We start from the raw sequence: 52,590 nt of genomic DNA, 5'->3' as shown, positions 1-52,590 counted from the left end.
AATAAAAACAAAATTCTAGTGAACAATAAATAGGAAACATATACTTAATTAACCCTAAATAATTCCATTGCTTTAAAAATGGCTAGAAGTTACAGTTATTCCATATTAGTCAAATTTTAGATTACATGTAAACAACACTTGCCTAATTTTAGATTACATGAAACATACATATAAACAACACTTGCCTAATTTTAGATTACATGAAACATCACAAAAGTTACAGTTATTACATATTAGTCAAAGGGATTTTAAAAAGTGAACAATGGTATTTGAGTCAAGGTTGTCAAAATCGGGATTTTGCTTCAGGTTGAAAGGTGAATGGCAAGTTCAAAAATTATAAAGTCGCAATCAAAATCCGAAGGACTTTACTCAACTACTTTTGTAGAATCAATATAGGATAGCAAAATCAAAGTTTACTCAACTACTTTTGTTGAATCGATATAGGATGGCAAAACAAAAATAATGCTAAATATATGTTATAAATTGCATATAGTCATAAATTACCCAAAGCCTATATGTCAAACATTCTTTAGTAGCCACAAAAATGCTAAACAATCTAGACAAAACTTGTTCTTTCATGTATTTATAGAACTAGGCCACGGGTGTCCCGTAAGTGTAGCTCAGTTGGTAGCTACCAGGGACAATGTTTGCAGGGGCCGGGGTTCGAACCCCGGATTCCCCACTTCTTCACACTTTAAAAAAGTGTGTGATCTTGCCACTAGACTATTGAACCCAAAAAAAAAAAAAAAACTAGGTCACAGGTAGAAACCGAGTCAAAATTGACCTGTATCAAAAAAGTGACAGAATCCTTCAAAATCCTGCGATTTTGCATGGATTTCACGATTTTGTGTGAATTTACTAGGATTTTTCCTGTTTTGGGATTCTGCAATGGATTTGAATCTTTGAAGGTGAGTAACATCGCAAAATTTTGGATTTTGGGATTTAAGTCGGGATATTAACAACAAGGCTTAATTAATGATGTGGTCCCTTAAGTTATTTGTTGGTTACATTCTAGTCCCATAAGTTATTAACGTTACAATTTGGTCCCTTTAAGCTATCTTCCGTCAACCAAATAAATCCCCACCGTCAAAACCGTTAACCCAATGTCTAAGGTGGATACACATTGCAAGTTGTCACGTCACCGTTCATATGTGCCTATTTAACGTTTTGGCAAAAGACTGACGGTGAGGATTCATTTGGCTAACAGATACTAACTTAAGGGACCAAATTGTAACGTCAATAACTTATGAGACCAAAATGTAACCAACAAATAACTTAAAGGATCAAATCATTAATTAAGCCTAACAACAATGATTTGAGTGAGATGAAAGTTGCAATTTTAAAGTAAAAGAAATAGAGAAGCGTGATAGCTATATAGAACCACCGGTGTACGACACATGTCAATGTCTGGTATTGACACTATACGACATTGACACATGTACTTATATTTGTTTATGTAATTTTCTCAAAATTATATCGGTGTCAACGTGTAAGTGTTTGCATGTCTGTGTGCTTCATTCTTTCGGAGAGGGAAGGCAATACTAATAATACCTCAAGCTCTCATTGATATTGATAGAATATATATTAGTAAAAAAAAAAATCAAAATATAAATATACAAAATCATTTTAAATCCCAAAATTAAATAACAAAGAGTTTAAAACCCAAAATCAAAATTCAAAATTATGGTAATTTTAACAGTGCAATAACCAGCATATGAAGATACAACATGAAATTATATAATATGGTTTTGGTGAAATAAATATTTTAATTTATACAGATTCAATAAAAACATAAAGTTGCTCAAGTTGTAACGAAGAAGCAATATAAATATAAATAGGACGAAAAAGAAGATATTTTTTTCTTGCAGAAAAGAAAATCATTACGACTTACGAGTAATCTAGAATGGAAAACAAATATAATATATGATTATAAAAGGAAAGCTATGAACACAAATCAACAATGATGAGAAGTGATATTGTTACCTGTTGCAATCTGTGCTAGAACTGAGAAACCATAACTTTTCACTTTTGTGCTGTGATTGAGAAGAGAAGTCAGAAAACCTTTTTTGCTTTTCTCGGGAAATTAGGGTTTAGGGTCACGTAAATAGTAATTTTCTTCCTTTGAGTTGATTTTTTATTTTTTTTATACCTTTTTTACGCTTCATTTTAATTTTTCTTTTACCAATTTTATGCTTCATTTTAATTATCTTATTTATTATTTTATCCGTGAACAATTAATTTAAATGTTAAGAAAAAAATTAAATCCCATTAAAAAATGATTATCCCTTTAAGCTCTTTTTATTGCGTTAATGTTTGAAAATTATGAACGATGTTTTTTTTTTATAAAATTTTGATTTTGATTAAAACTAAAAATATAAATATTTGTTGCTTTTAAGTTATAACAAACCAAACTAACAATGTTCAGCATTCTGTCCAAGAAATTGACGCTCAAATGTTATCATCTCTGCATCATATCTTGGAAGCTTTTGCTCATCCTACCTCTCATAGTGTTCAGCAGCCTGCACGTATTGTCAGTTGGCAACGCCCTAGTATGAATTCAGTAGCTCTTAATGATGATGGCAGTGTATTCCTTGATTCCAACTTGGGAGGTTTTGGTGGTCTTATTCGGGATCATACAGGTTCTTTTTTGCATGGTTTCTTTGGAAAAATTAGTAGACCTTGCATTCTCCATGTTGAGATTTTGGGTTTATACCATGGTTTGAAGTTGTGTTGGGATACTGGATTTAAGCATGTGTTGTGTCATTCTGATTCAACTACTGTTGTTGACCTCATCCAAAAGGATTTGAATGTTCATCACAAATATGGAAATTTAATCATGGCTATTAAACAACTTCTTCGTAGAGATTGGGTGGTTAGTTTACGACATACTTTGCGTGAGGGTAATGCTGCAGCTGATTTTCTAGCTAAAAAGGGTGCTCTTAGTGATAGTAGCCTTGTTATATTGAATGAAGTCCCTCCTGATATGGTCTCTGTCCTCTTAGCAGATGCAATAGGTGTTGAGTTTGTTCGACCCTAGTATGGGTCTTTTTTAGCTTCTCTTTTTTTCGTTAATTCTTTTCTTTTTTCCCTTTTGTTACCAAAAAAAAAAAAAACCAAACTAACAATGGTTATATATTTCAATGACACAAACAATGTAACAAAAAAATATAATCTAAATTCTTTTTTTAATGACACCAACAACAATTTTTATTATAGAAAAAATTGTTTAAGGGTATAATTGAGATAATGAAAAATTTAGTATAAATATATTCATCCAGTTTGTTACACTTTTTAAAAGATAAAGGAAAAAACTGGATATATTTATATATATATATATATATGTGTGTGTGTGTGTGTGTGTGTGTGTGTGTGTGTGTGTGTGTGTGTGTGTGTGTGTGTGTGTTATTTGTATGTAAAATTGAGGGTATTTTTTGAAAGAAAAATCCAACCCAAGAATGCTGAAAGGGGTAATTTTCTTTATATATAGTATAGATATATAAAAGGGTAGGGATTTTGGGCTAAATTTTGTTAGACTTAAATGTAATTTTGATCCTCCTATTTCCAATTTTATTAATTTTTGATACCCTATTTTTTAAAACAAATTTTTTGATTGTTTACCGGTGTTTTTGGTAAACAAATACCGACTGGTTTTGATTATAGCAAGAAGGACCACACCAGAGATCCTATGACATGTTGTGCATTCTGTTGTTGTGCGTTCATCGAGTTCGTAGGTTGCTTAACGAACGGGACGATACCGTGTGGCGTCTTTCGACATGTTTTTAAAGCGATAAAGGTGCATTAAGTTTAAATTGTAGAAAATTAAAGAAAAGAAAAAATGAAAATGCAAGTGCATTAAAAATAAAGTTGGTTCGACAAATCCTTTACATACATTCGTTATGACTCTTTTCTCTCGCACCGGTATTTCGAGTGATTTAGAATTTTGTATAGGTGATTTGCGACCCGTTTTCCCTATGGAAAACTACTATTTATACATACGAAATAAATTGAATGAAACTAATCCCACGATCAACACTCACTCCATGTAGACAACCGCTTGTCTCCGACGTTCTCCCTTGAGGAAATCGCTTCTCTTCTGAAATTCGAATCTTCCCGCTTCAAAGGCATTTCCTTGACTTCGTTTCTTGCTCTGTATCTTGTCGAATTTCAAAGCTTTGAGACTTCTTATACTAAATCCAACATCTCGTCGAACTCCTTTGATTGAAGAAAGACTTCGATTCCTGCAAGAGTAAAAGTCATCTAATAATCACCACATTAAATGAGGCTGGTGAAAATACTAGCTAACATTGATCCCCCAATTTAAAAAGTCAACAATTACGTAGCTTCAATGATTTTGAGCCGATTTCACGATAATGTGCGATTTTGATAGAATTTTGCCTATTTTTGGGATTCTACTATGGATTTGAGTCGTTGAAGCGTAAAGTTGCAAAATCCTGGATTTTGGTACTTAAGTCGTGATTTTGACTACAATGCTAAGAGGTTCAACTCTCAATAATCTCATTTTTTTTATATTGACATGCACGTCTGATTATTCTTTAACAACGAGCCTAACTACGAAACTCACACACACTAGATGTTAAAAAGTGAGAAATTGTGGGTTCGAACGTATCAATTGTATTTATAGTCTTTTATCATATAAATTACAGTTTATATAATTTTTTTCCAAATAGAACAATTGGTTTAATATTTAGTAGTTGTATGTTTTATGGTGTTTTGTGTACTTGGAAATAGAAACATATAACTATAGGAAGACAACCAAGTAGATTCAAGTCCAATAATCGATTAATATCCAAACCTTCCTCATCATCAAGTTCCTCAAAGATAATGAACTAAATTATTTCAGATTATAACTACTTTTTTTAATAAGATCCACAATAACTAAAATAAAACAATTCAACATGGAGATCCAAGAGTAATTTTACCAACTACATCACATCTTCCCTCTCTAAAGAGTAATTGAATGGTTCCAATTACGATAGTTGGGCCACCGACATTAAAGTATGGGTTCTTAGTCAAAGTTACAAGGATCATCTCACACTACAAAGTCTGATACGGTGGTTACAGCTAAAAAATCGAAATGCGAATAAATCGATGCTTAGTCGTGGGCACTGTTATTTTTATTTAGTCCACACTTCATCCTGATATCAAACTGATCTTCCGTCTCTATATCATTTATGAGTATTGCACTCAAGACAATCTTGCTGAGATCACGACCAAGCCTTTGAAGCTGGAAGCTGTTTGCAAGCAAAGGGAGAAGTTAGGCATTTGTGAAATGTCTAGCTTATATTAACGAATATGTTCTATATTTTCTCATTGTTTGTAAACTGAACAATATTTGTTATAAGGTTCAGTTTAGGGTAGTGTTTGTTAGGTATATTTCATTGTATTGCATATGGCTAGTTAGTTAGAGGTTAGTTTTAGAGGTTACTTGTCTCACAAGTAAGCTATTATGAACTCTTGCAATAAGGTTCAGTTCAGGGGAGTGTTTGTTAGGTATCTATTGATCACAACAACATTAAAATTATAGCTGAAAGTTAATACTTTCTTCGGGTGCAAGATATGGTAATGATTCTAAAAAATAGTCTTAAAATCAATATTCTCATCAATTTTCACAGAACTTGTGACTTTCACATCTTCAAAGTATGCCACCAACACTTAGTATCATCAGAACTGCAAGAGCCTTCATCCTCTTTTCTTCTCATTAACGTCTCTTTGAAAAACTGTAGTTTTAGATGATTAACAAAATTGAGTTAGAACTTAGAAGCTCCACATAAAGTTTATATTGATAAAATTATGAACATTTTAAGCATAAATTTAGGATTATGGAAGACAATGACACACCTCAATAAACGGTTTGCCACATTGAAAAGAATGGAACCTCAATGAAATAGTTGCAGGACAGCATATATCCTTAATTCTCGACAAAATTATCCTTACCAGTCCAATTCTTTTTTTTAAATTTAACTGATACCTTTTGTATCTTGCATTTTAAGTGATATGTATAGGTGACTGCACAGGATGTGTCCATAATCTTCTTTATTAACAATCGTTATTAAGAATTGGAATTGCACTGCCTTGTTGGTTGATGCTATCCACAAACTTCATGAACAATTTTGATTCTCTATTGAAACAAGAATCTAGAGTTCACAAACCATCAAGCTTAGCATAAACAGATAGCATCATCATCACACACACCCCAAAGAGCATGTAAAAAAATTCTTAGAAACCATATACATCCACAATTCAATAAAGAAGACACAGTACAGTTTTGTATAAGTGTTGGAACAAAATACTTGGGAGTACCAGCTCCTTTTGGATGCACCTCTTTTCAAGAGGTAATATCAAACTTCTAAACAAGCATGTGAATCTATTTATTAATCACAACAACATTAAAATTCTAGCCTGAAGGTAATATTTTCGTAATATGGATAAGCTGGTGGCGACGATTCTAAAATTGTGTTAAAACTAACATTCTCATCAATCTTCATAGAGCTTGTCACTTTCACATCCTTCAAGCCATGCCACCAACACTTAGCATCAGCAGAAATGCAAAAGCAAACGTCTTTTTTTCTCATTAGTGTCTCATAGAAAAGCTGTAGTTTTAGATGAAAATAAAATAGAGTTAGAACTCACAAGCTGCAGATAACATTAATTATACACATTTTGGAGTAAAATGCACTTTTTCCACTTTTCATTTGAGGGACTTCCGGTTTTCACCTTGTAAAGGAAAAATTGGATTCCAACATTGTAATTTAGAGATTATTTGGTTTTTAGACCCTCGTGACATTTGACCATACAAAATAGATGATGTGGGAGGGATAAAACGAAATTCACCAAAATGACAAGGCGCTTTAATCATGTAAAAAAACTTCCATGAAGGTTTAAAAGAGAAGAATCTTTAAATTACAAGGTTGGAATCCCAAAAGATAAACTTACTAGGGGTAAACCAAATATCGCACAAATGGCAGGGAGCAAAATTGCATTTAATCCCAATATTTTAAGCATAAATGCAATAAGTTTGACTCAAAAGGAAAATATGGCAAGAAATATGTTATTAAAGAATTTCATTGCTCAAAGCACGAGTTAAAATTTCAGCATGGGAGACAATGACATACCTCAATGAATGATTTGCTGAACTTAAAAATCTTTATATAATACAAAAGGATACTTCTATGAGCATAAGTACAGGTGGCGCCTCATTTTGCTTATAGCATTTAATGCTCCTCAAACAAATTTTTTGCAATGCATATATATATATATTATTTCCAATAATTTTTTTGGTAGTGAAAAAAAAATTGTGTATAGATAATTTCAAATAATTTGTATATAGATAAACCCAACCAACATCTCACAAAAAAAAAAGTCCACCAACATTTCAAATCAATTCAATTTAAAGATGTTTTTAATAACTTTTTTAATGCTAAAATGTTACCTTTTTTTTTTTTACAGTTTTTTATTTTTAAAGTCGTACGAAAAGAATATAGAATGTTACAAGGCAATGAATATTGATCATACTAAATCAACTGATCTAAATAAATACATTGATCTGAATATTATAACATACTATCATTTACAAGAAAATTAATTATATGCGTTTTAATTCAAATAAATGACAAAGGTTCAGCTACATAAAGAAAAACTTAAAAGAAAAGTTCACGTCTCGCCACTCTTTTTATTCAACCACAAAGTTGTTGATTCAACTTTTGTTGTCATCAGACATCATGGGAGATGTCCTCTGATCTAGACGGGTCGTCGGAGTTCAACTCACATAAAAAATTATCAGAAAAAAATGTTTTATTTAAATTGTCAATTTTAAATTTCTATAGTGTTCAGTGAAAAGCTTCAATTAGTTTTTTCAAACCGAGAAAACTAAATTTTGGAAAATTCTAAAAGAAAAAATATTATTCAAGAACACGAGAATATCATATAATTATATAAATTTAATACGCAAGTCCACCCTATGATACTCAAGTTCTAACAACTTATCGCGTAGATCTAATCACGAAACCTGGAAAATATTTTTTAAGCATAGTGAGAGAGAGGCTAAATTTTCTAATTTATTTATTGGAACTAAAATGTGCTTTTATTTTTTCTTAGCCCATCCACAATGGATGGTGCTTCACCTATTTAGCACCGAACTAAATAGGCACCCCCTTTGTGAAGGGATATTTATTGGTGCTTATGGAGAAGGGTGCTTATTTAAGGACCTTCTCTCTCTTCATTTTTTGTGTATGAATTTCATTTAATATTTTCTAATGAAATAAATGAGCAATTTAGAAAGGTAATAATTGAGTTATTAGTGGGACCTATTAGTAAATTTTGTTGTGGTGCTGGATTAGAGGGATGGGTGCTTATTAGGCATTGCCATTAAAAATTTATAAAATGAATGATGTGTACATGTGGGACCAACTTAAGCACCCAAATAGGGGAGCTCTATTGTGGATGGTCTTAGCAACTAAAGTGGAACTCAATTTTTATATGAAACTAAATTTTGTCTTCACTCAAAATTCAATTGTGTCATTATTCACTATGTTAACCTATAAATGTGCGATATTATTTTTCTAATCAAACATTTTTTTAGAAATATATATTACAAATTAACAACTCATTATTTTATTTATAGCAATAGCAATGACAATCAAACGGTTTCGACGCAAAGATGTATATGACAACATGTATTTCAAAGTAAATAAGGATGTAGACCTTCTTTTGTAAAAAAAAAAAAGATGCAGACTTTCTCGCATTTTAAATTTGAAACATTGACCATTATTTCCTTTATTTGCATTTCCACATATTTCATCTATTGCAGATCAAAATTTGTACTTTTATTTCTGTTGTGTACGTATGTAACTCATTTACTAAAGACAAAAAGTGAAGGAATTTGAACAATATAAGCATGCATTTTGTCAACTCATCATAACACATTGATATTTTTCCATGGTTTGATCCCACCAAAGATCAAAAGTGAAGAAATTTGAAATAAAATAAAAAATTGAAATAATTTTTTTATTTAATATAAAAAACAAGCAAATGACATAAAAAAAAAACTAAGAAAACAATTCTTCATAATGTTCAGAGTTCTGCAGAAGTATACAATAAGTTGGATCATCACATTTGGCTAAGAGAAACCTCACAAAAGAGATCGAGCCCATATTTTGATCGAAAACCTTAGGACATTAGGTATACATGTAATTTTTTTTGAGAAAATTAGATATACAGGTCATCTCACTAACATATTGCTTAAAATCTACTCTTGCATCCAACCTAGAAAGTTTAACTTTCACATGACACATTAGCATATCTTTTTAAGTGTGAGACTCTTTGTATATGTGACTTGGTGAGATAGCCTAATAAGGTCAGAGGCACAACATGGTAAAAAATGTGGGTTGGTGGCGGTTTCAAAGAGGGATGTTTTTCTTTCTTTATTTCATGAGAAGAGAGAAAGTAAATTAGAAAAATAAATAAGATGAAAAAGGAATTTGAATATAGAGAAGTAATAAAGGAAAATAATAAGTTGCTGTTGATTTTATTTTATGGGTTTGTTGAAGAAGTTGGAGATTACTGGGTAATTATACTACTAAAATATTAGAGTTATTAAAAAAAATTATATCAATTTAAAATGTCTAATAAACATGTACTTTGTTAACTTAATATAACACATCCATGTTTTCCTTATATGAGATCCCACAAAAGACCAAAGCTGATCTTTTTTTTTTTAATAAAGGAATAAAGTGCAAAAGCATCAAGAGAAAGTTATGCCATCTCAACTATGTTGATACCTCATAACTAACTTTCTCCTTTGCCCAAACTCTAAAAAGGGTGAAGAAATTTGAAATAATAAAGGTTGAATAAAATTTGTTTGCATGAAAATGAACGACATTCAAAGTATCAAATTCAATATAAAAATAAATAAACAAATGACACCCAAAATTATAATGTTTGTGCATCCCATAGAGCTTACATTGGGTTGTATCATAGTATTAGACTATGAGAAACCACACATGTGAGATTAATATTACATCTTCATTCAAAATATCTAGGGGTGTGTGCAGGGCGTATCCTTTCAATGGGTAGGGGTAGCCTTGGCTACCCCAAAAACAAAAATTATTATTGTAGTAGTTGGTATGTATTTATATCCAGCTACCTCAATTAATAAATATTGAGCTACCTCAAATAAGTTCAATTGCCGAAAATTAGCATAAATAAGAAAGTAAAAAATTATGATATGATTGATAGATTTATTTGTATTAGTTTGGTACTTCCGGTCTCAATAACAATTATAGAGAAAACTTTTTCAACAATAAAAACTATCAAGACAATAATCATAATTAAACATAACCTATTTGTGTACATTGGAAAATATATTATTAATCTATTTTGTAAATAGTGATTTATGGATAAAATTGGCTTCTTGAAACACATTTTGTCCAACTTTTTTAAATAGCTATTGTCAATTTTTATCATTTGTTACTGCTCTTAGTTAATTTTCATGCATTGGTTAATTTTTGGATTATTTTGATTTTAGTCTGTACAACACTTGCGATTTTAGTTCTTAATTTTTTGTTATAAAGATGAAATCCAAGACTAAAAACATTTTTTATTGTAAAATTTTAAAAAAATCGAGACAAAAATTGAATAAATTTGTTTGTAAGGACCAAACCTAAAAAATTATAATTTATAGGACTAAAAATATATTTTATCTTTAAAATTAATATGTTGGTTTTAATTAATTTTTTTTTATAGTTGGCCCCTGCGTAAAATTTTTCCTAGCTTCGCCGCTGGGTGTGTGTGTGTGTGTGTGTGTGTTTGTGTGTGTGTGAGTCATCTCACTTATATGTTATTCAACATCTACTATTTCATCAATTGTAGAACCTTAACTCATATTTGATATATTAACATTTCTCCCCCAATTGTGTGACTCCCGCGTCCGTAAGTATATGACATAGTCAAATAAGGTCAAACTGAGGTTCCTTTCTTCCATGAGAAGTGAGAAAGAAAATTAGAAAAAAAATTGAGATTTGAGATAATTAAATGACACCGGTAAAAAAATATATGTTTTGTCCACGAGGTTATAAAGAATAAAGTGAGTCGAAGAAGTTTGAGATTTTTGAGTAATTAATTTACCAAAAAATTAGACTTAATTAAATGACACAATAACATTCAAAAATTTCTAATAAGCACACGTTTTGTTAATTCAACATAACACATTATAGTTCTTCTATGGCTAAATCCCACCAAAGACAAAAAGTGAAAAAATTTGAAAATGAGATAAATGATAGGAAAAAAAAAAGTATTGTGTGTTTCGTCCGTGAAAGGATTGAAAATAAAGTAAGTTATTGGTAATTTTATGGTTTACTTGAAGGAGTTGGAAATTTATGAGTAGTTATTTCACCCAAAAAAATAGATTGAATTGAAAAATGTCACATAATTTTAAAATGTCGCTTTGTCAACTCAGCAAAACACAAGCATTTTTTCATTGTTAGATTCCCCAAAGAGCAAAAGTGAAGGTATTTTATATAATAGAGGTGGGATAAAAACATTTGAATGAAAGTGAATGACATCCAAAAATGTATATTTAATATCAAAAAATTTAAGCAAATGAAATCAAAAAACTATCAAAACAGTTCATCATGATGTTCAGAGTTCTTAGACTGTCTACAATGAGTTTGATCATCACATTTGACTAAGAGAAACCCGACACATGATATTAACATCACATTTAAACCTAAAACCTTAAGACGTTGGGTATATTAGTCATCTCACTTATATGTTTGCTCATTATCTACTCTTACATATAATGTAGAAGTTTAAATCATACATGTCACATTAACGTCTATCCCTCAGGTGTGAGATTATCTGTATTTGTGATATGATGAGATAATCAAATAAGTTCAAATGCACCACATGGTAAAAAATGTGGTTGGTGACAGTTTCTTAGAGGGGTGTTTTTATTTATTTCATTAAAGAGAAAAAAGAAAGAAGATGAAAAAGAAATGTGTACATGAGAGAAATAATAAAGGTAAAATTAAGAAATGAGTGCTTTATTCGTGAGAGTATAGGAAATAGAATGAGTTGCTGATAATTTTATGAATTTGTTGAAGGAGTTGAAAATGACTAGATAATCATGCTACCAAAATAACAGATTCATTCAAAAAATGTCACATCAGTTTAAAATGTTTAATAAATGAATTTTGTCAACTAAGCAGAACATGTCTATATGTTTCCATTGTCAAATCGGACCAAATACTAAAAGGGAAGAAATTTAAAATAATTGAGGTTGAATAAAAAATTGCATGGAAGTTAATGACATCTCAAATCTAAATTTTAAGATACAAAATTAAACAAATGACACCTAAAAACTAACAAAACAAATCATAATAATGTTGGGACTTTCGTGGGAAACTGTATTGGATTTTATCATAACATTAGGCCAAGGGAAAACACACAAGTGAGGTTGACATCACAGTTTCATCCAAAATCGTAAGACATTATGAGGCATCTCACTTATATGTTGTTCAACATCTATTATTGCATTCAGTGTATTATTTTAACGCATACTTGACACATTCACATCAATCAAATAAGTATGAAATTGTTCGTGTCCGCGATCCACCACCACGAAGCACTTCCGCTCCCCAAAAATGTTGAAGCGTATATGATATCACCATTGAGATTTGGGACATACGGGGAGCCAACACTTGTGTGATTCGACACATTGCAGAAAAAACAACCACACATGTGAGAATGATGTCGCATCTTCATCCAAAATTTTAAGGCTTAAGAATATGAGTTTTTTTTTCACTTATTTGTTCTTCAACCTCCAATATTTTATCCAATGATGAGATGTAACTGACATTTGATACATCACAATATTCTCTCTATTAAGTATGACAAAATCCTAGCCCGTGCTTGGCACGGGTGTCCATACTAGTATCTATCCTAAAAGAAATAGTTTCAGGACAGCAGCTTGAAAGTAAGATATTTACAAGATACGAGAATAAATGTCTTTCAGTTTTTTTTTTGAGGGAAATAAATGTCTTTCATAATCGCATATTCCGGAGCCATTAATGACCAAGTTTTTGATGTTTGGTGGAGGAGATGAAACAACTAGGTCCAATCGATCCTACATATTCCGGGGCAAGTATACACAAATATTAATAAGTAAACATACAAATTGAATTAACCAATGAATCAAGTAATTAATTCATACTCACCACATATGACTCCCCCCTGATGGCTAGAGATAGTGATGTCAAAACATTGTTAGGTTTAATGTTTTGCACGAATTCCCTTAAGTTGCAAAGATCCTTATAATCAACTGCAATATGAATATTGACTTCCAGTTGACTATAATTTTTCAAAAAAGATATGGTAGGTTCTGAAGCACCATAACCGCTATATTCAAATGATAATAGATTTGGAGAATAAATATTAACCTCCTTCAAGTTAAAGCAACCCAAAAACTCCAACTTCTTAAGTCGAACACTTGAAATATCAATCTTCTCAGGCATGTCACAAGATTTTAATTTCAAACTCTCAAGAAAAGGGAATTTCGGAAACAATTCAAGAAACCACTTGTCTATTAAACAAGTACTCGCCACAAACTTCAAATATAACTCTTAAATTTCTACACTTATCAAAATCAATCTTAGATGTTGCACCGTAAATAAGATCATCAGGAGAATAACATAAATTCTCAAGACTCGAGGTATCAATAGAAACATATTTTATTCCTGAAACATCAACGCTCATGAGCTTTTGTAGACCACTAATGCTCAAAGACTTCATTAACTCCTTTGTGCCACCACCAGAACTTAACACCAAACAAAATTCCAAAGTTATATATTCAATCAAAGGACAAAAAGAGATGAGGTGGTTAATTGCATGTTCATCTCCCAAACGTACATGCCTTAGTGACAATACCCTCAATGAGGAAAATTTGATTGAATGATTCATGGATATTGGATCAATCTTGATATGCCCTTGCAACACCAACTTCGTAAGTGATTTGGCTTCAATGACACTTATTGGCAAGACATGGTATTGCTCCTGACCTTCCAGTACCTGTTGGTAATACTCTATTACCTCAACACCACATTCACAAGCCAATTTCAACCAAATATCAACATCCTTTGACATGTAGCTAAGTACAAAACCGTACATATTGAGCGTCAATTCTTTAATAGCCAAACTTTGGTCACGAAACATTAGCATTCTTCTCTTCACGTAATCATCAAATTCTAAGATATATCTGTTAGCAAATTTCATAAACAGTTCAATATATATAATTTAATTTATCAATCAACAGCGGAAGCAATTATTGAACACGTTTATGATCAGATACAACATGTTTGATTTACTGAAATTTAAAGTTCAAAGGTCATAGGAATACCTGGATCCATGACAAAAGAGTTTTTCCGGCAGCAGTGATCTGAAACAAAAGCAAAGTCAGCGGCGGCTGGGTTGGTTCTTCCTCAACCTGTACCTTGATGCCCTAATGCGCTTCAGATGGGGAGAAGAGCGGTTTTGCTGTGTACGGTATATTGGGGACCATAGCCTCTTTATATTGGATGGCCATTAGGGTTTCCCATTATTCCGTTAATGGACCATCCAGACATCCACCCGATCCAAGCCCATATCACTTAAATAATTAATTATTATTTTAATAGAAACCTAATAAGCCTTTTTCATTATATGATCACTAATCAATTAAGGCACTTAAGGATAAATAGCTAATATAATTATTTTAGATATATATGTCCACATAATAATTACTGGAAAATCATAATTAAATAAATTGTAACTAAATATTCCAACAATCTCCCACTTGGTCAATATATCTTAGCAATAATTATATCAAGGTTCTTTAGGTGCACATCTGAATGCTATCTATCGTCAGATTTCAACTTTACAATCTGGTCCATCTCATACATTAATAATGGGACCACCGCGGCTGTCGTCACTGACATATAACGTGACGGAACCCCGACGACCACCATATCAATGTACTCAATGACATAGATCAATATGGGTGAGTGGCATGGAAATTTCATGTAATGTGATCTCTAAATCATGCCTATTTCCAACTGGTCCTACATAAGTCTTTATGAGATCATAATGTAGTACAATAGGTGCAATAAAAATTTCAGTAGTTGCACATAAAATTAAACTTGATATTGTTATAACAATAATATCACATAAGTTTTATTTCTGCAGAAAATCAAACATAACTGAAAGTTTGAACCAAAATTACATCAATAATATAGAACATAAAATAAAGAATAGGAAATGACTCCCACTAATCTAAGGCAATCGAAAAACCAAGACCCATGTTTGCAACATGTCCATGAAAAGCCTTAGGCGCCAAGCCTTTAGTTAGTGGATCAGCTAGCATAAAGTCTGTTCCTATTTGTTCTATCGAAATTTGTTTCTCCTGAACTCTTTCTTTCACAACAAGATACTTGATGTCGATAAATTTCGATTTCGTAGCACTCATATTGTTGTTGGAGTAGAGTACAACTGCACTATTGTCACAATAAATCTTCAAGGGCCTCTGGATGCTCCCAACGATGCGTAGGCCAGTGACAAGGTTCCGCAGCCAAGTTCCATGATTTGATGCCTCAAAGCAAGCCACAAACTCCGCCGCCATGGTAGAGGGAGCCACTAAAGTCTGCTTAGCAGACTTCCAGGAGACGGCTCCTCCAGCCAAGAGGAAGATGTAACCAGATGTGGAACGTCTGCTATCCGGGCATCCTGCAAAATCAGAGTCAGAATATCCGACGATCTCCAAGTTGTCTGACTTCTGATAAGTGAGCACAAAGTCTCTTGTTCTCTTCAAGTAACGCATAACACGCTTTACTGCCGTCCAATGCTGCATACCAGGGTTGCTTAAATATCTCCCAAGAACTCCTATAATGAAAGCTAAGTCGGGACGGGTGCAAACTTGAGCATACATGAGACTTCCCACAGCCGAAGCGTAGGGAATCTTTTGCATCTCTTTCTTTTCAAGATCCGTAACGGGGCACTGCTTAAGACAAAATTTGTCTCCTTTAGCAACGGGTGTGTCTCCTGGTTTACTATCTTTTATGGAGAATCTATCCAAAACTGTATCGATATAGCTCCTTTTCGACAACGCTAAAACACCTCGAGAGCGATCTCTAAGTATTTGGATACCTAAGACAAAGGAGGCGTCCCCAAGATCTTTCATCTCAAAATTCTTTGTGAGAAATTTCTTGGTTTCGTGCAGTAAGCCTATATCGTTGCTTGCTAAAAGGATATCATCTACATATAATACCAAGAAGATATATTTACTCCCACTGAACTTTAGGTACAAACAATCATCAACTTGATTAGCCTCAAAACCAAACGAGGATATAACTTGATGAAATTTAAAGTACCATTGACGGGAAGCCTGTTTAAGGCCATAGATGGATTTCTTAAGTTTGCAAACCATAGATTTCGGGTCACCTGACACAAATTTTTTTGGCTGCACCATGTATATTGTTTCCTCAATGTTTCCATTTAAGAAAGCAGTCTTTACATCCATCTGATGCAGCTCTAAATCGAAATGAGCTACTAATGCCATTATGATCCTAAGAGAGTCTTTCGAAGAAACTGGAGAGAAAGTCTCTTTATAATCAATGCCTTCCTTTTGAGTATAACCTTTGGCGACAAGACGAGCTTTATATCTCTCAACATTACCCTTTGAATCCCGTTTAGTTTTAAATATCCATTTACAACCAATGGGTTTCTTTCCTTCAGGTAATTCAACGAGATCCCAAACATTGTTGTCAGTCATCGATTTTATCTCATCCTTCATGGCATCAACCCACTTAAGAGAGTTAGGACTTTGGATAGCTTGACTAAAGTTGATTGGATCTTCTGTAGTCAACCCAATGCCATCCTCATGAGTCCAAAGAAATACAACATAATCATATCTGAAATTGCACTTCTCCTCTCTCTAGTGGATCTTCTTAATGGCGGTTCTTGAGGTTGTTGAATTTGAACTTCAAGTGGTGCTTGAGGAAGAAACTCAGCGTTGTCTTGTTCTTCAGGTATGTTATGAATAACATCATTGTTTGTTTCTGAATCTGTTTCTGGAACAAAAGCAGGCACAATAACTTGCTCATTTTCAGTAACAGTTTCTTCATCAAAGACAACACTCCTTATGTTTCCTTCCCCCCCAAATTCTACATCCTCAAGAAACCTTGCATTTCCCGTTTCAAAAATTGTTCTACTAATGGGGTTGTAAAACTTATACCCGTAAGAGCGTTCAGCATACCCAACAAAATAGCAACTAACTGTCTTTGCATCCAACTTGTTTTCATGAGGCCTATAAGGCCTTGCTTCAGCTGGACATCCCCAAACGTGCAAGTGCTTAATGCTGGGCTTTTTCCCAGTCCACAGCTCATAAGGGGTTTTAGCTACTACTTTACTAGGCACTCTATTTAGGATATAAACTGCGGCCTTTAATGCCTCTCCCCAAAGTGACTCTGGAAGAGAAGAATGACTAATCATACTTCTCACCATATCCTTAAGAGTCCTGTTTCGTCGTTCTGCAACTCTGATGAGTCATAGATAGTATTATTTATTGCCTTATTTAGTTTAGTTTTATTTTAGATTTGATTTTATTTTATTGCATTTTATTTTAGTTTAGAATATTTTACTTCAAATTGTCTTTTATTTTATTTTAGGAATAAATATATGGTGGAAGGTGCCTTGGAGCAAAAGAAAGAGGACTGGAGCAAATACAGCGCAAGAATACGAAGATACGGGACAAAAATAAGTTCCCCCAAACTCAGAAGCTTGGCACGGCCCGTGCCAACATGTGGCACGGCCGTGCCTGTCCCCAGGATACTCTTTTGCTGCTTTTCTTCAAGCCCAAGTTACCCTGTTGCAGCTTTACCGTTTTATCCTTCTAGTTGCTTAGTTTCTAAGTCAGATGTAAAGCTATAAATAGAGTAGCTCTCCACCATAAACAATCATGCTTTACTTTGTTTATTTCAATTGCTATTTTAATAAAAGTCTTTATTTTCCTTTTTACTTTCTTCGCAATTTACTTTACTGTTATTTTCTCTCTTCTTCCCCCATGTCTACGATGAACATGAGTGAGTAGACTTCTTAGTCTTAGGATTATTGGGGAGTCTAATGACTCAATCCTAAACAAAACATGTCTAAACCCTAATTTCTATGTAACCCTAATTTCTAATCTAGATTCACCGTCTTAACGTGGATTAACAATTATCAAACTGTGGAAGCGAAAGCGGAGGGTTTGATAATCGTTAATCCATCATCCCAAACATCAATTCATAAAGCGAGAGCGGAGTCTTGATGTTGGAACAAGTGAATCTAGACAATAATTGCAAAACAGTGAAATAGTCTTTGCAATTATTGAGACAAAGAGTAGTTTCAATCCTCTATGCATCTTCTAGTAATCATGTCAGCGAAATAGGCTTGGTTGCTAGAAGTAAACTCTCACCGGACTTTCATCGGAAAGGTGAGAGGCTAAGGGAAACCGGTCTTTAGAAATTAGTGTGTAAATCATGAAATTAGATGTTTAGGTTTTGTCTAGTGAAGGATTAGTTATTAAGATGAACCAATGACCCTAAGGCCCTTTTATTATTATTGTTTTTACCTTCAGCAATCAAACCCTTTCTTATCAACTTTCTCTCCTCTAATCATTCATTAAAAGTTAATTAAGTTGAACAACTCCCTAGCGGAACGATACTCTACTTACTACTATTACTTCGATAGGCCGTGCACTTGCGGTTTGGCCCTATCAAACTCCATTCATGCTCGGTTTTCCCGGCATTCTATATTGCGGAACAATTCCACATTCTTTGAGGAAAAGTGCAAAGGGTCCTGGACGTTGTTCTCCTGGTCCATCATACCGACCATAATATTCACCACCACGGTCATACTTGACAGCTTTAATTTTCTGTCCAAGTCGAAGTTCAACTTCAGCTTTGAATGATTTGAACATGTCCAGAGATTGAGATTTCTCATGAATTAAATACAAATAGCCGTACCTCGAGTAATCGTCTATGAACATAATAAAATACCTTTGTCCATTCCAAGAACTTGATGGAAAAGGACCACATATATCAGTATGTATTAGTTCTAAGACGTCTTTAGCTCTTTCGGCATTAAAATTCCTTTTGTCTGTTTGCTTACCCTTGATACACTGAATGCAAACTTCAAAGTCTGACATATCTAAGGGTTCAAGAATTCCTTCCAACACAAGCCTCTGAATTCTCTGCTTAGAGATATGACCTAATCGCTTGTGCCATAAAGTGGCAGAATTATGATTAATTCTACGTTTTGTACCTCGCGACTCTGTTTGCAATATTTCGTTAGAGGAACGCTCAATATCAAGCATATATAGATTATCAATTAAAGACCCGTAACCAACAATATTTGAATTATTTGAGAGGCTAACTTTATTATTTCCAAATGAACAAGAAAAACCAAATTTGTCCAAAACAGAAATAGAAATTAAATTCCGTCTAATAGACGGTGCAACATAAGTCTCAAACAAATCCAAATAACAACCAGTCTTAAACAATAATCTAAATGTTCCTATAGCCTCAACTGCAACCTTGTTGCCATCGCCCACATAGATGAATCTTTCAGCATCATTTGGCGGATGACTCCACAGGCAACCCTACAAGGACATACTAATGTGAGTAGTAGCACCAGAATCTACCCACCAACTGTCCATAGGTACAGAAACTAAATTAATTTCAGAACAGACAAAAGTGAGAAACTTACCCTTTTTAACTTTCCATGCGGCAAACTTGGAACAATCATTCTTCATGTGACCATATTTCTTGCAGAAGAAACATTTCACCCCAGCTGGTTGTTCCTTTGCTTTCTTATTCTGTGAAGAATTTGCAGCAGCCCTTTTCCTTTTATTCTGAGAGTTGGTGGCCAAGTGAGCACTTTCAGTCTTCTCTCTTTTCAGTATCTCCTCTTCTTGCACACAGTGAGAAATCAGCTCATTCAGTGTCCATTTTTCCTTCTGAGTGTTATAACTCACTTTGAACTGACCGAAGTGTGGTGGAAGAGAAATTAAAACCAAGTGCACAATTAAATCTTCAGGAAGTTCTAACTTCAGTGCCTTGAGTTTTGATGCGAGATTAGACATTTCCAAAATGTACTCCCTTATGTTCCCTTTACCTTTGTAGCTCATTGAAACCAATTTGGATAGGACATTACGAGTTTCAACTTTATCATTCTTAGCAAAGAACTTCTCAACGGTTTCAAGGAACCCTTTAGCAGTCTCACTCTCAGCAATCGAGCCCCTGATCATCTCTGGTATGGATCTTTTAATGATCATAAGACACATACGGTTTGAACGGTCCCACTTTTCTATCTTAGCTTCATTCGGATTCTCCGGAGTAGCAACAGGGCGATCCTCCCTCAAGGATAAGTCCAAGTCCATGCATCCAAGAACAATCTCATCAGATTCCTTCCATGACTTGAAGTTCATCCCACTCAGCATAGGGATAGTGTTAATTTGAGCAGCAAAATTGGGAGCGGTGGCGGCAACAACTAAAAGAAGAGAACAACAAACATACAATGACTTTAGTAGACATGTCATAAAATAACCGAAAGACATGCACAATTTCTTTATATGCAAATTAAATAAGACTTAAACAAGATACCAAACGCATCATTAAAACACAATCTTTTGATTGCTAAGATTTAATTGCAAGCGGTACTCTCAATGGAATGATCAAATATTGACGATAAGTCCGGTCAAATAATGGTCACCTGTGGGCGTCCCATTATTCACATGGATAAAGTTTTATAATCGACACATATTTCACTACAAGAAATGTTGCATTTTGCCAGGGGCAGAAGCCCTGTCAAAATGCAAAAAGCCTTGGCAAAAGGACGTTTGCCAGGAGCTTTGCCAGGAGCAGAATCCCAAGCAAATATGCCCATCGCAAATGGACATGCCAGGGCTTTAGCTCCTGGCAAAGTCGCTCCTGGCAAAGACCCTGGCACAACTCCTGGCAAAATGCGTCAAAAAGAACACAGACTTTTCTGTCCAAAGCAGTCATTTGCAGACCTTTTCAGAACACAGTCTGCGTCATGTCAATCATTTTCAGAAAGATGTCAGGCGCTTTGCCAGGGGTTAACTCCTGGCAAATTGTGTACGAATTTTATAAAAAAAGAACGTTTTTATTTGTTATAAAATTCAAAATATTAAAATTTAATAATTAAAATAATTTTTAAACAGAATTTAAATTTTTTTCGAAAATTAATTCAATTTAATTATTAAAATATTTAAAATAAACGTTTTTAAATTGCTTTTTTTAAAAATTGTTTTAGTAATAAAAATTATTGGCAATTAAAGTAATAGCACACATAAAATATAAAATATTGTCTAGCAACATTGAAATTAAAATTGTGCAAATACTACATAAGTATCACAAGAGTAGGAATTGTGCTGGGAAGTATAAGAAACTTCCCCAAATTACAGACCTAGAAATGAATTAGATAAAGCCAATAAACTTCAATCCTCATCATGATCCTCATCATCCTCCTCATCTACCGGATAAGGCTCAACATTGGGACTTAAAAGCGGCGCACTAGTGTGGGAGGGACCTTGAGCCTGGGCTTGCCTAAACTGTGCCAGCTGCTCCTCATATGACCTTTGACGGTTAAGCAAATCTTGTATAACAGCCGCTTGACTTGCCATCTGTTGCGTTAATTGCTCTTGCGTCAAACGGTGAATAAGCTCCCGCATCTCTGGCGTCAGCTCAGGCTGCTGGGAGGACCCTTCACCATGATTGAGGGTTAGTCTTAGGGTTGATGCAACACTACCCTTCCGGTAGTTAGCAGCCAAGTTACCAAGACCGTATAGCTTTCCCTTCTTCTTGTCTCCAGCACTTTTTTCCAAGTGTTGAAGGTCAAAGAATAATCAACAGTAGACCCATTAGAAATAGCCTCGGCAAGCTGCCGGTCATACTCCTCCTGTTCAAATAATAACAAAATATTTAAGGACAGAACTGGCAAGGATAATAACAGAGAAACAGTGTAAGGAGAGTGCAGTTAAACAGAGAAACTAATTTTGATAATAAACAAAATAAGGAAACTAATCATAAGAATGGCACTTATCATGTACATCAATTGCACACATTTGTTTATTTTTAGTTTTCTTGCAATCACATAACAGGTTTGGCAAGTTGTAATTGCTTATAGGATCTCTCAAAGAAATAAAATACGTATAAGCTTATGTTTATATAAAGATTAAGAACACATTGGCTGGTGCAACCTGTGATAAGTTCTAAATTCTATAATTATGTCAATGCTTATTATAATATCTAATATGAAAACTATATAGAATCAAGTGGCTTAAGTTAAGTTTCTATTATGCAATCATACTGCAGAATGCACATGCTCAAAATGAATAGAGTCAGCTAATCAGAGATATAAAATAGAACTATATTGCATAGATAAAAAAATCACAATCCTCCATGCTCAGATCAGACGCGGCTGTAACTCAATCCCACAAAACTGAGTACTAAGGTAAGGGTCACTCAAGCCTTATAATATCTATTTAGGCCATGTCTCTAGGCAATGAAGAACGGAACACATCCGCTCACGTGTCATGATGAAGGTGATGAATGATACAGAGGAAGTCCAAAGTTGCCGCAAGACATCTATAACACAAATTCATAAGCAATAACAGGGAAGATCCTTGTAAGAATCAACAAAGTCGATTAAAATTACCGCGGACAGATGGTTGGATGCAATAACAAGACTCATAAGTCAACATTAGGATATCGATACATTAAGAAATAACATTAGATGATTGTGATATCAGCAGCAACGAGGCCATTACATAGCTCAATTCTTCGGATGTCAATACACAATCTCATAACCAATCAGAGAAATTCAACAACAGTAAAAATGAAATTGATATGGAACTATGATGTTTCATCCTTTTCTATTCTTTCAAAAAGCAAATATGCGATGAAGAAGTATCTCAACCTGATTTTTCTCAAATTTTTCAAAACTAGCACACATAATTATCTCAGGAGTTGCATCTTTAGGAATGAGACTTATGATAAAACTCTGGTGAGGGAAGGAGTTAGGGATTAAACCAACAATCGATCATAATTCACAAAAAACTAAACAACAAAATTTGAGCCTTTTATAAAATCCTCAATTTTTTTGACAGAAACATGAGTCGCAGACCAAATCATATCTAGAACAAGAGTCGAGACCAAATTTCAGTTAAGCAAAAGTTGGGGCCAGACCACAATTCGGATTAAAAAAAATGTGCCAAATGACAAACAAGACAGAACTGGTACCAAACTGCAACAAAAATAGTGCAAAAATGCAAAACCAAAACTGAGAGATACGACAAGATTACCTGCACACTCCTAGCACGCTCGTCGCAGTATTGGCCGGACTTATTTTTGTGCGTTTCGTCGTGAAGCTCGTTAATAAACGGATCCCGACGTAACCTCCTAGCCTATTTGTCACATGAAATAAAATTTAGTATTGATTTAAAACAATCAAAATTAAATGATATGGAAAAATAAATAAAAGTATATTATTTTTACCATACGCTCAGCATGCTCTCCGTTGCTTAAGCAACCACCAGTGTGAATGCATCCTCCCTTTTCCGACGCCCGGTTCTTCTTTGCTTTGTCGGATTTTTCCTTGAACGCCTCAGACGCCCAATACTTAACCAATTCACCAAAGATAGGCGGGCCAATCCAATGTGGCCGCTTTCTTGTCTCCTCAAACCGCATACGGGCTCTTCTAAGTAAATCTGAAAAACGTGCAGCAGCTCTGATATGAAAATTACGCTTCATTATATCATTATACATAGCTTCCCAAGAACACTTGGTCTGCATTATAACATATTAAACAAAATTAGTATACTATAACAATTGTGCATATGAAATAAAATAAAAATTATGATATAGTTTTGAAGTAACCTGAAAGAGCCTAAACCAGCGCTCTTTTTCATTATCATCCACATCACCATATGTCTTCCAAAAGTGATGATAGCAGTTATGAATGATGGATCTGATTGCTTCAGCAGCCGGTTTGGAAGGCAAAAAGCTGAAACAATATAAACTCATAATTAAACATTATTACAACTTAACATATACATAAAATAATTGAAATTGAACTTACGAGTTTCCACTAGGCCTTAAGATGAATCGACGACGAGAATCTCTCGGATAATCCGGGTAAACATCATTAAACATCACCAGCTCTCCACCACCCTCTTCGACCACATTTTCTTGTTGGGGCTGTGGTGGGTTTTGTTGTTGTTGGGGTTGTGGTGGGTTTTGTTGTTGTTGGGGAACAGGTGGGTTTTGTTGTGGAGGGATTTGTTGTAGGGAAGAAGGTGGGTTTTGTTGTGGAGGGATTTGTTGTTGTTGGGGAAGGGGAAGGTTTTGTGGTGGGACTGAATATGGTGGTAAATGATAGGTCGGAGGAAGGAAGGTCCCATAAGGAGGTAGGGTGCCATAATATCCAGGATGTACTGGAGGGCACATGTAAGTGGGATGAGGAGCAGAAGCCGTCGCAGGAGCAGGTACACTAGCCTGGGAGGACCCAGGTGAACCCTGGCTAGAAGATGTAGCAGATGCAGCAGATGCAGTAGATGCAGTAGAAATGACAGGCATCGGGTTTAATCTAGCCTCTGTCGCTGCGTCCACTAAGTGAGTATTATACCGCTTCCTGCTGTTGCCCTTGCTCTTTCCATTAGGTTTCGGAGGCATTCCTAGATATTTATCAATAACAAAAACATCATATCAAAACCATAGTAATTCTAATGTCTTGCTAAAAATTCTCAAAATGAAATTGGAGGCTTGAATGCTTCACTGCATGATTTCAACCAGACCTCGAAAACAAGTCACTTTATTACTTATAATCCCCTAAAAAAAATATTCTGCTAGACCAAAATAATTATTCTGCTATACAAACTTTAAAACCAAACCACACTGAAAGTATGGTACTAACTGGCCCTTCAGTGAAAGAAGATGTAATATAGTTCCAAATTAATGCATGTAATTCAAGAATTCACCACTTGTGCATAAGAAAAACGCAACAAAAGCACTGTGCACAAATGACAGCAATGACAACAGATACAACTGAACAAAACACCAGCTTAAAAAAAAGCTCTTTCATGCAACACAAGGCCTCTGCAAAAATGACAGCAGATACAACATAACAAAATACCAGCTCTTTAGCAAAAATCCCAAACTCACCAAACTAGCACAGTAGTAGTTTTCTAATCATTCATGTAATCATAGAATTAGAAAAAAAAAATCTCAACGTAACCATGATTGAAAGTAATGACTCCCAATAAGATCATTTATGTGAGTCAATGTCATGAATACTTTTTGCAAATTCAAAGTATAGTCTAACAGCTTAAGATTTTATGAATTAGTTAGTTCTTGACAAAAGCCATAGTTTTCTAAAACATAAAATGATCAAATGCTATAAAATCACAGCACAAAAGTGACAAATAAAACAACAGTATTTCAAAATACAAAAAATGAATGCAACTTTAAATGGCATCAATCAGATGTATTAGTGGTGCCCTTCAACAAAAAAAATCAACATGTTGTTACAAAGCCTAATCTATGTTCACAAAATTAATGATCTTGCTATTTGTCCCCAGGTAAATACATGCTGAATTGCTGATCACTAACTAAAAGTTGAACTGCGTGTGAAATAAAAAATTAGAACAGTATAGTGTCAGAAAGATACCTTTAAGAGGGCAATGAAGTTTGGGTAGCGCTGAAATGTGGAGAGTATGAACTCCAAAAGCCTCTTATGAACCTAAAAGCACAAGAGAACTTAGAATGCAAAGCAATGGGTATGAAACAACAACTTAAGTCAGAAAAGAAAAATTTAAAAGTTGTAATTTATAACAATATCAAGTTAGGCAAAGGTAAAGGTGTCCCAAAAGTTAATGCTTTGATGCACAAAAAGGTGCAACCTTACTACGGAAGGCATTAACAATAGAATAGGAAAACAGTTCATTAATATTTGACTATTTTGCATTGACTTTCCACATACGTTGCCCAACTACTCAAGCATAGCATTCACAGTTTTTACAAGATATAATTGATAATATCTTCAAATTCAATCTTCCCAAAGTAATCTCAACATAAAAAATATAAATTACAATATAGATTATTATTATCATTATATCATTATACATTGCTAATACTAGCCAAAATTAAAGCTTCCAATATTGTCCATTTAAGTAAATACCAAAACCACTATTGTCTACACAGCTAAACAAAGTGAACACTGTAAAACTTATTCTTCTGATATTGGATTAATTTGAATTAATAGTGTAGACATAAGACATGCATTTATAATTTGTTGAAACTTATGAAAAAGATAGACATAAGATTGACAAAATAAGATTGACCTACAAAGAAACCTGTGTGATCTTCTTGTATTTATGATGATGCTGAAAAAAATAAACCCAATATCGGTGCAGTTTTGATGTACTTGATGATCATCATTATTTTTGATGCCATATTGGATAATTTGGGTTAGAATACTTGATTTCATTATTGCATAAAAATATAAGAATATACAATCTAATAGTGGACTTTATATATGACCCTGATGCAAACCAGAAAGTCAACAAAGGCTACCAACTTGGCTTTAGACAGTGATACCTAAACATGGACAATAACTATTGTTGGAAATTCCATTTTACTTGCAGTCGGTCTCTAGCCGTCTAATTACGGAATTTGGATTATTTTCATTGCAATCTTTATTTAACACCTTTACCGTGTTGGGTTCGAATGGTGAATTTAGTCTCACATGGCCTAGATATGTGACCTATGTAACTTTTATAAAATTTGGACAATATTTACCTTAAAAACTGATTTTGTAAGGTTAAGTTAGACCCGACCAAAATCCTAAGATTTGCATTAGAGTTTATAGATTTAGGACAAGCTTTATATAAGCATTGCATAAACCATATATTTGTATAATGCGAGACCAAATTCACTCATTCATACCTAATACAAAGATATTGGGGCTGCAATGAAGGTCAACACTAATGCCACAATTAGGCGGCTACGAGTTGACCGCGATGAAGTTGAAATTTCCACACATAACACAAAGAAGATGTTGGGGGTTGCAATGAAGGCCAACCCTAATGCCACAATTAGGTGGCTACGAGTTGACCGCAGTGAAGTTGAAATTTTCAACGCACCCCCTCATGATCAGATTCTAATAAATGTGAACAATGCGAAAAGTCCAAACATAATCTTGATACTCAAATTTATTATTCAACATATTTAAAAGGTATACCAAAACTCTAATCTATCAACTATCAAATTACTTTTTAACTAAAATCAATTCGTCAATCTAATTTATTCAAAACTAATTTTTATTTCTGCAAAACCAACATTTGGCTTAAATAATCTTTACTATGCATAAGTGATTGAAATCAAGATCCATTTTGTCATCTAGATGCTTGTACTGCATTCTCTAGAGGAAGCAACACACGTGTTCTGTGTAAGCATAAGTTTCAATCTAGAAATCTTGTTTTATTCATGAAAAAGATAGACATAAGACATGCATTTATAATTTGTTGAATTTTGCGTCGAAAAATCTGTTGATTTTTTTTTTGTTTTGTTTGAAGTGCATCAGGACATAAACCTAAAAAAGAAAGATACCCAGATCATGAATCATCATATACGTTAATAAAAATCGATCCTTTTCAACAAATATTAACAGGGATGAATCAACAGCATTAAAGGAGATTTATAGAAGAGATTTCGAAAATAGAGCAAGATTTATAGAAGAGAGAAGACACAAGATCAAGAAGTTACAAACCTGATGAAAGGGGGCCGGCGGCGGTTTACGGTGAAGGACGGAAGATGCGTTGTTGAGAGACTGAGAAGATGAGAGGCGCCGTTCGGTTGAGAGAGTGAGTGAGATGCGATTCAAGAATGAAGGTAGGAAGAGAAAGCTGAAGCTTTCTAGGGTTTGATGAAAATGTCAAAAATACCCTTGTTTTGTTTTTAAAACCAAGGACAATCTTGTATTTTCACTAATGATACATAGCGGTTCTAAACCGCTATGTATCGTTGTGCCGCTATTGGCCGCTATTAACTAGTATGAATTAAACAATGCACATATTCATTCATATTGAAAATAATACACCAATTATAATAATACGACAATACATTAATTAATTATAACTAAGTCAACAGTACACCAATTATAATAATACGACAATACATTAATTATAATCCAAAAACACTTTCATTGACTTGATCTCCTTCATCGAGATCCCCTTCAATATTGGGCTCTTCCAAACCAACATCATCCTCATCATTTTCATCTTCATTAGGAGTGAACAAAACAGTAGGATCAACATGATCCCCTTCAACTTGTGCATCACGCCAACCTGTAACCGGCTCAACTTCAATTATCTCATTAACATTTGAAATTTCATCAATTTGCTCAACTTCATCAGTTGGCTCTTCAGTCTCAATGCGACCCCTTGGTTTTGTTTTGATTGCAACCGACCACCCTCGTTTGCGTGGTTGCGTTGGGGGATAAGGAACATAGTACACTTGCCTAACATTATGTGCCATGATAAACGGATCATACACATTATACTTTTTGTCCACTCGAATGTCAACATTGTGGCTTATTTTGTTCATTTTTTTCCACCTAGGCGAGGGATCAAACCAGTCACAATAAAATAACACCACTTTATCCTGATTGTAAAATAACTCGTAAATGTGTTTGATCACGCCATAGAAGTCATCTGCACCTCCTTCCGTAACTCCTTTTACATACACACCACTGTTATATGTCTTCTTCCCATCACTCCATGATTGGGTATGAAATTTATATCCATTTACGAAGTATGTATGATATTCGGTGGCACATTGTAATGGACCTTGAGCTAAACCTCGGATTTGATCTGTTGGTTCGGCATCGAATACTTTTTGCTTAAACCAACCAGGAAAATATTCATGTATGTAACCGGGTGAATCATCACCAAATTCTTCATAAAAGGTATTAAATTCCCTATACCAAAATTAAAAAAAAAGTTAGACGTGTTTTAACTTAATAAATAATGTAATGGGAAAAATGTGTAATAATTTTGTTTCATACTCACTCAAGGTATGGTTTAACCTCCGTGCAATTAATTAAGACATGAACATGAGCTGATCGGCACTCTTTCGGATCTACCATCCAATGTTCCCTCGCCTTGCCAGAGTGGCGACCAGGTAGATTAAAAACTGATAAGGTCAACGGGTCTCTTTCACTGTCAACATAAACTTCATTTCGTGTAGTGGTTGGAACAAGCACACGGTCGATGAAGTAATGACCGAGAAAGTATGAGGTTTCCTTATGAACGTAAACAGCACAGATTGATCCTTCAATTTTAGCCCTATTTTGAATGGATCATTTTGAATCTCCCATGAATCTTTCAAAAGGGTACATCCACCTATATTGAACAGGCCCGCCAAGCTTAGCCTCATATGCCAGATGCACCGCAAGATGTTCCATAGAGTCAAAAAAACCTGGGGGAAAAATTTGCTCAAGCTGACAGAGTATGATTGGAATTAACTTGTCTAATTTCTCAAGTTCATCGACTCTCAAAGTTGAAGCACAAATGTTTTTAAAAAATTGACTGATCTCAGTGAGTGGATTTAACACATGGGAGGGCAGTGAACTAAACGCACTTGGGAGTAAGTGCTCCATGAAAACATGATTATCATGACTTTTCATTCCAATTACCCTTCCAGTTTTAACATCGGCACACCTGCCCAAGTTAGAACAATATCCGTCAGGCATTCTCAAATCTTTCAACCATTGACAAACTGCCTTAGCTTCTTCGGAAGTTAGAGTGTATATTGCCTTGGGTTTCAACAACTTTCCATTCGATTGAGGTTGTAACTCCAAGTCCCTTCTTTTACAATACACTTCTAAGTCTTTTCTGGCTTTCTCATTATCTTTTGTCTTCCCTTTAACATCCATCACTGTGTTAAATATGTTGTCGAAAAAATTCTTCTCAATGTGCATTACATCAAGATTATGTCTGAGCAAGTTATCTTTCCAATAGGGGAGGTCCCAAAATATACTCTTTTTTGTCCAGTGGTGGTCAACTCCGTATCCTGGTATTGGGACAGTTGTGCCAAAATCAGTGACTTTAGGATAATCACTAACTCTTGTGCACACCTCTTCTGATGTGATTTTAGGGGGCGGGCCAACTACTACTCTCGTATCCTTCAGGAAGCCATTCTTACTTCTTCTAAATGGGTGATTATTAGGCAAGAAACAACGATGATCAAACCACGAACTCTTCCCTCCATGCTCCAAAGTAAACGCCTTCCTATTTTCCATACAATGTGGACAAGCCATTTTTCCATGGGTGCTCCAACCAGACAACATGCCATACGCTGGAAAATCATTAATTGTCCACATCAAAGATGCTCTCATTAGAAAATTCCGTTTGGTTGAAATATCGTATGTCAATTCTCCAATCCACAACCTCCTCAAATCATCAATTAAAGGTTCTAGAAACACATCTATGCCTGCTTTAGGGTTATCTGGCCCTGGAACAACACACGCCAAATACATGTACGGCTTTGTCATGCACATCTCAGGAGGGAGATTGTAGGGGGTTACAATGATCGGCCAACAAGAATAGGGTTTCCCTGATGCCTGGATATGTGGAGTGAAACCATCAGAGCACAATCCAAGTCTTACATTACGCGGATCTGCTGCAAAATCAGGATATACTTCATCAAAGTGTTTCCAAGCTTCACCATCAGATGGATGTCGCATGACTCCAGGAATTTTGTTTGAATGATGCCACGTCATATGGCAAGCAGTTTTCATCGATGCAAACAATCTTTGTAATCTTGGTATTATTGGCAAGTAAAACATTGTCTTATTCGGAATCCTCCCACTCTTGGTTAGACGATATCGTGGACTCTGACAAAATTTGCATTCCACCAATGCTCCGTCATTTTTCCCAAATTCATTGTCATAAAACAACATGCAGCCGTTTATGCAACAATCAATCTTATCAACTTTTAATCCCAACTTCATCACCAACCTCTCAGCGTCATAATAAGTTGCTGGCAAATTATCTTTAAAAGGAGTCACATCCAACAACATCTCCGTAATTTCATCCACACCTTTATCAGCAGTACCATAATTTGCCTTATGAGCTAAAAGTCTGACACACATTGATAACTTTGATTGCGTACACCCTTCAAACAGCGGGACATTACATTCACTCAACAACTGATAAAATCTCTGGGCTTCCTCATTTGGGGGTTGTTCACCTTGTTCATCTTCAACATCATCATTGTAAGACAATTCCACACCTAAAGCATCAGCGACCATATCATTCATCATGTTGAATTGCTCATTGTCATCCACATTTATTCCACTACTTGAAGCTTGTGCATTGACTCCCGCCCCAAAATTTTGAAACTGTTCACCGTTATAAATCCAAACCCAATAATCAGGCATAAATCCAACTTTTTCCAAGTGTTTCTTCACTTCATTGGGGTCAGTCTTTATATATCTACACGAACATTTAAGACACGGGCATCTTATCCCTCCCTCATTTTGACAAACTTGTTGTCCCCATGCCCATGAAATAAATCCGTGAACTCCTTCGACAAAATGGGGTTTTAATCCTCTTCTTCCCGGAAACGTTCTGTCATACATCCAACTACGATAATACTGATAATACTCCATCTTTGTCACGTTCAACTATAACATTCACATATTTAAAGATTAGTAATTAAAATATAACGTTCACATATTAAAATATTACTTAATGTTGTTTTTGTACTAACTAACATAAATTGCACTAAATTTCTTTACGCGCAAATCATATTACTAACTAAATTATTATTTTTACTAACTAACCTAAATTGCGCTAAATTTATTTACGCGGTAATTTTTTTAACGCGGAATTGATTTTAATAAACAAATTTCTTTACTTAAGAAATAGTTTGTAGTTAAAAATTATTTTTTTACACAACTTTTTTTCCTAATTTTAACAGCTTTACCTTAGAAATTTTTTCTTTCAAAATTTTATTACAGAAACATTGAAATATATTTCAAAAAAAAAACTTGAACATGAAAATATTATAACATCATCAATAGTATTTATACTAAATTGCGCTAAATTTCTTTACGCGGTAATTTTTTTAACGCATAATTGATTTTAATAAACAAATTTCTTTACTTAAGAATAGTTTGTAGTTAAAAATTATTTTTTACACAATTTTTTTCCTAATTTTAACAGCTTTACCTTAGAAATTTTTTCTTTAAAAATTTTATTACAGAAAAATTGAAATATATTTCAAAAAAAACTTGAACATGAAAATATTATAACATCATCCATATCAATAGTATTTATAAGTAGAAAAAATTACTAACTTGTTGAAGCTTGATGATAGAACAGATCCAAACAGCAACAAGGATGGCAAGGGAACAATAAGAGGCAATAAACTTGGACACTGTTGCAAATTAAATAAGTGAAAAAAATAAGTAAATAAGCAATCAAAAAATATAACATGAAATTATAACAAGTGAAAAGAGTTATACCTAATGAAATAAGTTTAATTAAGATGGGAAAGAACAAAAAAAATTTCTAAGGTTGAGAGGCATTTTTTCTAACCGTAAGAGATGAATATGCCTCTATGAATGAATGATACGGTGCTGTTATTGCAAATATTATAGATCTGCAATTTGCCAGGAGCCCAGCCAGGAGCTACCCCTGGCAAGGTGCGGTCACCAAGTTCAATGCATAGCCGCAGGCCTACAAAAAAGTTGTCAGCAATTTGCCAGGGACTTGTGCATTTTGCCAGGGGTTGAGCCCCTGGCATGGCAGCTTTTCAGAATTTTGTCAAATCTTCTGCATAATGCAGAGATTCCCTTGACTAAATTCGAATTATTTTTTCCCGCCGAAAATTTGCCAGGGGTTACTGCACTTTGCCAGGGGTTGGCTCCTGGCTTATTGTAAAGTTTGTAAATGCAATTTGCCAGGGGTTTCCCTGGCATTACTCCTGGCAAATTTGCCAGGAGCATCAGCTCCTGGCATTGTTCCCTGGCAAAACGCAATTTTTCTTGTAGTGTTTACCATCGCAAGTGTAAGATTATCCGGCCAAGTTGCGCCTTCCTTGGGGCCGACAACAACTCGCATGAATAATTTTACACTACATCTTTTTTGTAAGCTTAATTGAAATCAATTTACACAACAGAGGTTACTTGGGCAACATTATTGTTTCAACCGACTCAACTAATTTTACTAGACAATTCAATAGAATTAAATGGGAAAGTCTTAAAATTCACAAGAGGTACATTACTCACAAATGTAATGCAGATTGTATGTTTATATTTATCTTTTAATAATCTCATGATTATTAAGGGGTCTTCTCGGTGCGAGGAGGAATTCGCAGGTTAACTTTAAGCAAAGGACAGCGCACATATGCGCACTGTAGTCGCAGGGAAGTGAATATAGTTAAACATATTATATCTAATCTATAGCATGAATGAAAGATATCTGTGCAAATATATATACATTATAACACTTCTATATGTTCCATAAAATAAAATATAATGAAATAAAATAAAACTTGAAACAGTTATACCATTATAATTGCTACAGTTACGGAAGGTAATTTGTTTCAACGAAGAATAAACAATTCAATTAAAAAAATTTTTGGGAACTCCATACATGTATGCAACAAAGAAGAATTATAAGGTTCCATGAAATTTTGCTAGTTGTGTGACTTACGGTCAACATTATGGACACTTTAATTATTTTAAACTAAAATAAATAAACAAACAAAGTTCTGGATTTTAATTCAAAAATAAATAAATAAATAAATAAATAAAAAATTTATTTATTTATTTTAAATCCAATAAAATAAAGAAAACTTTTTCGACAAAATTTTAGGAACATGATAATAGCAGTTCCAGATAAATAGAATTTTGTTTCACGATGAAGGAAAAATAGGACGAATCCAGGTGAGTCAAAAATCATAGCAACAACGATAGGAAGCCTAAAACAAATTCATCAAAGGTATAACAATAATGACAAATTTTCATGTACAGATATAGCCAATAAGCAGTCAATTAAAATAAACCAAAAAACATGGTATTGCTACAAAACCATTGTTCAACAAAGACTAGATGCACCGATCTGGATGTGCCAAATTGAATAAAATAAAATAAACATAAAGAGTTTGTTTTTCTAAATTAAAGAAACAGTTCAAACTTAATTTATCATTTAAACCAAAATTGACAATCACGCATCAGCAAAGTTGATTCAAACAAAATTTAAAAAAAAAATTGATGCCGATTGACAAAGTGAAACAAAAATAAGTTTCAATTAAACTCAAATAGACATGGATCATACGAACAACTGGAATTCATATACAGTATGCAAGTATGCATGACAAATTATAATGAAACATGAATATATGCCAAGGAAAGACAAAAAATGAAGTCATCGAATCCAAAAAATATAAGAATTTGTATCGATGCAAAATTAAAAAACAAAACCAAGGCCATTCATGACATAATAAAACCAATAGGTCTCAAATACATGGCTTGCATAAACTAATTGAATCAACAGTATCATGTATATATATCGATGAACAAGGTCACAAAAAGAATATCGATCAAAAAAGAAAACAAATTGTGCTTTAATAAACAGACCATACAGAGTCATCGATTGAAGAAATAAGGCAACAATCATTCATCGATGATATATACATGTCAATCGTAAAACATAATTTGCAATAAAATCCAATAAACCAAACATGAAGTGGCTCTGATACCACTTGTTAGCAAATTTCATAAACAGTTCAATATATATAATTTAATTTATCAATCAACAGCGGAAGCAATTATTGAACACGTTTATGATCAGATACAACATGTTTGATTTACTGAAATTTAAAGTTCAAAGGTCATAGGAATACCTGGATCCATGACAAAAGAGTTTTTCCGGCAGCAGTGATCTGAAACAAAAGCAAAGTCAGCGGCGGCTGGGTTGGTTCTTCCTCAACCTGTACCTTGATGCCCTAATGCGCTTCAGATGGGGAGAAGAGCGGTTTTGCTGTGTACGGTATATTGGGGACCATAGCCTCTTTATATTGGATGGCCATTAGGGTTTCCCATTATTCCGTTAATGGACCATCCAGACATCCACCCGATCCAAGCCCATATCACTTAAATAATTAATTATTATTTTAATAGAAACCTAATAAGCCTTTTTCATTATATGATCACTAATCAATTAAGGCACTTAAGGATAAATAGCTAATATAATTATTTTAGATATATATGTCCACATAATAATTACTGGAAAATCATAATTAAATAAATTATAACTAAATATTCCAACAATATCTCTTCCTCACACTATCTTCCATTGGTTCTTCTACAGGCATTCCTAGGATTTCCCTATCAGAAATAGACAAGATAGGAAAAGTATACCATGTGTCTAACCAAGCCTTGGACAAAACACTTGTCCTAGCACGATCTTTCTTTGACAACCTTGACAAAATGTGATGAAGAATTATTTTTGGCAGGCTTGATAATCGATCTTCCTCAAGCTCCATTTATATTCTATAATCAACAACATAAAAAATTGTATTGAATAGGGTATATTTCATATGTCAACTAATGTACGTCAATGAAAAAAATTTATTAGGGTTAGTGAGAATGAGCTAATTGGTCATAATTAACATATTGAAGGTCTGTGAATCAAAATGGTTTATATAGGTTATTGAGAAAGGGCTAACTGGTGACGTGAAGCATATAAATTTAATAAGTAAAGCCTACAGCAGTGAGACTATGACCACAATAAACCGACTAATATCACATACAGTCTTCTTAAATATTTAAACTGATTATTTTAAATTTCAAGAATGATTTTCAATTGAAAATAAAAAGCAAACTTAAATGCGAAGTATTAAAATAAAGGGTTAATTAAGTTGGTTCATATAAATATCTAAAATTTTGTTGTTAGTCCCTATAACATCCTTCTTTCCATTTTTAGGGACTAAAAATGTTGATGACATTTTTTTTCAGGGGCAAAATATTGACGGAACATTTCACAGGGACTAAAATGTGCGATTTTTTTTTTGTAGGTGGTAAAAACAAAATTCTAGATAACTATAAATAAGGACCATTTACTTAATTAACCCTAAATAAATCCATTGCTTTATAAATGGTTAGAAGTAGCAAATGCAAGCAGTGATCAATATGGTTAATTTGAAGTATTAAAAAAACTCATTGCTGTATTGACTAGGGCATGCATTTGTTATCATTCACATGCATAATCAAATATATCTATCTACATTTAGTCAATTGTTAAGTTACTTTTAAAAAAGAGGGTAGCATATGAGCAGTAGGTGATCTCAGAATATTATTTGACATATGGAATGTGATCCAAATGCTGCCAAATTAAATACTATGCATCCCAACATACATATAAACAACGTGTGCTCAATTTTAGATTACTTATTAGTCAAAGGGATTTTAAAAAGTGAACAATGGTACATAAAAATGAGTTCCAGCTGCAATTTTAAACTGAAAGAAATAGAGAAGTTTAATAGCTTGATATAGAACCAGAAGTCCCGCACTAATGTTCCATGGTGTGATTTGGTGTACGACACATATCAATGTCCGACACCGGCGTTATGACACAACTCCGACACATGTGATTATATTTGATTCTGTAATTTTCTCAAAATTATATCGGTGTCAACATGTATGTGTTTGTGTGTCTGTGGTAAATTTAACAGGCAATAACCAGTATATGAAGGTACAACATGAGATTATATAATATGATTTTGGTGAAATGAACAGTTTAATTTATACAGATTCAAAACTAAGAAACATAAAGGTGCTTCAACAATGATTATAAAACGAAAGCTATGAACACAAATCAACAATGATGAGAAGTGATATTGTTACCTGCTGCAATCTGTGCTGGATCTGGAAAACCCTAACTTTTCACTTTTGTGCGGTTATTGAGAAGAGAAGTGAGAAACCCTTTTTGTTTCTCTCGTATGAGCTGAAGATTAGGGTTTAGGAGAGCATGTCACGTAAAAAGTGTTTACCCCATTTTAATTTACAAACTAGACTTTCCACCCGTGCTGCCGCACGGGTCGTATACATTGTAGATGTAGTAGGCCAAAGCAAAAGTTTAATAGTTCAATTTCAATTTATAATTTTTTAATGTTATCATTTTTTTTGTACAAATAGTCAATATTTTGTAAAGGTACTTTCAACGTTGTTTATAAGAAATTATGAAAACCATCTCTATTTCCACTCCTGGTCATATACATTATAAATGTAGTAGGCCATAGCTCAATTACAACTTATAAAAGCAAAACTAATGACATCAGTGACATTCATTCATTCAGATAAAAATTAGAAGACAACAGTTTGAAGACCATATGATTTCCCAATAGTTCAGCCGCCAATTCTCAAATTACCTCAACATTTTTTGTATAAGCTGTAAATATATCAGCAGCCATGTGCCTTAAATTCTCATTACAATACTAAATTTTCTTAAAAGAAATAAGTTAGAACACACATGTAACTAACTTTCAGCCATAATAGTATTCATAGTTATCATGTCATTATAATTTCAGAAGTTATCAAACTGCAGTTACCTTTGGTCATTATTTAGTAGGAATAAAAGTAGCATTGTATCACATGTAATGCAAAGAATAAAAAAATAATATATCATACACATTTAAACACATAAATAAAATGCAATATTTTATATTACTTAAATGTACAAAAATAGTCATATGATATTAATTGCAATTATCATATCCTTTTAGTGATTATACATTTCGAAAATTTTCTTTATAGACAACATTTGTGGGGCACAGGTCGGCCAATATGTATATTACAAAAACAAAATATATAATAGAAAACATTTGGGTGACAAAGCCAAAACACTTTTTACACTATATTTTGTCTACAAAAATTGTAACCCTCAATGCACATTAGAGCCATTCTCACTAAGTTTGATTTCACGACCCTTGCAAAGGTTGAACCAAAGCATTTCTGCCAAAAAAAAAAAAAATAACCTGGTCAAATAATATGCAAGGTTAGCACATCTTGGTTCCTACTAAATTATATAAGATCTAACTTGGTCAAATAAACTCTTATGTACAAAATTTGCATGAACATATTCTATCAAGTCTCCGGCGGTCATTCTATTATTTTTTTTGAAAACATCATATATTATAGCAGCCGACTGCAAAGCACAGCAGAAACGGGACTACAAATGCAGCCTAGGATATACACAAAGGCGGTCGACAGAGCCATAAATAAAAATAGCGCCATACAATCGCAACAGCCCCTAAAAACTGGAAAAGCTGGACACAAAATCGGTAAAAATGAACACCTTAGCAGTATCCAAAACTGCACCAAAACAGCACAGCCGCACAATGCAGTCATAACAGACCAACACAGCAGCACAGAAGGCCCAAAAACAGTCCCACCACCAAGCTAATCATTATATAATAAGGATATTTTAGAAGGATGACTCACTTGGATCAAAATTTGAGTTAAATAGTTCAACTTCAGTCCATTATGTTCTCCTGAAATTCCAAATAAAGATTAGTATTTATCCCATCAGTTGAAAATTGATAAAAACAATCAATTAGTTTACAAAGGCTAAAGTATGAGCTATTGAACCCCGCCAAAGCTAATATAGTTAGACAAATCAACAAATTCCAATTTACAACACAACCCTAATGCCTCCCTTATAAAAAGTTACCCCAATTTTACACTTCAATAGAAAATGAGCCAGTACTTGGAACCAAAACACCTCCATTGAATGAGCCAACACTCCAATAGAAGAAAGTTATGTATCTGAAATAGAATAATTAACTCAGAAAATTAATGTAAAACCAATTCAAGTTTCTACATTTGACACCTTTTGCACAAAATGGTAAAACCAAATTGGAAAGTGACAACATGAAAAGCATGACAAATATAATTTGATCACATATTCTTCCAATAATAAAGGTGATGAACTGACATCTTTTTCAAATCTCTCTCTAAAGTTCTAGTAAATGTCAGTTAGTAAACTAACCTCTCTTTTTCAAATCTTTCTCCAAAATACTCCAAGTGTCAATCACTAAATAAAAACCAAAGATTTTCCTACAAACATCATAGCCAACCTAAAATGAAATATAAATTATACTTGGACACAAACAGAGTGCAAAAGATAAATTAGACAAAGATCCATTTAAACTAAGGTGCTGAATAATTATGAAGCAATATATCAAAATCAAATTAGATAAAACTGTATGTGGTGAATTTCTCATCATGATAGACAAATGAACTTCTCCCTACAAAGCATCACACACATTCATGACAAATTTATTCCAAACAACCTGTAGGCTGTAGATTAACCCAACAACCAAATCTGAAGGAACTAAATTAGGCTCATATCATGAAATGATTATATTAAAAAAAGAACATTGTACATAGTAAAAATATTATAAAGAACATCAGCCAAATTCTATTAAATTGAAGGAAATACAGAGAAAATAATGTAGAAATATTAAAAGCTAAAAATATTAAAAGAATTCTGAATTAGCTTTCAAGACAACATTAAAATTTTCCTTATGATCACACAAATGCGGCAAAATATTAACGTAGTGCATTTAAAAAAACATATAGCTTTTAAATACTAACCAAATATTTTAACTCAAATGACAAAAAAGAGAATAACAACAGATTCATTATACAAAATTGATAAATAGTCCTTGAAGCTATTCAACCACTACAATAAGAAATTGAGAGTTTTTAGAAAATGACTTACTGTCATCACTTGCCAATAGCTATTTGACATTGTAGCCTTCAAATTTGATAATTTCACATTGTCAAAATCAAAGAAAAATATACTATTTAGTTGCTCTCAAACTCACAGAGACTGATATGATACCATACGATAAGCACATCTAAGAATTACCTCAATGGTGGAAACCGAATCGTCAGAAAGAATAAGAAGGCTTCACAATTAGGTTTTAGAATACACTCCGAAGGGAAATAATTATTGTCAAAAACTATTAAAATCAAATATCCATCTATTTAAAATCTTTAAGCCGGGAGTCTAATTCATCTATCCAAACTAACAAAACTTTTTCTGGAGAGAATATTCAATTCACCTGGCTCTCATATTTCTGTCAGGATAGTAAATTCTCTTTGTAAATACACTGATGAACACCGTGCAGCATCACAAGCATCCCTCGGCGCTCAATCCAAACTACAATACTTTCTGATCGCATCAGATTCAACCCGTAAAACTTAAAGATCACAATTGTCAGGACCACAAAACAAAAGCTTGAAGCTTGGTAGAGTGAAATAAAAAGGAAGAGGTATATAACTGAATCGAAGATGATATTTATCAATATACCTGTGCTCTTTTTCTCTTCAGATTGTGTGGACCTTCATTAGAACCTACAATTTTAAAACAAAAAAGTTCAGAACATTAAAAGGTAAGGATTAAAAAAAAATTCAGAAATTCATCCATAATTCAAGTAGAAGAAGAACGTAAATAGAGAAGTAGCATGATTGCATGGTATTGAATTGAGACTGAAACACAGAGAAAGAAACGAAATACAACAACTAAGAGAAAAGCAAGAAATAAAGCGATTTGAGTTATGAAATTATGATTGAAATTTGAAAACTCCAAAAAAGCTTTGCAAGTTAGCATAAAAATTCAACTAAAAAACTAAATTAAATTAAAATCAATATGTCTAATCTACTATAAAACATCCAATAATTGAGACGATAAAAACAACGAAATGATGATTAGAGGGGAAAAAAATAGTCTTAACAGATTAAAGGGGGAAAAATATGGATTTACCTTCATTGATATCATACTACCAACCATCTACATGATTAGAGGGGGGGAAAAAATACTCTTCACCAATTTCTTTTGGTAGGCCTGCATACTTTATCATTCTATCATTTCTTCTTCTCTTGCCTGAAATCATTAAGGGCCTTCTCTGGAATAAGGAGATTAAAACGAATCCTAAATCAGTAAATGAGCCATGGATTGATCAAGAGGAAATTTGAGATAATCATGAATTAATTAAGATAAAAATAAGTAATTGTACAATACTTACAATGAAGTCCTAACAATAAAAAAAAATGCTTTCATCACAGTGATGCACCTAGAGCTCTCAATTACAGGAACAAAATCATAAACTGGAGAAACCATAAACAAATTCAGATAAATTATTTAATCACATAATTGACAAAAAAAAGGTTAACAACAAAACCTTACATAAAAATCGTTTCCAGAACCAATGAACCATACATCGTTAAATCGCAGACACATACCTTCAAATCGCAGATTCAAAATCGATTAGGTTTTCCAAATCGCAACTTCAAATCGCAGAATTCTGTGTCTTTTCAAATCACAAAACTTTGTTTTCTAGGTTTTTCGAATCACAGCATCAAGCTTGGTGTTCTAGGTTTTCATCTTCGAATCACAACATCAATCGCGTTTAGCCAAAACAACAATTGGACCGATGGTTCTAGGTGTTCTAGGTGTTTCAACTTTGAGCCAAAACAACAATCTGAGATATTTCCGTGGTTTATTTCTCATGTTTATCTGTTTATTTGTTTGTTATTTGCGTGGTTTATCTGTTTGTGGTTTTGGAAGAAATGTGCGGCATATTGGTAGGGGAGACAGATGAAAACAACTCTTTTTCTTTTTGTTTTTCGTAATTAAAATTTGGATTAGGGTAAAAGAGTTAGGGTTTAGCGGAAACAACCATGTTTGTAGCGCAAAAAGATGAAAAGCCAAATTTTTCTTTTTATTTTTCATAATTAAAGTTTGTAATAGGGTAAAACAGTAATTATAAACATTAGGGTTTCTGAAAAATTAGGGCGAAATTGTTTGCTTGGGGCAACTTTTATATATAGATTGATTAAAGTTTGTAATAGGGTAAAACAGTAATTATAAACATTAGGGTTTCTGAAAAATTAGGGCGAAATTGTTTGCTTGGGGCAACTTTTATATATAGATTGATACATAAAACTATGGGTAAATAGTCTTTTTCTTCCTTTAAGCTGACTTTTTTTTCTTTCTTTTTTTCTTTTTTAAGCTTCATTTTAATTTTTCTTTTACCAATTTTACGCTTCATTTTAATTATTTTATTTATTATTTTATCTGGAAACAATATTATTTAAATGTTAAGCAAAAAATTATATCCCATTGAAAAAATGATTATCTCACTATAATACGAATAATATTATTTAATACTATATATAAAGGAGATAGGGATTTTGAGCTATATTTTTTTATTATTTTAATTATACTCTTAAACAATAACTTTCTTATATTTATGTTATATTGGTGTTATTATAAAGTGTCAAAATTATATATTATATTTGTTAAATTATTGTTACCACAAAAAAAAAAAAACACACACTTAAAGTATTAGTTTTTTGGTGTCAACTCTTTGGTTTCTAGGAGAAGGACCCCTCGTAATATCCGGAGTTTACCGTAAGTTAAGAATTGTTCCATCAATAAAGAAACTTGGGATTAAGAAAAAAAATTATTATCAAATCCATTTCAATCATGCATGTTTACATCGACTTTGTTTGCGGAGGCGATTTATCTCATCTTTTTTTGATGATATCAACATAGAGTCATCGTAAGTTCAAATCATCACATTTTGTTTTCGATCCTGATGGAATAGTTTTGCATCAAAAACAAGATAAGTATTTGTATTGTCTCCACAGGGATTAGTGCGACATCACGGATAGATTAACATCAAATATCATTCTAAGTTAAAAGGGTGATTGTTTGTTTCATTTACAACTATGTTAACTAAATGCAAAAAGTAAAAGATGAGATTAATAAGGATTGAAACTTGTTAGGAGTAGCGTTCCTTAACCAAGCGTCACACGTAACCTAATGATCCATACGAATTCTAGCTTTATAAACAACATTATCACAATCAATTCTAAACTACCCTTCGTGTCCAAAGTGATATAATTATTTCTAAGTTATCGTTTAAACATTCGAGTCCAAATTCCTTAAACGATAACAAAGTCGATCGGATAACCTAATCGACCGTGTCCAGCCTGATTAAATATCCGAAAGCATTTAACTCTTGATTACGGTGATTATCACAAGATTAACAAAGATGTCAAGTATGTTAACCTAAGATATATTGCTACTCTAGCTCTAGATTCAAGAGTTTGTGTCCAAATCATCTTGAATCTTATTGAAAGCATTAACACAAGAATAACAACAATATTGAATATAAATTGCTAGAATCATATATTGCAAGATCAAAAGGATTACATGTTTAGCAAGATCAAGTACCTCTCATCCTAACAAAGAGTGTTTAGCTACACATCATCATGGAAGCCTTGCAAGGATAGCTTGAAAAGGAAGGATTCATTACACTTGTGATGTCTCAACTAAGGAGTAAGCATCCAACTTCCAAAACCACTCTCACTCTATGAAGAACTACCTTCTTTCTCTCTATAAAATTACAATCTAAAAGCTATGAAAAACTAAGAGAAAAAGCTATGAAAAACTAACTAAGTTCTAAGACTATCTAATTCTAATGAACTTCTAATAATATATATTATATCAAGCCCAAAATATCTAAAATAATATCTAACATAATATCTAACATAATATCTAAATAATATCTAACATAATATCTAATGGAATAGTAAAAATCTAAAAGAGAGGTAAACTTTTATTTTAAAGGGCTGAGTTTTTACACCTACGCTAATAGCGACATATACGCTATTAGCGAAGTAGGTCGGCCTAAATGGTGGCCAATGAGATTCTGCCACGTTGCTCTTTTTGCCCTGCTTCGCCCAAATCACGCTAATAGCGTGATTTTCTGGAGCTTTTACGCTAATAGCGTAATATACGCGAATAGCGTATTTCTTCAAACCCAACTTCTGCTTCGCTCCAGGTACGCTAATGGCGTACCTCTCTGGACCAATTTCGCTAATAGCGTGGAACACGCTAATAGCGAATTCTTCAAAACCAGCTTTTGCTAATTTGCACTTTTTCATGATTTTTGGTCTTTGCTCAGTGTCTTGGGGTAAATTTCTGCATAAAAGGATAGAGTAAGATATATAAAGCGTAATAAGGCATTTAACGCTAATTTCTCGGCTTTTCCTTCAATAACTTGCAAAACAAGTAACAAAAAGTGCTTAAAATATAACACGAAATTAACACTTTTTAGCACTTATCAGATCCCAGCAGAATTTCAACAATTGATGAGGCAACTTTCCTCACCGTGTTTCCTTCTAGATCGATGTTCGATGATTCACTAGCAGCTTGCAGCAATTTGTTGATAGCAGCAATGAAATTGCACTCAAATTTGTTGAAGTTATGATGGAGAGAACTTTCTGTTACTTTGTTCATTGGAGATACTAGATGGTGTTGAAAATTTAACCTGACTAGTGCATTGAAAGACTTTTTTAATGTGCCAAAACAAGAATCAACTTTGACATAAAAGTAAAAAAACATACTAGTTTTTTAGTTTGATGATCTTGGACCTTGGTTTGTAGCAATGGTATCATAGCATCATCATACACATCCCAAAAACTTGAAAGAAAAACACTCATCACCTAATAACACATTAGAGCACTACCTATAACAAATCTTAGTCCTAAAGACAATAACACGTGACAGATGACAAAATATTTCAGGTCGAGCAACCACTTTGGCTCTTTCTCTTCCTGGTGGATGGCTATCTGAAAACCTTGCAAGCATCAGATATTTTACAGGTGCATCATAGCCAGCTGCTGCCATCAGTAGAAGCCCAATGTAATCAGCTTCATATTCAAACCTGAAAATTGTGAATAAATTTTGTTGAGAACAACTTGTATATGTTCTATTAAGAAGACAACATGGACTAGCAGAAAGGACCATTGGATTAGAGCAGATGCCACACATTATTTTATTTCCATGCTCTAAGTAAGGCGCAATTCAAAATAACCCAAAGAAGCCGTGTCAAATCATGAGGCTATAAGGAAGGACCATTGACATTAATGAACAATTTAAATACGAATGACTAAATTGTATCAGTAGTCATTCGATTCTAGGTTTTTTCAATCAGCAATTTTAGCATCCCTTTGTTGGTTAGACCAGTAATCATGTCGCTATTGTTTCACATTTAATCGGTACTCTTCAATTTGTATATTATCTACATTTCTCCAATTCATAGATTTGTGATGTTCGCAGCTTCATAAAATGAGAGTGCAGCCATCTGTTGCTTCTTTGCCACCTCAAAAATATATCTTCTTGTGGTTCTTTTATTAGTTTTGTTTCCACATCAATCAGAATACACTCACCTGCCCATGGTCTGAATTGCTTGGAAACAATAGACCATAATGGATCAACTGAACAACTCGAATCAACCCTAAATTATGTGTAATATGCTTTTGCATAACATGTTTTAAGGCATAGCATAAACATATAACAATATCATTTCTTTGAAGCTAGGTTGGTTTCTACATGGTGTTGCAGTCATGCATATTGAGTATCTTAAATGTAATAGTTTCAAAATTAATGACCTTGCAAATTAATTGACTTTAAACGACAAAATTAACCACATTATCTCCACACACCACAGAACATTAATGGCCTTGCAAATTAATTGACTTTTTTTCCCACTGGCATGTGAGCTTAGGCTATTGTAGAAACATGATCGTTCACCTATGATTTTAAATTGAGGTTTCACTATTGTTGTGAATCTTTATTGCGGCCGTAATTGCAGTTAATATTTCGTTGTGGAGATCTCTAAAACCATTATAATGTGGCAGCAATTACGGTTGCGGACCACATTTTAGAGCTATGCTTCACTCTTAAGGATGTATAATTATTGATAAGAACTTTAATTATTGTGCCAATAATGGGATTAATTTTTGACAAGCAAAATAGAATGGACAAAGGCAGCCCACCTAACCAAATTTGCATTGTCGGTAAGAGTAATGCCTTCCATTACTCTGACTGCCAAAACAAGAATCAACTTTGGCATCAAAGTAAAAACAAACTAGTTATGTTTTGAACAATAGCTAGAAATTTTGGACCTTGGTTTGTCACTATTACTTAATTGGATTAAATAAGGTAGTGGAGTTCTATAGGAAGATTATGTTTTCTGCTCTAGGAATTTTTAGATTTATGCAATTGTAGTGTACAAATTACAATCATCTACATAACTTTTCAGTCACTTTTTATTTGCATATGCATTTTAATTGTATGGTTATCCTTCTAACTAGGTAAGTTAAAGGATAATGGAACTTGTTTGTCTTTATATTACAACCCTCAAGTGATCCCAAAGAATTTTGAAATTTTAATTTACTCGACACTTCGGAATTTTTTTTCTTTGATTGAAAAAGTGCACCAACTCATCTTCCTCTATTTCCTTTCTACTAGTCATCCATCATGCTCTCGATGGTTTGTGGTTGTGCTTGTTATTCTTTTTCTACTATTCTGTTTGTGAATCAGTGTTTTAGCTTCAGTTCATTATCTCTGTCAGCCATTTTACCGGTTTTGTTTGATTTTACCGATTTTCGACCGCGTTCAGCGGTTCTGTGTCTGGTTTTATAGCAGAGTGGTTTTCAGTCACTATTGAACCAGATGCAAATCCGGTTCCTGGTTCAACCGATTGATCCGTTCCGATTTTCATTACCTTTCTTAAACCATTTGGTCTCCAATGCACCCACAGGCATCAAAGCCAAAGTTATCAATTCACACAAATTAACAACATTTGCAAAACGGAAACGTTTACAAAAGAAGGAAAAGTAAAATCTGTAATGATCAGGCATTTTAGTCTATTAATCTGTGATATATCAATACATTATTACATTGGAAAATACTCCAATTAATCTGTAATGACTTTAGTTCTCTCTAACATCACAATTTTAAAGGTCTCATGTTTTTTTGATATACTCCACTTCAAAAGACTATTAAAAAAATAAATCTTCACTCGGTGATAATCAAAGTTTATTAAAGAAATATTTTGACGAATGAACAATTGATTGAAACTCTTTAATTTAAGGGGTAGTTTACTGTGACGTAAATTTCAGAAACTAAATTGATTGACCAATTTATTCAACAATATCCTTGCTCATAAAATTTAATTGAAACACACTCTACCAAAAAAATTTAAAAACTGAAACAAGTTGTAGTAAAAATTAAAAGGATCCACATCCTTTTAAGAGGTAATATCAGACTTCTAAGTAAGCCTGTCTATCTCTCTATTGATCACAACAACATTAAAATTCCAGCCTAAAGCTTATACTTTCTTGAGGTGCAAAAGTTTGTACACAAGCTTGCAACGATTCCAAAATGGTCTTAAAATCAACATTCTCATCGATCTTCACAGTGCTCGTGACTTTCACATCCTTCAAGTCATGCCACCAACACTTTGTATCATTAGAACTACAAAAGCAGTCGTTCTCTTTTTTTCTCATTAGCGTCTCATAGAAAAACTGTAGTCATCGACGATTAACAAAATAGAGTTAGAAGTCAAAAGCTGCACATAATATTTATATTGAAAACCTCTAAAAAAACATTTATATTAATAAAAGTATAAACATTCCAAGCATAAATGCAACATGTTCGACAAAAAAGGAAAACATGGCAAGACAAGTTTCCTTTCCGCCTTCAGTCATATAAGACAATCACAATATGTTATGAAAGAATTTCATTGCTCAAAGCACAAGTTAAAATTTAAAGAACATGGGAGACAATGACATACCTCAATGAATGCTTTGTTGCGCAAAAAAGAATAGAACCTAAAAGAAATAGTTGCAGGACAACAACTTGAAAGTAAGATAATTACAAGAGACGAGAACAAATATTCATTATCAGGAACATATTGTATATCCAACTGTTTGATGCCTGGTGGAGGGGATGAAACCTGCAAGGCAACTAGGTCCAATGCATCCTACATAATCCAGGGAAGGTATACACAAAAATCAATAAACAAACTGAATTAACCAATGAGTAAAGTAGTTATTTCGTACTCACCACATTTGACGCACTGATGGATAGAGATAGTGATGTCAAAACATTGTTAGGTTTGATGTTTTGCACGAATTCCTTCAAGTTGCAAAGATCCTCATAATCAACATTAATATGAATATTGACTTCTAGTTGACTACAATTTCTCAAAAAAGATATACTAGGTTTTGAAAACCCAATACAATAATATCCAAATAACAATAGATTTGGAGCATCAAAATTAACCTCCTTCAAGTTAAAGCAACACAAAAACTCCAACTTCTTAAGTCGAACACTCGAAATATCAATCTTCAAAGGCATTTCACAATGGTTTAATTCCAAGCTCTCAAGAAAAGGAAATTTCGGAAACAATTCAAGAAACCACTTGTCTGTCAAAAACGTACTCGCCACAGACCGCAAGCATAACTGTTTCAAATTTTTGCATTTATCAAAATCAATCTTATTCCCAAGATAGTAACATAAATTCTCAAGACTCGAGGCTTCAATAGAAACATATTTTATTCCTGAAACATCAACGCTCTTGAGCTTTTGTAGACCACTAATGCTCAAAGACATCAAATGCCTTGGGCCACCATCAGAATTTAACACCACACAAAAGTTCATAGTTATATGTTCAATCAAATGACAAAAAGAGATGAGGTGGTTAATTGCATGTTCATCTCCCAAAAGCACATGCCTAAGTGACAATACCCTCAATGACGAAAAATTGATTGAATGATTCATGAATATTGGATCAATCTTGATATGCCCACTCAACACCAACTTTATAAGTGATTTTGCTTCAATGACACTTATTGGCAAGACATGGTATTGCTCCCGACCTGCCAGTACCTGTTGTGAATACTTTATTACCTCAACACCACATTCACAAGCCAATTTCAACCAAATATCAACATCCTTTGACATGTAGCTAAGTACAAAACCGTTTAAATTGAGCTTAAATTCCTTGATAGCCAAACTTTGGTCACGAAACATTAACATTCTTCTCTTCACATAATTACCGAATTCTAAGATCTTTCTCTTCCTCACACTATCTTCCATTGGTCGTGAAGACATTCTTATAATTTGATTAGTAAGGAAAGACAATATGGGAGAAGTATACCATGTGTCTAACCAAGCCTTTGACAAAACACTTGTCCTAACACGATCTTTCTCTGGCAACTTTGACAAAATGTGATGAAGAATTATTTTTGGCAGACTAGATAGTCGATCTTCCCCAAGCTCCATTTATATTCTAAAATCAACAACATAAAAAATTATATTGAATAGGGTATAATTCATATGTCAATTAATGTACGTGAATGAAAACAGTATATTAGGGTTGATAAGGATGAGCTAATTCTATTATATAGGTCATAATTAATATCTTGAATGTCTGTATATCAAACAAATTGGTTTATATGGGTTATTAAGAAAGGGCTAACTTCTGAGGGAAGACAATACTAAATATTCATCAAACTCTTGTAGTTATTGATAGAATATGTCAGTAAACAAAATTCAAAAAGTTAAATATGAAGAGTTATTTTAAAACCAAAAATCAGATAAGAAAGAGTTTAAAACCCAAAACTAAAAATCAAAATTATGGTATTTTTAACAGTGCAATAACCAGTATATGAAAATACAACATGAAATTATATAATATGGTTTTGTTTGGTGAAATTAATAGTTTAATTTATACGGATTCAATACTAAGAAACATGAAGGTGCTCTAGTTGCAACCAGAAGCAATATAAATAGGAAGAAGAAAAAAAAGATATCGTTGTGTGTAATCTAGAATGGAAGTGAATATGCAAAATAAAACTGGAAAACAAATAGAGAAAAATATTATAAAACGAAAGCTATGAACACAAATCAAAGACGATGAGAAGTGATATTAATTGTTACCTGCTAAAATCTGTGCCGGAGCTGAAAAACCCTAATTTTTCACTCCCTTTTTGCTTCTCTCGTATGAGCTGGAGATTAGGGTTTATGAGAGCATGTCACGTAAAGAAGTGTTTTCCCCGCTGGATCTTTCAGCACAGTGTGATGTACGGGCTAATTATATTTTTGGACTACAACACAGAAATAACAAGTAGCACATCTTTCCGCTTTTTTACTGTGCTAACGATTGAAAATTATGAACGGTGTTTTTTATGAAATTTTAATTTTGATTAAAAGTAAAAGTATCATTGTTTTTTACTTTCAAATTATAACAAATCAAAGTAATCATGATTATATATTACAACAACAATATAACAAAAATATATAATCTAAATTCTTATTTTTTTTAATGACACCAACAACTATCTTTACTAGCGGAAAGACGGGCACGCCGCTCTTTCTACTGCGCTAATGCATGTGATTATTTTATTGTTTGTTAGTATAATTTTGATAAAATTTTTAATTTTTTAAATATTAATGGACATATCCAACATTGCTTCCTGTTAGGATATTATTGTTTGTTAGTATATTATTGTTTGGGCAAGAATGCTCTTTTTCCAGCATTGCTTTCTGTTAGGATTTCCATATCCAACATATTCTTAAACAAACCACGACATAACAATCATGTCCCATTACACAGGCCATATCTAGGGTCTATGTTTCGCAAAAACATCACAGATGCACCTTTTTTACCTTTAAAATATGTGGTGGGATACTTCCTTGAGCAATTGAGTTTAGGAATTCCTGTTGATATAAGTTATGAGTAACCCCTTCAACCTCGTCAAATGACAACAAATTATGTTCTTCTCCTGGAAACTGATTGATAATTAATATTTAATATAGTCCTAACAAATCTTTTTCTAAAATATTTTTAGTCCTAATATTTTTTTATAGGATTTAAAGTCAAATCTTTAACATTATTTTTTGTTCACGTTTGTTACTAATCTTTTTTTAGAGGATTTAAAGTCTAATCTTTAACATTACATTTTGCTCACGTTTGTTACCAAAAAAATTTCCTGAAGATTTAAAGTCCAATCTTAACATTATTTTTTGCTCATGTTTGTTACTAATCTTTTTTTAGATAATTTAAAGTCCAATATTTAACATTATTATTTTTTTCTCACGTTTGTTACTAATCTTTTTTTTAGAGCCCAATCTTTAATAATATTTTTTGCTCACGTTTGTTACTAATAATTTTTTTTAGAGGATTTAAAGTTCAATCTTTAACAATAGTTTTTGCTCACGTTTGTTACTTATCTTTTTTTTTAGAGGATTTAAAGTCCAATCTTTAACAATATTTTTTGCTCACGTTTGTTACTAATCTTTTTTTAGAGAATTTAAAGTCCAATCTTTAACATTATTTTTTGCACACGTTTGTTACTAATCTTTTTTATAGAGGACTAGCGGAAAGACGGGCACTATCGTGCCCGTCTGTCCGCTCTTTCTACTGCGCTAACGCATGCGATTATTTTATTATGTTTGTTTGTATAATTTTGATTAAATTTTTTAAATTTTTAAATATTAATGGAAATTATTGATATATTGATTTATAAACAAAATATTGTCAAGTTATATAACAATTATTTATGAACTCAATATATTTTAGTTTGTCTGCATATAAAATAAAGAAAAAATAATGATCTTTTATTGTTTATTCTAATAGTAATTAGTAACATCGTAACATAAATGTATAAATGACATTTTATGTAAAAGAAACATTGTTATGATTGCGATAAAAGAATATCTTTAAAAAACTACATTTTTCATAAAGTCTCCATCTTCTCCTTCTATTTTCCCTTCATTAATGAGAACTTTTGTTGAATTTTGAGAAACTCCTCTCGATAAACCTACAGACCATGACAGAAAACATGTCGTGGAAGATAGATTCCAACATTGGGAATGGTCTGCCCTTTAACATTAGTTTTTGCTCACATTTGTTACTAATATTTTTTTAGAGGATTTAAAGTACAATCTTTAACATAATATTTTGCGCACGTTTGTTACTAATATTTTTTTCCAGAGGATTTAAAGTTCAATCTTTAACATTATTGTTTGCTCATGTTTGTTACTAATAATTTTTTTAGAGTATTTAAAGTTCAATCTTTAACATTATTTTTTTCTCACGTTTGTTACCAATATTTTTTAGAGGATTTAAAGTCCAATCTTTAACATTATTTTTTGCTCACGTTTGTTACTAATCTTTCTTTTAGAGAATTTATAGTCCAATCTTCAACAATATTTTTTGCTCACGTCTATTACTAATCTTTTTTTAGAGGATTTAAAGTCCAATCTTTAACAATATTTTTTTAGAGGATTTAAATTCCAATATTTAACATTATTTTTTGCTCACGTTTGTTACTAATCTTTTTTTTAGAGGATTTAAAGTTCAATCTTTTCCATTATTTTTTACTCACGTTTGTTACAATTGATCAAAGACTAAGGATGGGTAATTTATATCAATAAAATAATATGGAATACTATTTTTTGTGGTAGGGATATGAAAATACTTGACAATCTTTGTCGGTTGTATTGAGGGGAACAACACAGATGTACAACATAAAAGCGGCTGATAA

The 52,590-nt window shown here is 33.1% G+C and overlaps 4 protein-coding genes, 1 long non-coding RNA gene and 2 pseudogenes across 7 annotated transcripts; all 7 read right to left on the bottom strand.

Annotated features, from left to right (window-relative positions):
- Positions 1–6,407: 6,407 nt before the first annotated feature.
- On the bottom strand, positions 6,408–35,657 carry LOC146911980 (F-box/FBD/LRR-repeat protein At5g53840-like; annotated as a pseudogene).
- On the bottom strand, positions 19,417–20,620 carry LOC146911984 (uncharacterized). Its single transcript, XM_085718586.1, has one exon. The coding sequence runs from the start codon at positions 20,618–20,620 to the stop codon at positions 19,682–19,684; it is 939 nt and encodes a 312-aa protein (XP_085574712.1). The 3' UTR covers positions 19,417–19,681.
- On the bottom strand, positions 21,400–27,988 carry LOC146911983 (uncharacterized). Its single transcript, XM_085718585.1, has 7 exons — positions 27,871–27,988; positions 25,771–25,842; positions 24,184–24,778; positions 23,982–24,108; positions 23,601–23,891; positions 23,408–23,509; positions 21,400–22,002 (listed from the first exon to the last, which is right to left on the bottom strand). Exons 3-7 carry the CDS (start codon positions 24,774–24,776, stop codon positions 21,832–21,834), a joined length of 1,284 nt encoding a protein of 427 aa, XP_085574711.1. The 5' UTR covers positions 24,777–24,778; positions 25,771–25,842; positions 27,871–27,988; the 3' UTR covers positions 21,400–21,831.
- Positions 28,161–29,063, bottom strand: LOC146911982 (uncharacterized; the record flags this gene model as incomplete). The annotated part of the gene is made up of 1 exon (XM_085716391.1): positions 28,161–29,063. A coding segment is annotated over one exon (780 nt), but the record flags the coding sequence as incomplete, so codon positions are not given.
- Positions 29,167–31,782, bottom strand: LOC146911981 (uncharacterized; annotated as a pseudogene). Its single transcript, XR_015015102.1, has one exon. The product of XR_015015102.1 is annotated as an uncharacterized LOC146911981 (transcript).
- A 2,241-nt stretch (positions 35,658–37,898) lies between the features above and the next one.
- On the bottom strand, positions 37,899–41,824 carry LOC146911979 (uncharacterized). 2 transcript variants are annotated; one of them, XR_015014249.1, is made up of 7 exons: positions 41,205–41,824; positions 40,943–41,084; positions 40,490–40,533; positions 40,242–40,339; positions 39,161–39,228; positions 38,614–38,937; positions 37,899–38,124 (listed from the first exon to the last, which is right to left on the bottom strand). It is a non-coding gene; the product is annotated as an uncharacterized LOC146911979 (long non-coding RNA). The 2 variants fall into 2 exon arrangements; XR_015014248.1 differs by having other exon boundaries at positions 40,242–40,533.
- A 5,382-nt stretch (positions 41,825–47,206) lies between these two features.
- Positions 47,207–49,324, bottom strand: LOC146911978 (putative F-box/FBD/LRR-repeat protein At5g62970). Its single transcript, XM_085718034.1, has 3 exons — positions 48,104–49,324; positions 47,832–48,020; positions 47,207–47,562 (listed from the first exon to the last, which is right to left on the bottom strand). Exons 1-3 carry the CDS (start codon positions 49,322–49,324, stop codon positions 47,347–47,349), a joined length of 1,626 nt encoding a protein of 541 aa, XP_085574160.1. The 3' UTR covers positions 47,207–47,346.
- Between the last annotated feature and the right edge of the window lie 3,266 nt (positions 49,325–52,590).

Source organism: Medicago sativa, chromosome 6, assembly GCF_051527215.1.
Source record: "Medicago sativa cultivar Bolivia chromosome 6, Bolivia_mono, whole genome shotgun sequence".
Classification (NCBI taxonomy): Eukaryota; Viridiplantae; Streptophyta; class Magnoliopsida; order Fabales; family Fabaceae; genus Medicago; species Medicago sativa.
This window is presented reverse-complemented; position numbering and strand designations above follow the sequence as displayed.

Bases quoted from the DNA above. Each gene is read 5' to 3' on its own strand.
- LOC146911984 (XM_085718586.1), bottom strand. From the start codon at position 20,620: ATGACATGTCTACTAAAGTCATTGTATGTTTGTTGTTCTCTTCTTTTA.
- LOC146911983 (XM_085718585.1), bottom strand. From the start codon at position 24,776: ATGCCTCCGAAACCTAATGGAAAGAGCAAGGGCAACAGCAGGAAGCGG. The intron at 23,510-23,600 runs GTAAAAATAATA...TGTGACAAATAG, and splicing joins GAGAGCATGCTGAGCGTATG to GCTAGGAGGTTACGTCGGGA. The intron at 22,003-23,407 runs GTAATCTTGTCG...TTATTTGAACAG, and splicing joins AGCGTGCTAGGAGTGTGCAG to GAGGAGTATGACCGGCAGCT.
- LOC146911978 (XM_085718034.1), bottom strand. From the start codon at position 49,324: ATGGAGCTTGGGGAAGATCGACTATCTAGTCTGCCAAAAATAATTCTT. The intron at 48,021-48,103 runs GTGAGTACGAAA...TGGATTATGTAG, and splicing joins CCATCAGTGCGTCAAATGTG to GATGCATTGGACCTAGTTGC. The intron at 47,563-47,831 runs GTATGTCATTGT...CGATGACTACAG, and splicing joins GCAACAAAGCATTCATTGAG to TTTTTCTATGAGACGCTAAT.